Genomic DNA, 71,535 nt, shown 5'->3' on the forward strand with positions numbered 1-71,535 from the left:
CGTTTAATCATGTTTGACAAGATTTACTTTAGCCCACATTCAGGCCGTTAGCCTTCCTCTCATTGCTGCGTTCACTTTTACTCACTTTTACTCATACTCGGTGCGAGCGATTTGTCTTACACCTCAAACGCCCTGTTTCCCGCCCCCCCGCCAGCCCCCACCGCCGCCCAAGATCCCAGCCTCTGAAAAACCCTCTCTTCCCCTTGGAACAGTCGTTTGCTGTGGGACAGACTGTTGCCTGGGGAAGAGAAGCCAGAGTTCTCTTAGCTTTTTGGCTCTTTCCTCTTCTCTAAGCTGCACATTTGTTTTACTCTTCCTTCCCCTGTCTCAGTCGTTCCAAGTTTGGCTCCTGCATTGACTTGAGACTCGCCCGGCATTAGCTGCCTGAAATTTTCCTGCTGCTTCCGAATGCTTCCTCGTTTAATTATTCCAAGTGGGAATTAGGATAACCTTTTGTTCTGCTTCAGAAAGAAATCTAGGAGCCAATATTCCTGCTGTGCGTGCGGCTCCCTTCTGGGCGGGGAGGTGGGCAGGGCTGATCCTGGGATGCTTGCACGTCCTGGCAGGCCTGGTTTTCCAGAGTGTTCTCGTGTAATTGGTTATCACAGCAGTGATGTGAGGCTGGCAGAGCAGGGATTGGCATTCCCATTTTACAGAGGATCATAGAAGGTGGTTCATGGAGGGTCCTCTGGCTTCAAGTTTTGGCCTTAAACGACCAATTTTGCACAAGAAAACCCTTTGTTTCAGAGTATAGAAAAGTTCAAATATAGAGCCCAAGTTGATATCCGGTGTTGTCTGTCTGCTTGGGCTACCATAACAAAATACCACAGATTGGGTGCTTTAAATAAGAGGAATCTATTTCTCACAGTTCTGGAGGCTGGGAAGTCCAAGTTCAAGGTTTGCCAGCTGATCTGCTTCCTGGCAGAAGCTCTCTTCCTGTCTTGCAGACAGCTGCCTTCTCTCTGTGGCCTCTCCCTGTGTCTCACATGAGAGATCTCTCTCCCTTTTCCTCTTCTTGTCAGGCTACAGTTCTATCAGATAAGGGCCCACCATGACCTCATTTAACCTTAATTAGCTCCTAAAGATTTTGTTTCCAGGCGTGCCTGGGTGGCTCAGTTGGTTAAGCATCTGCTTTCAGTTCAGGTCATGATCCCAGGGTCCTGGGATTGAGCTCCACCTCGGGCTTCCTGCTCAGGGGAGAGTCTGCTTTTCCCTCTCCCGCTGCTACTCCCCCTGCTTGTCTCACTCTCTGTCTCTATCTCTCTGTCAAATAAATAAATAAACTAAAAAAAAAAGGGGGGGGAGATTTGTTTTCCAGATATAGTTAGAAATATATGCTGGATTTAGACATTCAACATAACGAATTTTGGGGGCTCACAATTCAGCCCATAGCAGATGGTTCTAGGAGAGATCAGCCTGGCTTCTACCATCCATGACACCTTAGTGAATTCACTTTGGTCCAAGGACCTTGGGTTCTCAGGTTCTCAGAACTGAGGGCTCCCTGAGCTCGGCCCTACCTGTGCCCCAGACATTGGCTGCTGACACACCTGATCCCAGCTCCAAAGTTACACATTCCTTAAGGTGAACTAATTGCAGGCCTAAGAGGTACCAATCTCTTCTATTAAGTGTTGGTTTATATTTACCCTCAGAGAGCCAAGTTATTTCTGTTTCTTATAAGACCCCTCACTGTCACTTCCACATACCAGCTTTATGGAACAAGAGAGATCCCTTCACTTTCAGTTAAGCTTAATCTCTCCTCTCTTGGCTGTGGTTATCCTCCTATTTTTGAGAATCTCATTGATACCCATGGACCCCTCATTTCTCGCCTCAGAGAAGACAGATGCTGTCCCTCACCTTCTGCACTGGGTGAGTGTAGAGTTCTTGCTCATGGTTTCCATTGAAAGTCAGACTCCGCAAATGGTTATTTTCATGTTAATCGAATAACATGAAATACTTTTTTGGGAGACCCAATCCTGGAGACAGAAGGAGTCTAACAGGGCGAGTGGTACCTTTCCCATCTCCAGAAGCTTATTGCCAAACTCTGCCTGCAATTCTCACTTTCCCTCTTTTGCCTGTAAACCTGCTGCCTTCAGATTCCACTTTGAAAAATGTGTAACTGGGGCGTCTGGGTGGCTCAGTTGGTTAAGGGTCTGCCTTTGGCTCAGGTCATGATCCTGGAGTTCCCGGATGGAGCCCCGCTTCCAGTTCCCTGGGCTGGGGTGGCAGGTGCGAGGGGGGAAGGGGGTGGGGGGTAGGGGTGTTCTTCTCCTTCTCCCTCTGCCCCTCCCCCGCTCACGTCCTTTCTCTTCCTCACTTTCTCTCTCTCAAATAAATAAATAAATAAAATCTTTTCTAAGAAGGGGAAAAAATGTGAAACTAGTTGGATCAATGAATTTGCTCATTAATTCAGCAAATACTATGAAGCACTCTATGTGCTGGATACTGGCCTGTGTATGTTGGGGCATGCCGAAGTGAGAAGTCTTTGTCCTCCAAAATGTAGAAGCCCCATGTAAACGAGTGCTGCACTGGTATATGAAACGAGCTGTGATATGCATTCTACAGAGTAGCAGAGGATCACGTGGGGATATGGCGGGCGTCCTAACCCCGGGGTAGGAGTTGCATCTCCCAAGGCGACCCTTCCGAAGGGCTGATCCTCTCACAGGGACTTCAGCTCTCCCTGGGCTCTGATACCTCTGATATATCCAGCCCAGTTTGGTCATGGCTTCCCACCATGGCTAGTCTATAGGCGGTCCATCTTCCTTTCTCGATTCATGCAACCCTTCTGATACTTCTGAAAGTGGTTCTTTCCTTTGAGAATCTTCACTTGAACCATCCCAGGTGAGTTCTGTTTCTGCCAGCATCATCATCACTGAAGTGGGCACCCTAATGTGAGCAAATTTGGCACCTGCAGGGCATAGGACCCAGAATCTGGTGTGAGGAGGAAAGAGGTGGAGAGGCATGGTTGGGACCAAGAGAAGCCAATTCATGAATGCTAAGGATCTGGGGACTTTATTCTGAAAGCTCTGATTAGCCAGTGAAGGATTTTAAGAACGAGGGATTTCTGTTTTGGAAAGCAAGTGCGTGAAGGTGGTGTGGAAGGGGTTACAAAAGGGTGATTAGGCAGAAGGTACACAGAGACACAAGCTAATGGTACACCTTAGGAGGCTTTCTACCTCTGTAAGCCATTGGTTCCTAGCCTTCCAAAGTTCTAGTTAGTCAGTTTTCCTTCCATTTTGGGAAACTACCCAGTATCTTTCTGATATATATACATCTCTCATAACAAATTAGCCAGAACTAGGTTCTGTTGCTTGCAGCTAGAGTAGCCTGATGTCAAGTTCAAGTAGGAAATGAGTAGGATCCTTAGGCTATGGAATGAGTGGATTCCACAGACTCTTGAGAATCAGTCACTGATTTGTGATGGAAAGAATGCTTGTGGCGAAGGAAGAGAAGGAAGTCCAGAATGACTTGACTTCTTAATTTGAGAGACTAGGTACACAATGTACCATTCACTGAGATGAGGATCATTCTTTCCACCCCAACTGTGGGGGAGGGATGATTAGCTTAGTTTTGACAAAGTGAGTTTGCAAGTGCCAGTGGAAATATTCCGTAGACCTTCCGGTATGTGCCTCCTCCTGAATTTAGGAAAACTATCTGGCTGGAGGTAGATATTTGGGAAGCATCAGCTTGTAAATAGTACTTAAAAATGTGGGAGTAGATGAGGTCACTCAGGAAGAGTAGGTAGCTTGAAAATTGAAGAAGGAAGAGCTGGGGGAAGGTGAGTAGCCCACACAGGTGAGGCGTTAGAGATAGTAGAAGTAGGTCAAGGGGTGAGAGTGAAGGGACTGAGCATGGAATCTGGGGGAGCAGAAAAGAGTGACGGGAACACAAAAGGGGTTTGACAGGATGGAGAGAGTGGGTGGGATACAGAACTAGACGCGCCAGTCTGGTTGAGTGGCAGCTAAGTTGTGGTGATTGGAAGAACAGGATACGGTCAGGGGGTGGGTATTTGAGTCTAAGATGTCAGAGATGGAGTAATTCTAGGGAGCAATTAAACTTCAGGTGTGGTCTTGAAAGGTCAAGGTGCTATGAGACCAAGGTGTTTTATGGATGGTCTTTTGCACGGAGATGAAAGTTCTCTGGAAGGGAGCCATGCCACAAGGGCCGGAGTTTGAGGTGAAGGGGTAGTGAGGTCAGAGGTGAGAATGACAGGGCCTGAGGGAAGTGTTAATGACCCGGAAGTGCGAATGGGAGAATTCTGCCTAGAAGCTGAGCTTGAAAATACAGAGCAGCTTTTATTCAGGTGAGTTCAGAAAAGGGGTCATCCCTGGGAGAGCAGAATTTCCCTCTGTGCAGGAAAGCAGATGATACAGACGATACAGAAGGCAGGGAATCTCTCTGACTAGGCTGAGAACAATGAAGGCATGGTTTTATTTTATTTTGTTTTACCATCAACTAGGGCATGACAGGTTAGCAGTAAGAGCTATGAAGGAGGAGAATGGTGGGAAATTGGATCTGAGGAGTGGAACAGAAAGGGGAGAGGTGACCAGAGGGGTCTGGCATGCTGATGCTGTCCAGTGAGGTTGGTGGATTCTTAGAAGTGGAAGGGAGTCTGGGTTCACATTGGTTCCACAGGCCCGGTGGTCACCACCCCCCCTCCCATCGTGCCCTTCCCACTCTTTGGCCTTCCATGGGCAAAAGTCACCTGGGATGTGGGAAACTCTGGGATTTGTGTTTCTTCCCAAAGGAGTCATTTCCCACTCTAAGCTATAGAAGAAGCTCTCTCTCTAATAGAATACCCACGAGAGGTAGTAAGTGTTCCCTGAAGTGTTGATACCATGAATATTTTAAACCTTAAGCACTTCTCACCTGTTTGCATTTGTCACGCTCTGTTGGCTGACATCACATAGAAATGTACTTCTGTGAGGATGATTTTCTGAAGTTTTTATCAGTTATAATCTTATCTATTTTAAAGATTTTATTTATTTATTTTATTAGAGAGAGAGAGGGAGTGAAAGTGGGGGCGGGGAGGGAAGAGGGAGAGAGATTCTCAAGTGGACTCTGTGCTGAGCACAGAGCCTGACATGGGGCTCCCCATCTCATGACCCTGAGATCATGACCTGAGCCAAAAGCAAGAGTTGGAGGCTTAACTCACTGAACCACCCAGGGGCCTCTCAATTATAATTTAAAAAAATGTATTAAGAGCATGTTTTTTCTCTAAGAAGATACACTTAGTGGTCCCATAACAAGGAGTAAGAATTCTGTCAGTGTGAACGTAGGGTCTATCTGGTCCAAGTTGGCACATCAGCAAAGAATGTTCTTCGTTGCTAAATGATTAGGAAAGACTAAAATAGTTACCAAATGGTCAAGTCAGGGACATTTTTGTGCAATATACAAAAGTTTCGTTAGCTACCCACAATGGTTTGACATGTCTTATTCTTTGTCATCTGGACCTTATATCACCAAGTGAAGAGAAGTCAAAAATCCTCTGGGGAAAACCCCACTTTTCTCGTGACATGTAAGAGGTTAGTCTCTGGAGGGCTAGAGCTGAAGGCTCTTGAGCTAATAAGGAAGCCTGAGGCCACTTCTAGTTTGTGAATTCTGACCCCTGGGGGTTGGTTTCTGCAAATGCACCTGTGCGTTGGAGCAAGACACACAGGACTCCGACTTTGGCTTGCACGGCCTTTAAGAAGCACCATCTTGGAACTGGAGCGAGAAGGTGGCGCCTTGTATTACCAAAAGGAAGAGAAAGGAGGTATTACAAGGCAACTGAATGCAAAAGTGAACTCATTTAAAAAATAAAACAAAGAACTTGGGATTTTACCGGCAATTCTAATTACCCAGGAAAGGGTTTACAAAAGTGATTTACCAAATCGTGAAAATGTCATTGTGTGTCAGTTTTCTTCATAAAGACAAAATGGTAAACAGCAGTACTTCCTTAAAGATTAGTTAAGTATTGAATGTGTGCCTTGTATATTCAAAAATATTGTCAAATGGCCCATGGAACATGGGGAAGAGGGATGGTGCTATTAGCTTTGGAGAAGATCGTACTGGTAATTGGTGGAATTAGTCAATGTCGAAATCTTAACTTCTGATTTTTTTTTTTTAACAAGGCAAGTTAAGTGGGAATGAAAAACAGATTCAGAATATGGGCTTAAGCTTCAATAAATTCAGTGTTTTTCTCATTTCTTGGAAAACCTGATAATGGAATGTATGGCCTCAGAAGCTAATTCTTTATACCCCATCTTAGCAAAAAGGCTGAGGAGAAGCTAAATCTTTAGCTCCTTGAAAGAATGGGAGTTGAATTGCTACTAATGCCATGTCTCCCACATACAATTAAAAGCCTCATTATTTGAAATTAACAAAATTAATTTGAAATTGCTTTCAGCAATCAGATTGTGTGAAAGAGGGTCTTGGTTCAGGAGCATCTTCTCCAACTCATTTCAGCCATTGGTTGACAGAACCATCCCATCCCGGCCACAGCATAGAACTCTTCCTAAGCAGTGGTATTTGATGAACAGGGTCTCATCTGTGCAAAGAGAGTAGTGGGAGGGGAAACTTTCCAGTCTGAATACAACTGTGAGAAGTAGGAATCTCCTAGTATCGCTGTCAGGGAATTTTCTATTTTCTGGCTTGACCCCCGTAACTAGTGGACAACCCAGGAGACCACGATCGAAACTACGAAGCCAAGTTTATCTGAGGCTCATTCAGCAACAATTTTTAAACTTTGTTTTTCAGTGAGTACCTGATATATGCAGACAAAGATTTTAGGGATACATGGCCAGGACCCTAATGGACCTCATAGTCTAAACAGGGAATCAAATAGAGGACTACAAATTTTAATGAACATGATGAAGGAAACAAGTAAGGGGGAGAGAAAAATGGGAAACATTGAAGCCGAGATCTAAAGATGAGAAGGAGCTTCCGTTTGGAAAGATCTTAGTGGGTCCAAGAATCTGAGAAAGGCCTGTGAAGCCAGAGCTTTCCAAGCTAGAGGGAGAGAAAGTTAGATGAGTGTGGAAAGAGACAGAATTGGTATCGTTCTACCAATGGTTTTCATTCCTCCCTCTGCCTTCCATGACCGAAGCAAAGGTCATTGTCATTCGTTTATTCATTCATCTAATAAATAGGTCCTATAGCTCAGACTATGACAGGGGACCACCAAACAGACAAGATTCCTGCTCACGTGGCTTTCAGAGCAAAGGGAGAAGGGCAGGGAGTGGATCCAAGGGCAGACAGACGAATTACCAATGAGGGGCTGAGGGGGGCAAAAAAGGAAGACAAGGCAATTCTGACTAGAGGAGATGACGCTGAAAAGAAAAGTATGTTAGAAATAAATCATGGTCGGGCTCATTGGGTAAGCATCTGCCTTCAGCTCAGGTCATGATCCCGGGGTCCTGGGATCGAGCCTTGCATTGGGCAACCTGCTTAGCAGTGAAACTGCTTCTCCCTCTCCCTCCAGTCCTCCCTGCTGTCCCCCACTCATGCTCACATGCACCCACTCTCTCTCTCAAATAAATAAATAAAATCTTAACCAGAAAAAGAGAAATAAATCATGGCAGCCTTTGGTGTGCTAAGGAGTTTGAGCTTTATTTTTGGCCACAGGGAGCCATAGCTGGATTTTTTTTTTTTTAAGATTTTATTTATTTATTTGAGAGAGAGAGAGAGAGAGCATGAGAGGTGGGAGGGTCAAAGGGAGAAGCAGATTGCAGGGAGCCGGATGCAGGAATCCATCCTGGATCGTGATCTGAGCCAGAGGCAGTTGCTTAACCAATTGAGCCATCCAGGAGCTCGGATTTTTTTTTTTTTTTAAGATTTTATTTATTTATTTGACAGACAGAGATCACAAGTAGGCAGAGAGGCAGGCAGAGAGAGAGGGGGAAGCAGGCTCCTCGCAGAGCAGAGAGCCCGATGTGGGGCTCGATCCCAGGACCCTGGGATCATGACCTGAGCCAAAGGCAGAGGCTTTAACCCACTGAGCCACCCAGGCACACCAGGATTTTTTTTTTTCTTTAAAAGAATTAATTTCAGGGCACCTGGGTGGCTCAGTCAGTTGAGCATCTGCCTTCAGCTCAGGTCATGATCTGAAATTAATTTCTATGAGTTTTTAAAATCATAAAAATAATATATACATTCTAAAAATACTTTAACAGCACAGAAATATGTAATATAAGAACAAAAAGTACTCATTACTTTCATTTTGTAGCTTATTACACATGTATTACTACGTGTGCATTCTCATGGAAAGTTTTTGAACAGAAGACAACTACTCAAAATGTAGATGATGATGGCGGTGATGCATTTATGGCTTGCTTATTATTATGCCAGATCTTGTTCTAAGTGCTTTAATAGAACTGATTAATTTCCATTATGTTGTAAATGCTTTTATTACTGTTCCCATTACGAACAAGAGAAACTGAGAGAGTGGGGTGCTTATTCTCTTATCCTCTCAATATTTCTTAGTTCAAATTTCCAAGAGAAAGACTCATTAATTTTCTATACCAGGACCCACCCTAGGTCACTAACCAAGCTACGGATTGGCTCGGATTCAGCTGTAGTTCCGTGAAGTCACCGTCCATTAGAACAAAGCAGAGAGTTCCCTAGGCGGGACTGTGGGTGGGACAGGCACCATGGCTGATATATTAGGTACATCCTCCCAGTGATATCTGTGTGCATGCTTTCTCGGGTTCTTCTGATATTTGCTCCTGGACAAGAAACCCATGTCCACTTTGGGGTTCGGAGTAGGAGCAAACAAATGTCAACAAAACTTCTTCTTCTTTTTTTTTTTTGGATTTTTCTTATAGATTTGACAGAGAGAAAGAGATCACAAGTAGGCAGAGAGGGAAGCAGGCTCCCTGCTGAGCAGAGCCTGATGTGGGGCTTGATCCCAGGACCCCGAGATCATGACCTGAGCCTAAGGCAGAATCTTAACCCACTGAGCCACCCAGGTGCCCCTCAACAAAACTTCTTGAGGATAGAATCAATCTGCCATCAGGGACACAGATGAATTCAGCCTTATCATCGTCCTTTCTTTTATAGGATGTAAATCTCCCAATGAAGAAACACCTAAATGCTAGAGCATTGGAAGCCTTGAGTGTTGTTCTTACCAGGAAATCAAACTGGAGGAAGAAGACATATAACCGTGAATAGAAGACCTCATATTTACATAATTGTTTATTACTTGCATTTTATTCAAATTCTCAGGAGCTTTTGGAACTAAACATAGGAGGAAAGCTTTGGGAAATCAGGAACTAAACACCGATGCTCATGGGTGACATTTGACCTGCTCCCCTCTGTATCTGAGTTATTTGTGCCCTTTCTCAACTCATTAGACTCTAAGATCCTTGAGAGTTGTGTCTACGTTACATTATGAACCCCCACAGTGCTTCGTATAGTATTTAGTAATCACTGTGCTGAAATGGACTTTCATTTAAATACAAAAATTTCCCCTCTTGGAAAAATTAGGATATTCTCAGCAGAGGACTCTGAAAGGAGCACATAGTAAACACAGTGTAACTGGGGCAAAAGTTTCTCACAGTGTGAAAAGCTCTTACTGCATTAAAGTAATATATATTAAAATATTATACAATTATTCCATTATGGAATTTTTGAGACGAGGATAGCTCAGCCAGATCTCTCTACGACAGCTTCGGAGACCATCTATAGAGAGTATAAACTAAGGGCAGGTTACTGTCTAACTACGTTGGGTAGAAGAGAGAAAAACTGGCAGAACCCCACATTAAAAACCTCATTACTTTTTACCTTCCTTGGAGATCTCTTTGTCGCTGTCTTTGTAGCTCTTTTCCACACACTCTCAGCCACTGGTTTCAGATTTTCATAAGGTTGTGGTATATTAAAAAATCTCCTGATACTAACATACTTAAAGCATCAGGCAAAGAGAAGGTAAGAACCTTAAACCAAGGCCCTTAAAAGCATGCTTGGGAGAAGAAAAAGGACTTTTTGGTTTGGGAAAACTATAAAATAGTAACCAGCATCTTATCATTTTTTTTTTCAAAACAATGCTATTGTTATTGGGTCATAATTTTCCTTTTGTGTATAAGCTCAGTTATCACATAGTAGCCCATGAAATTGATGGGCATGAAAACAGGGAGAAAGTAACGCATTTGTGCAGTGTCTCTCTTACCCTAAATTAAGATGGGAGACTTGCACTCAGTTTTTGCAGGAAGGAGCCAAACCTGAGATGAGACCAGTAGAGCAGAGGCATAATAGATTAGTACCAGGCTCTTGTTTCTAGACTAGAAACACCCAGAAAAATAGGAAACACAGTAATTACTGTATTAATCTTTTCTCCTCAAGGGAGATTAATCTTAGCCTAAAATCTGGCATGCAGTTGGTCTTAGAAAAGATTCTTGTTTGTTGATTCCTGGAGTTGTTGTCACAACTGGAATGGTTTGTTGAAGTGCCTGATGGATGCTCTTTTACTTGAGGGCCTAAAAACAACAGATTTTCATCTAGTGTTATTACACAGAGGTTGTACGTAAAAGCAAGGTAGATAAGTTGACCTATGAAATTCTGGTTGGGACTTCTGGGTGGCTCGCTTGGCAAAATATCTGTCTCTTGATTTCAGCTCAGGTCATGATCTCAGGGTCGTGGGATGGGCCCGTGCTGGGTGGGAAGTCTGCTTGAAATTCTTTCTCTCCCTCTCCTTCTGCCTCTCCCTGCTCATGACCATGCCCTCTCTCAAATAAATAAATAAATAAATAAATAAATAAATAAATAAATAATTCCTGTTGACTCTTCTGATCTTCTGGACCATCAATGCTTCCTGGTATTGTCTCCAGCTTTTTTTTTTTTTTTTTAACTATAAAGGTTTTATTGAGATCTAATTCACATACCATACAATTCACCCATTCAAAGTGTACAATTGTAATATAGTCACAGAGTTGTATAACTGTCATCACAATCAATTTTAGTACATTTTCATCACCTCAAAAAGAAATCCCACGACCATGAATAGTCACTCCCTGTTTTCACCCCCAACCACTCCTCCTCCATCCTTGCTAACCACTAATCTACTTTCTGTCTCTAGAGATTTGCCAGATTTGGACATTTAATGTAAATGAAATAATACAATATGTGGTCTTCTGTGACTGGCTTCTTTCACATAGATTTAGAGTACTGTTGGCAGTATTCATCCCTGCGGTAGCATAGTATCAATATGTATCAATACTTCATTCTTTTTTTTTTTGTTGCTGAATAACATTCCATTGTACGTTGTAATTCATTCATCAAGTGGTGAGTCTTGGGGGGTTTCTAGTTTTTACCCATTACGAATAATGCTGCCAAGAACATTTTATACTAGTTTTCATGTGGATGTAGGTTTTCATTTCTCTAACCTAAGCGTTGAATTGCTGGGTCATATGGTAACTCGATGTTCAGTCTTTTGAGGAAGCGTCAGACTGTTTTCCAAAGTGGTTGTGCCATTTTCCATTCCCACCAGCCGTGTATGAGGGTTCCAATTTCTCCACCTACTCTCCAGCCTCTTTATTCTCTTTTTGATTATTGCCATCCTAGTGGGTAGGAAGTGGTATTTCATTGTGGGTTTGATTTAGGCTAATGATATTGAGCATCTTTTCATGAGCTTATTGACTAATATTTTCTTTGGAGAAATGTCTGTTCAGATCCTATGTCCATTTCCACACTGGGTTCTCAGTTCTAGTCCATTGATTGATATGTAGTCAGTTTAGAAATTGGGAAATGTGAGTCCTCCAACCTTGTTCTCCCTTTTTGAAATTTTTTTATTTATTCTGGGTTCCTTGCATGTCCATATTAGGATCAGTTTGTCAATTTCTACAACAAAGCCAGCTGGGATTTTGAGGAAGACTGTGTTGATTCTGTGATCCATTTAGGGAGTATTGCCATCTAACAATATCATCTTCTGATCTAGGAATATGGATGCTTCAATGTTTATTTGTTTATTTATTAAAGATTTTATTTATTTATTTATTTGTCAGAGAGAGAGAGAGAGAGAGTGAGTAAAAGCAGGGGGAGTGGCAGGCAAAGGGTGAAGCAGGCTCCTCACTGAACAGGGAGCCTGATGTGGGGCTCGATCCCAGGACCCTGGGATTATAACCTGAGCTGAAGGCAAACACTTAACCGACTGAGCCATGCAGGCATCTGTTATGTTTATTTAGATCTCCTTTAACATTTTTCAACAATGTTTTGTAGTTTTCAGAGTATAAGTTTTGCACTTCATTATTAAATTTATTCCTTGGCGTTTTATTCTTTCATGTGTTATTGTAAATGAATTTTTTCCCTTTATTTCATTTTCAGATTGTTTCTTGCAAGTGTATAGAAATGTGATTGAATTTTGTATGATTGATTCACTTGTATTCTAAGGTAACACTTAACGTTGGTAACAGAAAATATCCACAAGAAATACGGTTCATTCTAAATAGATTATGCTAATGAATAACACATTATAGCCAAGCAGTGGCTCTGTTTCATCCTGAGGACTGAAATAACTCATAGAAAAGCAGATGCATAATTCAGAGGCATTTAAATTATCATATCCATCCCATCGAGGCCTTTTGATTCTTAAGTATCTCCTGGAACAGGTAAATAGCATTGTTTATTTCTATTTGGACTTAATTTTCTCCAGCAACAGCTAATAATTAAGTGCTGGCATCCCAATTCTCTCTTCCTTCTAATTTTGACTCAGATGTCAACTCCTCAGAAGGTTCCTCCTACCCATCTATGTATGGTAGTCCTTCTGCATTTAGTTGGTAATACATTACCAAGTTTATTGCCTTAATCACACCCATTGAAAATCTGTAATTATCTCATATGTTTATTGTCTGTCTATCCTGCACAGTGTAAGTCCATGAGAACAGAGATTTTACATGTATTTGCTTGCTACAGAATTTCCAATGACTAACACACACTAATTTTTGGTGCAGTAGGGAATAAATGGATTTTCCAACTACAAAAGCATAGCATCAATAACTACTAAACAGGCAAAGCAATAAACAACTGGCATTGACATTGCACTTGTGAATACTTTTATATACACCCTGAAGAATTGTGGAGACATGAATAAGATGGGTCAGAAAGACTCACTCGTTAGCTAAGTGCCTCTACTCCTCACATGAGCCTCAAAGCTTGGGTTCAAAGTTGGCTTCCTGCAAAAAATGACCTTTGGAGTTGCCCTTCAGTAGCTGAACTCTTGGATATTAGATTTGCAAGTGTCCATGATATATTTTGTGGCTGTCTGGGGAAAGTCCATGAGAGGATTTTCTTTTAATCTGAGTATTTTGGATTCTAGCAATTCCAGTTGTCACAATATTATTCATTTGATTAAGTCTAGTTAGAGGTCTCGAAATCTTTTATTCTCTTCTGCAGTTTCTATATCCATCCAGATTTGTATCACTTCAAAATATTCTCAAGTCAATTGACATGCTTGGTGAAGACAAAACATTACAAGAATCCAAAATGTGCCTTACATATTTCATTAAGATAAATATAATATTTTAAGAGAGATCCAGGAAATTTGAGGAAAAGGAAATGTAGTTTTAGTTATCAATCAACAGCATACTTCAAGTTATTTGCAGAAACTGAGGGTCGAGTTTAGAGGGTAGGGCCACTAACAGAATGATGAGCCTTTATTGAGCTTGGCAGGAAAGCAGATGGTAGTTCTTATTCATACAAATCCTTCGGTTAGTTTGGATTTCTGGCTCCATTTTCCTTGTGAGAAGAGCAAAGGCCAGGAAGGATAAGAATCATTCATCTGTAATAAACATTTAAAGAACTTCAGCTCTTATGTTTTAGGAAATTTAGAAAGCCAGTTGATTCGTGAAAGTTTTTCCTATCTAATATTGTATACTGATGAATTAAGGAACATTATTTGTCCCTAAATATGAACAAGAAAAAAATACAGGTAGGAGACTTAATGACTCTTTTTCTGAAGGAAGTGTGTGTTAAGAATTCTGAATTCCAAAGATTTCACAGGGTATCTGGCATATAAATGTTTGATAATCATAATGAAAAAGAAAGAACTTTATCTTAAGTAGATTGGGTCGGGGTGCCTGGGTGGCTCAGTGGGTTAAGCCTCTGCCTTCAGCTTGCGTCATGGTCTTAGGGTCCTGGGATCGAGCCCCGCGTCGGGCTCTCTGCTCAGCAGAGAGCCTGCCTCCCTTCCTCTCTCTCTCTGCCTGCCTCTCTGCCTACTTGTGGTCTCTGTCTGTCAAATAACTAAATGAAATCTTAAAAAAAAAAAAAGTAGATTGGGTCCTTTCAGTCTTGACCTCATGCAATCTTAAGTGCTGAGGATGACTTCAAGTGGAAATGGGGACACAGTTTTGGAGGCTTTGCTTAGTACGGGAATCTGGAGTGAGTGTTGTTCTGGCTAACATTGCTTTTTCTTGCCTATACAAGGCTAGTCAATATTAAAATTGTATTCCCTGTCCTGATCTATTAAAAGGAATCACGCAGTCTCTTCTATATCTTACAATGATATCCCCTTTCCCGATGTGATTTGCTGGATTTGCATCTTCTCGATTGGTGCTGGGTGGGGGGGAGGATGTTGAAACCAAGATATTGACCTGATGCCTTAAAATGTGAAGAGTTCCCAAGGAAGAACAAAAGTAGACCTCCTAAGTTAAGCATCCTAAATTAGAGACAAAAGTCAAAGGAGCAGGCTGATTTCTTTCTGATAACAACCCTGGTTGTTATGGAGATGGGAGGTGGAGGAAACAGGAGGATTGTGAAATGTGCAGTGGAAGAAGGGGTTACTTATATAAGCTGGTGGCTCATAATATTCCTTTAAGCTAGGTAGGAATCATTCTCAACCTGGCTCCCATGGCACTTTGGGAATCAAGGTATCAATAATTTCCAGAAAATTCTGCAAATCTGATAGTTTGTTTTTTTTTTTTTTTTTTTGGTAACCTTACCCCCAAACTCTAAAAGACCAAAGCTATTGAAAAAGGCCCTGAACCTGATACTGATCTCCACTGCTCTTCCCCAGGTCATTTTTATTCAAATCTGAACATGACTGCATTGGGAATTCAGATTCAAATCACTTATAATAATTGGTGAGCTATCTCCTCTCACTCCCTGACAAAACCCATCACATATTCTGATAAACATGATAGGACTTCCTCCACTTCCCTTGGATAAGCCAGGACTTGGAAATGTTTTTAAAGGTGCCAAACGCCACTGGGGCTTGTTTTCCTCCCAAAAGCAGGTAGTGAAGAGAGACTTGATAGTAAGTAACTCTAAGTAAAACAAGGTCAGCCATTGCTCCTGCAACTCCAGCCAGCAGAGCCTTGGCCTTGACACTTTAGTGAACAGCCCCTGGTGGGGAAGAATCCTGCTTGTGGAGAAGATGCTTGTGTGAGTTTCTTCAGAAAGAGGTTTCCAGGGAAACCATATAACTCTTATTCTTTTTTCTTAAATGTACTAAGCACTAAACGTGCCTGCTAGTGCTTGGAGTTCTCATTTGAAGTCAGGAGCTGCTGAAGAAGAGTGTTTGCATGAAACACACCTACATAGCCAGAAATCATTTTTATGCTTCCTTCACTAAAATGTCAGCTGCATACTCAGCTGAGGAGAATTAAGTGACCTGGCTTCATCTCTGGGGTGAAAGATAGGGAAGATTAACTCCAGTTGCTTGAATTGCTTTTCTTCTCTGTTAGTATGATGGGTACTAAGAAATGATAGTCATGTTTGGATTCAGCAGCTGTGTCTTCGCAGTTAGATCCTCTGTACATTAGACTATGTAGACAATAGAATGTCTTTCTATATATTGTCTAATATGCAAAGAAATATTTAAGCAAGGAAAAAAATTACAGAAACTTGGCCGAAGTGTTTCTACACCTACATATCCTCTTTCGAGGCCGAAGATCTTCAGGAGCTCGGTGTACTACCTTGCCCAGGTTTCCAGGGTAGTGGTGGGTAGGTCCTGGCAGCCATGTTTCCACCACATGGCCCCGCCTCTCTGGTCGTAACTGATTGGCCTAGAGGTGGACAAGCTGAGCCAATCATAACCTTCAGTGTAGTTTAATTGGAACATAAAGATGCTGGAGGTTTAAATTAGATGTTCCAACCAGAGGAGGGCTGAGATGTGGCCATGCTTCACGACCTGCTCAACCAAGGAGAGGAGAAGGGGTCTGCAGGGAGAGAGGAAGGCACAAGCACACAGAGGAGAAAAGGTAAGGACGAGGGAGCGAGGGAGAGAGATGGGAAAGTCTTTTTGATGCTTTTTAGTTCCCATTTTTTTTTGGGAAGCTTGGATGTACTTCTTGATCCAAGGTTTTATGAGACAGATTTATATCCTTAAAATAAATCCCACTTTGTTCTTAAGTTAGAGTGGTTTTCTGTTCCTTCCAATTAGAAGGCCTCTCATAAACCACTCCGCTTCGCTAGAATCAACTTTTACCACATGTCTCTCCCTGGTCCGGGTTTTGGGTCTTGTCATTTCTGACTGCCTAGGTGCTGTGATAGGTGTCCTTTTTGTGGTACTGCAAGGACGCTGACCTCCTTCCACTGGCCATCTGAGGGGTGGGTGTGTGGCTTTAGTCATGCACTTACACGGGGTGTGGCTGGGTGATCCGCACAGAAATGTTGCTTCATGCTCATGTGATGGGCTCTGGTGGAAGTGTCAGTGAGGCTTTTTATAGAACTGCCACCCAGCAGGCTGACCAGAAAAGGTCTAGCGTTGAGGACATTCAGAATTGTCCCCGGAGGGAGCCTTATGGGTGTAGGGGAACTTTCTGGTTCAAAAAACCACAGCAGATTAGGTGGAGAAGGAACCTTACGCCGCAGAGTCCAGCTCTAACTTTTCTTTGTCCAGATGAGAATCCTGACCCCCAGGGGGGCTGATTGGTATGCCCCGGGGGTGGAATCAGGACACCCCCCCCACCTCCCAGCCCCATGTTCTTTCCCCAACCCCACTCTGCCTCTAGCACTTTCTTCATGAAAATCATGTTTAGATTCCTGTGTAGGGAAGGAAAAACATTCTCTGCCCTCTGAGTGTCTCCAGCTGGGCCTCGGAATTACAATGACATAAGACAGACTAACGGTGAAAAGCATCCAAGTTTTATTAAAATTTCACAGTTAAGGGGAAGGCTTCACAAGAGAATGAGGACCCAAAGAAGTGATCAGAACAGAAAGCTTTCAGATCTTTTAGATAAGGAAATGATACACTTGGGAAGAAACGGCAAGATGAAGGGGTCTGGGTTAGGGGCAGTACATTGTGGGGAGGTTACTAAGAGATATATTGGTGAGGGAAGCTAGTGAAAGAGAAGAGTTATTTTTGTGTATTTGTCCAGATCCATTTTGGTGGTAATTCCAAGTCTCCGGTGATAAGAATGTACTTTTCTTCCTGATGCAGGGAGGACAGGCACCTCTCTCATGGAAGCTTTTATAGAAAAGGGGAGCTCAGAGCGTTCTTGCATCTGCTGGTTCTTAATTGCTTTCAGTTAAAAATAATCAGTAAGCCAAAGTGGCATATTTTGGGGTGCACGTTCTGAACTCCTTCACCTGAGATCTTGTCTTCTGCACTGTTTTTTTTAAATTTGCATGTATCTAATAAAGTACTTATACCACATATATGGCTAGGGATTTTTATGGTGCTTGTAATGCGATTAGATAATTATTTTAATTTTTAAAGCAAATTGAAGAAAAATATGAGTCCAAAGGTAATGCAAATGAGTAATTTTTTTTCCAAAGTAGACTTGTATATATGATGTTTGTCTAACTTCAAACTAAGTTATCTTAGCCTCTGTTTGTTCTGACAACAAATAAGCCACGATAACCTGAACTCATTTCCCATGGGTAGAAACACAATAAAATCTAAGTTTTGTCTTCGTACTGCAGGACCCCTTAAATCACATTGATTACACACATGATTTCCAGATTCACTTAAAACGTTTCTCTCTGGACCCATCAGTACTCTGTGTGAGGTTATGAGCCACTGTTTTATTCCTGTCATGCCTGGGCTGTTGTGTCCTGGTTCACACCATTGTCTTGCCTGGTCTGTTGCAGAGGCTTTCTGGCCTCGGGTGGGGGTGGGGGGCCTGTATTGATTTTCTCCAAAAGACTGTCTCTAGAATTCCTCTTTTGTTTTGCAATGGACAGGGTATTGGTTTTCAAGTTGCTGTGTTGTTGTTGTTGTTGTTGTTTTTTTTTTTTTGGTCAGCTTTACACTTATTTCTCTTTCTTCTGAAAACAGCCCTTGGATTTTCCTGAGGATCCAGCCCCCTTCAGTGAATAGAGTTTGGATAGGGCCAACCGTCCCCCACCCACTCAGTCTCCAAAGAGGGGCACTACATTCCCCTGGCCTAGCATTTAGGTTGGTAATGGGTGATGCTGATTATCCAGAAAGATTCAGCTCCCAGACCTTTGATGGAACAATTGGGGAAGAAGCACTCTCTTCGCACAGAAGACCGTACGCCACTGGGATGTACGTCTTAAGCCGTTGACCGCCATCTTTGCCACAGTGTGGACAGACTCCCGGTGAGAAAGAAGTCAAGAAGGGGAAAATAGTAGTGAGAGGTGGTATCACTTATTCTTTGGCACCAGCTGAGCCTGAAGCCAGATGTACCTCTTCACTTTCCAGTTGAGTGAACCAATACACTCTTTTGCTTAAGCCCGTTTGAATTGGGTTTCAGTCACTTGCAGCCCAAAGCATACTGGCTAATGTGTGGCCAAATTCCTACTGTCCTTAAAAGGTACTCATGCTTTTCTGTTACATGCACGATAAATCCAGCCTCTTTTCTCCGGGCTTTTTATGATCGTCCCCATTTTAGCCTTTGCTTCCCACTCTGCTGCCATACAGCTGATACTCCTATGGTGACGCTCTCGTCGGCATTTCTGGACGTACCTCCCATTTTCCCACTTCACTGCCTTTGTCTGAGCCGCACCTACCCTCACCCCATCTGGAATGCTGTTACCCACGTGGTAAGATCCTATTTATTCCTCAAAACCACACACACATGTTACCTTCATTAGGAAGCCTTTCCTGGGCCCTGAGTCAGAACTAACTTTGGGCATCTTTGTATTTTCTTGACTGTTTACACCTCTATTACAACACTGCCACAACCCGTCTTCTGTCTCAAGAGGTCAGCCTGACCTCCCCACCCCTACTCCCAAGCCTGCCAAGGAGCAAGCGTAGTAGATGATGCTCCGCCCCCCGGTTTCCTGGATGGTCAAGCGTGACTGTGCCTGTTCCCATCCACCAGATGGCGCTCTACTTATTTTTGTTTCCCGGGATCACGGAGGGCTGAATGCCAGGCTCACAGGGCGGTCACTGAATAAAGGTCTATGAAACAGGGTGGACTTGGTCTCGCTCTGAAATGCTCTCACACGTTTCACAGTGATTTTCATCATATAGTTTTGAGCTTCCAGTTCTGGTGAAGGGCTCTGATGGCTGTTGGAGTGGAGGTTCTGGACCTGGGCTGACCTGCACGTGGTTCTTAACAGTTTCCGTTGGCTGGATGGTCGCTGCTGAACTTGCATCTTTGAATCAACTAGAAGCTAGGAGGGAGAGGATGAGAAAAAAAGTGGGAATGCCCCCTGACAGATAATGGTTCAGTGGGCGCTCCCCTTCTCTCCTCCTCCTCTTCTAGAGCGAAATTCTGTTCTAGAAGTTCTCTAGAATCTCTGATGACCTCTGATGCCCCTGTGCCCCCCTTCTCTCCTCTTCCTCCCTGCTGGGGTACGTGAGCACGCCCCTAAGATCCATGAAACAACAAGCTTACCATATTGAAGTGAGATATCTGCATAAATATGTAAAACATGAGTGGCATGAGTTATATCTTTGTATTTACAGGTATATGTCCAACTTCTGGCTCTGCAGGTTCCCTGACAAGGTTGAAAGTAGCAGAATTTATACACATGGATTATTCTTAGATTAGTGGCTACCGCTGCTGTTTACAGATCCTGATGATGTTTATGACACTGTTTTTAGTTTCAACGAACATTGCCAAGCAGACACTCTGTGCCAGGTACTGTGCTAAGTTCTTTCACTTAGATTAATCCCATTGTCCTTTTTAATCTTTGAAACAACTCTGAAATGTATTAGTTATCTAGTGCCACATGATAAATTACTCAAACTTTATGGCTTGAAGCCATAACATTATCTCACCGGTGTCTGTGGATCAGGAATGCAGGCACAGGTTAGCTGGGTCCTCTGGCTCTGGATCTCTCACAGTCTTGACTTGCAAAGACCCCTCTCCCAGCTCATTTAGGTGGTTGCTGGCAGAATTCACAGCATTCACACTGTGGGCCGGAGGCCTCCCTGGGTTCGTTACCACATAGACCTCTCCAGAGAGCGACTAGCGACATGGCAGGTGGCTTCATTGAACTGAACAGGTGGGAAAGAGTGAGCTAGAGAATGCTGGTAAGATAAAACTCACAGGCTTTTGCAGCCTCATCTTGAAAGTAACGTCGCATCATCTTTGCTCTGTTTTATTTGTTAGAGGCAGGTTGCTAGGCCCAGTTTGTACTCAAGGGGAGGGGATCACACAAGGGGATGACGCCAGGAGTCAAAGATCACTGGGGACTGACTGTACTGGAGGTTTACTTAGTTTAATAAGTAAATAGTTTAGTTTAACGTCCATTTTATGGATGAGAAAATTGAGATGCCGTTAGAAAAAAACAGAGATGATTGATGATGTATATGTATGTATTGATGAAAAATCATGTCTCTGAGCTGTATTTCTTGAGTGTAGGTTGGTACATGTTTTCAGCCTCCTTATAGCTTTGACTTTCCCCACCAGTGCACAGAATCTGCCTCTGTGTCCTCTAGAACCTTGCTATGTGAAGTGTGGTTTGGGGCCAAGCAGCATTAGCTATTCCAGGGAGCTTGCTGGAGATGCAGACCCTCCAGCCTTGTCCTTGACCTATGGAGTCAGAATCGGCATGCCTGGTGAGCTGCGTGCACATGAACATTGGAGAAATGTTGCTCTAGAAGGTCCCTTTTCTAGACTGTCTGATGACCTCAGTGTTCCCACGCTCCTCTGTCTGCTGGCGCTGCTCCTTGCTTGCCCTCAGCAGTAGCGGGGAGTATTACCATATATCGCGGCACTAATTTGGAAATCAGAGGAAAAGAAGCCCTTGAAATGAAGGCTTCTTGTCACCTACTGTCTTGTATTACCAACAAGGGAAGAGGAAGGAAAGGTCTCTGTCTGTAATCTAAGGTAGAACAGGAACCACTGGCATGCATTGTCCGAGATGGCGGATGAACGTGAAAGTTGGAGTTTGGCTCTGGGGTGAACTAGCATGAATCTGTCCAGCGAGTGAGCCTTCTTAAATTTAGGCATCCTAGATGAATCTCCAAAGCATCATGCTATGTGAGAGTAGCCTGGCACAAAAGACCACTTATGGCATGGTTCCATTTCTGTGCAGTGCTAGGAAAGGCAAAACTGCAGTGACCCAAAGCATTTCAGTGGAGACAAGGGCCAAAACTTACTGCATGGAAGCCTGACAGAACTTTCTGGGATGGGACTGGACTGCCTCTTGACTGTGGTAGTAGGTACTGTGTGTGTACATTTGTCAAACTCATCACATTATATATTTAAATGGCTGAATTTTATACAAATTAACTTTCTGTAAAGTTGATGGGGAGAAAATGTTAAGTAGGAATTAGTAGCCTTTGGGTTCTGGTCCCTGGGTCCTGGGATTGAGACCCTCATGGGGCCCCCAGGGAGCCTCCTTCTCCCTTTCTCTCTGCCTGCCACTCCCCCTGCTTGTGCACTCTCTCTCTGTGTCTCAAAGAAATAAGTAAAATCTTAAAAAAAAATTTTTTTTTTGCTTTGAACAACAACAAAAAGAGGAGTCTTCTGAATTGATTTTGGGTCCTCTAGCTTTCTGTAGGCCCAGAGGACTGATTAGACTAACTCGTCAGCGTAGAATGTTATTTAAAAGATATCCTTGGTGGGCGCCTGGGTGGCTCAGTGGGTTAAGCCACTGCCTTCGGCTCAGGTCATGATCCCAGGTCCTGGGTTCGAACCCCACATCCGGCTCTCTGCTCAGCAGGGAGCCTGCTTCCCTCTCTCTCTCTCTGCCTGCCTCTGTCTACTGTGATCTCTCTCTGTCAAATAAATAAATGAAATCTTAAAAAAAAAAAGATATCCTTGGTATCTGATGTTGACCTAGAGTGGAAATTATTTCTCCTTTGAAGTCCTTCTGGGAAGAAGACATATTGAGAAAGTTGTTCAGATTTCTACCAGTTAAAGGACTCCGAGAAGTCACATTTCAAGTGTGTTGCCTTCGAACTTTTTGTTTTGATTTCTGGAGCTTCTTCAGGCTTCCTTGAGAAGGAGCATGGAAATGATGGCTTTCATTTATTGAACAATGACTTCAGACATTCCAGCTGCACTTTGATGATTTCATTTAATCCGCACCGCAGTTCTGTGAATGAGGCACTACTCTCTGTCTTCCCAGTTTACGGAGGAGAGCGCCAAAGCTTAGTGAGATTAGACAAGTCTTTCAAGTGGAAGTCTGTACCGAATCTGGAATGATCCAATGCTGTGTTTACTGCCTTGCCTCATCTAAACTGCTCCTATGGCATCTGGCCTAGACTCTGATGTGGGTTACCCTACACCGCCGGCTTCCGGTCCACTCTGCTTCTACAGCCACACGCACACTTACCTGCAATTCCATCAGGGTATCTCAAGTCTCAGACTCCTTTCAATCTCCGTAAATGAAAGGAGTCCAACTCCTGCAGATTGTGCTTTGTCACGATGAGTGATTATTAAGCAATGAGTTGCTGCAAAACTGAGGAATTCTCTCTTCTGGTTTCCAGAACCATGGACTGAGGAGAGCAGAGCCAGAGAGAGGTCAGGGATTTGGCAGTGGTTTGTGGCCATGGGATTTTCCCAGTGGAGGCCCGGGTTAGTTTATAGAACAGGTGTTTGGTGATGATGCCAAAAAAAAAAAAAAAAAAGAAAGAAAGACATGGGGATGGGGGTGGGGATGCTGGGGACCATTGTGGCTTTGGCCACCACACACATCTGGTAATGGGAGATGCTGTTCAGCCACAACCTTGCACATGGCTGGAAATGGCAGGGGTAATTGGAGGGTGGGGGTGTGCATCTCTGAAGAGAGTAGGGACCCGTTTTAACACTGAAGTGTAATCAAAAGAATTCTGAGGTTGAATCTCTGAGTATAAAACTTCTTAGAGGACTGTCCTTCTGCTGTGAGGTCCGAGAAGTGTCGCTGGGGGGGCTGCCGATGGATTCTGTATTCCTGGCCGTGCCCCTGTCCCCGTTATATCCTTCCAATCAGGTGACCTGTGCATTCTGAACCCAGACCCAGAGGCTGGGTCCCAGAAGGAAAAAGTCCTACAAAGGAGCAGGTAGGGAGATTTGATTTGTACTAATGAGTGCATGTATAGAAAAAAAATTTGACACTCCTGAGAAGGGAAAATGAGGTGGTTTGCACCTCCAAGGGGGACCTCACCTGTGAGCTAGAGATTCGGTGTGGGCACAGGGGCAAAAGATCACAGTGAGGCAGGAAACCTTGACATAGTCGTTTACATGCCAGAATGTTCTGACAACAGCTCGGACATCACCATTTGATAATTATTGATTTCACATGATTTTTTTTTTTCTTTTGAGAACATTTTCTGAGCTTTTAGTGAGGCTTGGTATAAGCGGAAAGGCAGGATTATTATGCAGATTGTATTGTTTTTCCAAAATTAAAAGACTTTTTCTCCCCCATTTTTAAAAATTCAGTGGCGCCTGGGTGGCTCAGTGGGTTAAAGCCTCTGCCTTCAGCTCAGGTCATGATCCCAGGGTCCTGGGATCGAGTCCCGAATCGGGCTCTCTGCTCAGCGGGGAGCCTGCTTCCTCCTCTCTCTCTGCCTGCCTCTCTGCCTACTTGTGATCTCCGTCTGTGAAATAAATAAATAAAATTTAAAAAAAATTAAAAATTCAAATACTATCAAGTCACGCTCAAGAGAAAAAGAAAAAAAAAACACAAGGTCAAAAAAAAAAAATCACGATTGACAGTTTGGTGTGAATATGTTCTCCCAGCCTTTTAATGTTGCTACAAACTTCCATTTTTACTTGATTAGGAATGTACTGTAATACTGGCCTATAACCACCTTGTTTCACTCCTCAGTAAGTAGATCGTAGATCTACATGGACATCAATAAATTTTCATCCATCTTATCTTTTCAGGGTCTTCACTGTAGTCCATTGTATGAATGTGACTTAATTAACCAATCCCCTATTGAGGGACTTTCAGGCTGTTTGCAGTTTGGGGTTGTATTACAGAGAAGGCTGGTAACTAGTTCTGCCTCTAAGTCTTTGTACATTTGTCCAATAATTGCTAAAGGATAACTTCTTGGATGTGGACTTGGTGGGCCGGAGAATAGATATCTTCTTAATTTTGATAAAATTTGACAAAATGCCATGCATAAATTTATCAACTTGCTCTGCTTTCAACAGTGTGATAGAGCTTTCTTTCTCCCCAAGTATCATCAACTCTGGGCTTTGCCGATTTTTGTTAATCTGATGGTGAAAAGAAACTCAAGTTATCTTAATTTGCATTTGTTTAATCCACAGTGATCTGGGGTCCACAGTCATATGCTAATTGGCCATGTGCATTTTTTTGGTGAATTCAATATTTTTTCCGATAAGGTGCTTATTTTTTACTTATTGAATTATTAGCGCTTTTTATATAATAAGTATATTCGCACTTTGTCACGTATTTTGCCTGAAGTTGAATCTTTTTGGTAACAGCAGAGAATATCAAATATCAAGTTTACTTACATAAACTGTCTCTACCCCCCGGGCCCGAAAAAAGAAACCCCCACAAAACTGATGATTGTTGACACTCTGTTAGTTTCCTAGGAATGTCCTAACAAAATATCACCAATTGAGTGACTCCAAACAGTAGAAGTTTATTCTCTCACAGTTCTAGAGGCTAGAAAGGTGAAGTCAAGGGGTTGGCAGGGCCGTGTTCCCTTGGAAGCTTCTAGGGGAGGGCGCTTTGTTTCCATCCTTGTCTCTTCCAGCTTCCAGTAGCCTCAGGTGTTCTTTGGCTTAAGACACTATGATCTCTACCTCTGTTACAGTCTCTTTTAAGTGTACCAGTCCTGTTGGGTCAGGGCCCACCACTATGAACTTATTTTAACTTTACTACATCTGTAGAACCTATTTCCAAATAAAGTTGCATTCACAGATACCAGGGGTTCGGACTTCATATCTTTTGGGAGGACACATTTCAACCCACAAGAGGACCCTCCCCATTTTGAAGTGTCTGCTATTGCCAGCAAACTATAGACCCCGGAAGGACTGAGGTTGGGTTGATTTTGTTCTATAGTCAAATTCCCAGTCCTTAGCACAGAGACTAGTATGTTATGGGAACACCATGGGTTTCTTAAAGAATTTGACTCTCAGGAATCTCTGGCCTTTCAGAAATTTAAAAGATGTGTACAGAGAACACAAGATGTCATTTCTTTCATTTGAATTTACATTCAACAATTAAGACGCAAATACAATTGGGGAGACCTAGACCATCCGGAAGAGGGAATGTCTCAACTTTCTGAATGAGTGTGATTGCCAAGTAGCATGCCCTAGGTTTGCCCAGCATCTGTCCTAAAAATGAGTCTTTGCAAATATGCAGACAAGTACGCAGACAAGAACACAGACTAGAACCACATTTATTAACTGGAATTTTTAGGTTGGGTTAAACAGAAATAAGATAGCAGAACTCTTAAAAATCACCCCATTTTTTTCTTTGTATCATAAAACACAATTGGCAATTTATTTCATGGCCATGGCAAACAGAACCTAGGTTTACCAAATGCCAGAATTTGCTCCAGAAATTTCCTTCCTCAATCATTTTTGGCTCATTTCCAAAAATATGTTCCATTTACAAAGAACTCACAGCCTCCAAATTTTCCTGCAGATTTCCTATATCTAATCTTTCTTTAAAAAAATAATTCATCTCCTGTAAAATATATACTTAATATTTTTTTAAAAGTCCAGAGTTTTCTCTCAGGGTTTCCATACTTTACCTATAATGTCTCCACTCCCTCACACTTTCACTAAAGCTAGTCAAATACAGTCCTACAGGGCTAGGGCTTGAACACCTGCTTTGTGCTACTTTTAGTGGCCATGGTTCCAGTCCAAAACAATGGGCCAGTGTTTGAAGTCCTAATGTACAGCCATAGAGATGAGGTATTTTAATTAGAACAGAAATAACATTTTGATCTGGGCACTTTATTGGAACTTGCACATAGTCCAAATGGAAAAGCGAGCACCAAAGCCATATTCAGATATATACAGTTTCAGCTTCATGGGCTTGTGACCGGTCTAGCCCTGGGCTTGGTTCTGAGCTCTCTCGCTGTCTTGAGCTTCTTAACAATTTTGGAATGGCGGGCCCCCATGTTTTCATTTTGCACTGGGCTCTGCAAATTATGTAGCCAGTCCCGGACACACACAAAAGCTGCTTTGGCCAGAATCCTCTGACTTGTAATCTCTGTTTTCATCTGGCAGGGAAGATTGAGTTGTGGGTAGCTCCCCCAAATCTCCTCCCAGGAGGAGATGGCCCTCGTTCTAGAATGTTTTCAAAGATCTAAAAGTTGTGGATCATGTGATTCCCTGGGAGGAACGAAGGAAGGAAACATGTAAAGGTGATTTTTATCGGCAAGTCTGAAGAGTTCAAGTTCAGTGAAATATGGAGGAGTCAAGCCCAAGGTGATGTGTACCAGCGTAAGAACCTGTTCGTTTGAAGTGAAAATAGGTGTGCCCACGTGCCAATAAACTAAATATAAACACATTCCTCTGTGATTCTTCTATCAAAGACGATTATTTCATCAATTCAAATAAAAAGCAGAATCTGTAGCAAGGCCAAGTTTGTCTGTTTTTTATAAGAATAATGAATACAGCCTCTTCTGAATTAGAAAGCATCATTCTTCCTATTTTTCTTCAAAAGAATGGTGGGGAATAGTTGTTGGAAAAATGCCATAAAACATCCATCTTCCATTAAGACAGAGGATTAAACATTTCATTACAGGGCATGGTCCTCTCTATAGGAGGATAGAGTGTGATTTTAAAAGGATAGTTTGTCAAGGAAGAGATCATTCTAGACCCCTCATGAGCCAGGCAAAGGCTCAGCGGGAAGGGAGCAGTGTTACCTATACCTTCAAAGGGCTTTTGCATATACAAAAAGAAAAGTTTGGGCTACACTGAAGTCAAACAGGCATCTATTCAGAAAAATTTTAAATTAAATATCTATTTAGATATGATCATGTGAAAATGTAGGCACTGTGACCAGAGTTATTTCTAGGTAAAGTACCAACTATAGGTAGTTTTAAAATATTTTATAAATAATTTAACGATCTTTCTCTATGGTTAAACGCTTCCACTATAGAATATTTAGGAGATGAAAATAGTTTTTAGAGAAGACATTTCAGCTTCTAGGAAATCTGAAGAATACATCAGAGTTTCAAAGTCCTCTAAACTGAGAGATGGCCAGAGCACGTAGTGTGTTTCCTAACTGGATGTATTGTTTAGAGCTCAAAGACCTTCTTCCACTGAAAAAGAAGAAAAAAAAAACTGCTTAGGCTAAAATTTAAAATTAAGGCATCTGGAAACGAACCCCTATTTCCTAGAATGTCCTCTTTAATAATATACTTAAAAAAAAAAAAACAAACTCCAAACATTTCTACAAAGAAGTACCTAAAATTTCAGTAACCCTAGAGGAGAAATTGTTTTTCAACTATTGTTTGAATTCTAAGGTAGATATGTTCTGAGGATTTCACAACTTGGGTAACAAGTTGTGGGAGGGTTAGCCATTAAGGAAGAAGGGAGGCAGGGAGGAAGATTAAAAGGTTAAAAAAATTGGGGGGGGGTCCCTTTAGTTTCCTCCTGTTTCCACTAGTGAAGGCTGGAGTAACTGTACTTGACCATTGACTCTTGGGTGGAGTTGAGACGAAGGGTCTTATCTCTGCTATTCTCTTCATAAGCCTGTAGCCAGACCCACCCGGGAGGGCTGGGGTCCAACGGTTCAGGTTTTCCAGTGTGTGTCCGTGCGTCTCCATTGTATGCTATAAAAGACCCTAATTACAAGAGACACTAAAAAGGCTAGCTTGCCTTTGCTTTCAGCAAGTCACTAACCTCTACAGACAAAGAGGGAGTGTTTGGAAGTGTCCTTTGGGGAATGAGAGAAAGGTACAGTGATAACATCATTTTCTCTCAAGGGCTTGAGGAACGCAAGAATAACCAAAATTGAGGGTAAACCCAGATGAAAAGACATGTCACCAATTATTCTCGAGAAGCACTCAATGACGAGATAATCAAATCAGCAGGCACCATGAGGAAGTAATTAGTTTGTTTAAACTTAGACGTTTAAACTTAGATTGTTCTCCGACATCACTGAGGCGAATGAGACAAAAAACAAACCTGGGCATAAGCCTAAAACCTAACGCGACTTAGACAATGTGACATGCCAGTATTTTCCTCCAGCGAAGAGTCCAGCTAGGAACGGGGCTGTCTTTCTGAAATGCCAACCTTCGTGATGTCCTGTTACCTTTCAGATCCGAGTTCGATGACGGACGTGCTGACCTAAAACTCTAGGACCCGCACTGGTTCTGCGTTCTAGCCTGGAGAATCAGGCGGAGTGCTTCTCTCCTTGTTTGATGCCCAGAACAAGATGCAGGAACCAGTTAAACTGCACCGTCCATCCTTTGTCTCTGCAAACTTCGATCTGATCCAGGAAATACTTCTTAGCTTCCTCCTCATTCTTCCCCACTGTTAGGGCATCCCGAATATATTCGATATCTTCTTTGCTGGTTAACTGGGGCATTCCCGTCATCAGCATCATGGAGAACAGGATGATCAGCAGGTTTGTGTGGTGACGAAGGGCGAGGTAAGCCTTGACACACACGTCCTGCATAAAGGAAAAAGGAAAAGACAGCGCTGTTAGCCTTGTCGCGATAACTGAGTGGGCCAAAGGCCACGGGGCTGTCCTGGAATTTACGCGGCCTTATCCTGTCCTCTCGGGTGAAAGCCGTCACAAAGAGGGCAGGTCCCCCGCCTCAGATGGAAGCCTTGATGAGAACGTAGGACTGTGTTTATACCCTCTGAAGCACGTTGGTGTCGTCACCCAGGGTCCGGCTGGGCTCCAGGAAAATGAACTGATAGGCTACGTTTCATCTTTTTTCTTACTCTACCTTTTACGTCCATTTCTGTCCTAGGACATTGAGGGTAGAAATGTCTGTAGGCTCTGCACAGGGGTGAGTCCGTTTTTGAACACCATACTGGAAGCAGTAAACTTGATGTAAGCCTAATTGTTTGCCAACGGCTCACGGAATCCAGAGAAACGATGGCAATGTGGTGTTGGGAGATTTTTGTTTTCATCTTTATTTTACAATTTGTCCTAGTCTAAGAAAACAGATGTATTAGCGTTTTGCTGACGCTCAGACTGTTGAATAAATGTGGGAATTTTAGTACAAATGCTGGATACTGAGTGAGAGAGAGGACTTTAAGCCAATGCTTTGGCTGGACCTCCTCCAAAAGCCTTCGAGCAGATGAGATAGGTGAGTTGGGTCCAGTTGGGAAGCAAGGCTAAGGGCTTATGCCAATTAAAGGGTCCCAAAGTAGAGAAGAAATTGCAAGGTTCTCAATTTTGCAGTATGAGAACCACCCAGCCCTAATATTGTAACTTGGCAAAGATAGCGTGTTAAAGAAAACGGGATTTAATGATTACAGATAGAAATATTTCAAATAAAATACAGAGTAAAATGCTAAAAAAATAATATACATCTCCAAAGACTATTTATTCCCAAATTGCAAGGATCATCATAAGGTACTGTATTAAAACCCACTTCTGATTTTTTTTAAAGATTTTATTTTTAAGTAATCTCTAACACCCAACGTGGGGCTCAAATTCACAGCCCCGAGATCGAGAATTGCATGCTCGACTGACTGAGCCAGCCGGGTGACCTCTGCTTCTGATTTCTTAAAATTAACATGTCACTTAATATGTAACTAAAATGTAATGTGAAAGGTAAACTTGTTAGTATTTACAAATAACTTCACTGTCTCCTGGGAACACTGAGGGGAAAAAGCAAAAATACCATAGCAACTAGTTTTTATCAAAATAGCTTTTGAGGGGCACTTGAGTGGCTCAGTGGGTTAAGCCTCTGCCTTCAGTTCAGGTCATGATCTCAGGGTTCTGGGATCGAGCCCCGCATCAGGCTCTCTGCTCATCCGGGAGCCTGCTTCCCCCTGCCTCTCTGCCTGCCTCTCTGCCTACTTGTGATCTCTGCCTGTCAAAGAAATAAATAAAATCTTTAAAAAATAGCTTTTGAGGGGCGCCTGGGTGGCTCAGTGGGTTAAGCCTCTGCTTTCCGCTCAGGTCATGATCTCAGGGTCCTGTGATTGAGCCCTGCATCAGGCTCTCTGCTCGGCAGGGAGCCTGCTTCCCCTCTCTCTCTCTGCCTGCCTCTCTGCCTGCTTGTGATCTCTCTCTCTGTTAAATAAATAAATAAAATCTTGAAAAAAGAAAAAAATGGCTTTTGATAAAATACATAGGATGCTATAAATTAGAGCCACCAGTTAGAAAGCAGAGTGAAAAGATAAACGCTGTGAATAACAGCAACAAAACCATCTCCCACCCCATGACTCCTGGGATAAATGCATACACAAAACCCGCAGAGCCCGTTGTTTTTAAAGATGTGAAAATTTACTGAGAAATAGAAAAGAAAACTTGAACACGTGGAGTGATGTAGCATGATCCTCAGAGAGAAAACTGCTTATTATAAAGACACAAATTCTTCTCAAGTTCATCTACGATGAAATTTCAACAAAAATTCCTATTGGATATTAAAACCTAGATATGGTTTTAAGTTTATCTGGATCCATTAGGCCCAGAGAGAACATTTTGAACAAGGACGTTAATGAAAACCAGTTCTTGGCATGCCAGATGCTAAAACATATTCTAAAACTATGGTATTTAAAACTGTGGGAAATAGCGCCTATTCTTTTCCTCAGAAAAAGAGAAGACATTATGTAGACGAGAATGGAAAAGTTCAGCACACGGATCTGACTAAATGTCCATGTAATATATATCAAAGGTGACTTCTCCAATTAGTGAAGAGAAGATCTATTATTGGATAAATGGGGCTGGTACAATCAGCTCAACATTTGGGTGACAAACAAAGCTTATCCTGTGTGATATGCGAAAATAAATTCCCGATGCATTAAAGATTAAATATGCTACATTTCATCTTTTTTCTTACTGTACCTTTTAGGTCAATTTCTTTCCTAGGAAATTGGTAAACATGTAAATAATCATGGAGTGGGAAAGGCCTTTATGAAGATCACTTTCCAAGGTGCAGTCTTCTAAGGCAAAGGTGGCGAGATTATCGAAATGTTACTGGAGATGGGGAAGCTATAACCAACAAGAGAAAAAACAAACAGCAAGAGAAGACACATTTGCAACACAACAAATCACTTCTTTCATTACCGGCCCCCAACAGCTCTTACAAATAGGTAAGAAAGAGTGGAATTAAGTAGTTGGCAGACAAATAAGCCAACGATATAAATGCGAATTCACACTACAAGACATAAAACCAGAGAATAAACACGAAAAAATACACCATCTCGTTAGTAATCAAATAAATGTAATGAAACAAAATGGAAACATTCACCGACCAAATTGGGAAATCTTAAATTTTTTTCCTAAAAGAATAAAATCCAATGTTCACCTTTCACGGGCTGACAGAAGGTGGGAATAGGTGTAAATTTACTAGCGAACAATTTGATAACATGCATCAAAAGCTTTAAATTACTAATAAGTGTTACAGAACATCACTGCAGCGGTGGTCAAGTGACCGATGCCATTCATCCAAAATCAAAGAAGTGTACGCGTGAAAAGTCCCAGTTCTGCTGTAGGTGAATTATACCTCAATAAACTGGACTTCAAAAATGTGTCTATCCTTTTACCCAGCACTTTTCATGCTAGAAATTTACCTCTAAAAAAAAAAAATCGCATCACTTTTGCAGTGCTCGGTCTATAAGAATATTCAGCAGAACATTATTTAAAAACACGGGAGCTTAAAGGGGACCTAGACATCTTACAAGTGCGGGTTGATAAAAAGAGTGGATGGGAGTCCCTCCAGTTGTGTGCTCTGTAAGTGCTGGACTGAGACTGGACAGGAATGCGGAATGACCATGTAACAGCGTCTGAGTTAAAAAGCGGGCATCGGACAACACATGCAGTGTAAGCCCGTATTGGTAAACGGACAGAAAATATTTATAGAGAAAAAAGACTGTAAGGTTAACAGGCTAAGATGTTAAGGTAGTGAGTTTCCTTTTTTTGCTCTTGGATGATCTTGTCTGTGTCACTCGCACGTGGCCGGCTGAGAGCCGCAGTAATGGCGGTCACGCCTGTATCATTCTGTACAGCAAGGCTGGACCATGGACACATCACCCCGTCTAAGCAGAAAAGCCCATGGATGATTCTGGCATTAAGTGAGAAAATATATATAAAATGCCCGGTCTGGGGGTTGGTACACAGCACTCCTTCAGTAAATGTTCCTCATCTCCTGTCCCTGTCTGGAGGGGTCATCACTCTGTATCTCCTGCCTGCCTGCTTGCCCTGGAGCCGGAAGCTCCCAGACCCAAGGGCCTGGGCTGTTCCTGCCTCGGCCCCAGTGCATTAGCACTCTTGTGTCCTTCGTGACTCCACTCATGGCCGAAATCACTACCTTCTGCTCATCCAAAGGACACACCGATGTCGCTCTCATTTCTTGGTAATTACACAGGTGAAGGGCAGACTTCACCCCAGGCAGCTGGCTCATTAATTTGTCAGCTCACACGATTTTCACAAGGGCATCGATGGAGATGCCTTTTGGTTTTGAATTGGAGTATATTCTGATTTTTAATTATTTCCCAGTCTTCTGCACACTGGGGGCTCCAGGCACACCCCTTGCTGTCTGAGCTCACTGTGTGGTCAAACTCCTTAATAGAAAATCTTTGAGAAGGAAAATGAGCGTGGGGCCAAGGTATTTGAACACCAGTCCTAGGTGCTGTGTATGTTTTAAAGCGGCAGCCCACGGGTTCACTCCTCACTGTGGCACACAGAAATGTATTAAAGGAAAAGAACTCTCCTGTGTCTGTCTGTCTCCCTCTCGGGCCATCTCCTCTACATGAGGCATCTCCGCTGGCTTGAGTTTACTCAGTTCTGATTGTCACTGTGTGCGAAGGGTCATGTCTGTGAGGGAGAAATCTCACCCCCCAATTGCACGCCCCGTATGGGACAGACACGGTGTCTACACTCTGACTGGCTGAGCAGAGACCTAACCTTGGTTAGAGATTTAATGGTCTTTGGCTTAGCAACCATGCGGAGTAGGGGTTAGACGTGCGGTCGCGCTTCGCAGCCTGGATTCAAAGTTGGCTTTATTACAGACAAGCTCTTTGTCATCGGAGAAATCACTTAACCTCCCCAGAGCTCAGTTTCCTCATCTGTAGCATAAGAAGAATACCCAGGCCCGTTTCATAGGGTTGTGGTGACATTTAAGGGCGGTGTGGGCGATTGGCGATTATTATTAATAGAACACCAAGTTGCATTCTCGAACGCCCACTTCTCGACGTGGAGGTGGGGAGCCAGTCGGAAGCAGATAGTGGCCTGGCAGCTCCTGCAGGGGGTTCTCTTGGCGGGGCTCAGCTGGGCACTGGCCCCGCCCCCTCAAGCCCCAGAAGTTTCAGTTCTGCTCTTGTACCCAGCCACGGGTGTGTGTGAGAGCGCCCTGGCTATGGGCTGCCCTGGGCCGGAGGCCTGTGGTTTGAGGGACTGAGGATGTGGCCTGCGGAGCTGGGGGGAAACACAGAACACAGAAGTGACTGGTTGGAGCAGCAGAATTTTCCCTTCCGCCCAGGCTGCTTGGCACGACCCCAGACATCCTCATTCTCTCCTTCTCAGCTGCCTGGCGAAGGCTGTATGATGCTGAGTGGAGAAGAAGGGGTAAAGGAAGACTCTGATTTTGGGAACTTGGTGTGATGCACTTGTTAATGAGCACGAGTGTGGGGAACGCGGTAGTATTGTTACTGTGAGCCAGCACACCACCCAGGAGCCGTTAACAGATAGACTGAGCCTACACAGCACCTCAGTTCCTAATTTCATAGTTGATTCAAGTGCCTTAATTATAGCATCTAGTACCAAAGGAAAAGCTTGTTTTTACAAAGCTACCACTCCCAGAAGCCTTGGGAACAAAGACTTCATTACCATTTCAGGGTTAAGACTTAGAGTCATTTTGTTAACTGGGCCCAAACTCGTTCATTAAACCGAAAGTTTTCTGTATACAGTCTACTACTTTCTTCCTTTTTTTTTTTTTTTTTTTTTTTTATAAGATTTTATTTGACATGGAGAGAGAACATGCCGGAGCGAGCTCAAGCATGAGCTGGGGAGGGGCAGAGGGAGTGGGAGAAGCAGGCTCCCTGCTGAGCAGAGAGCCTGATGCTGGGCTCCATCCCAGGACCCTGGGATCCTGACCTGAGCCTACAGCCTTAACCGACTTAGCCACCCATGTGCCCCAGTCTACTAATTTTTTAACCACCAATGAGCTCTGGCTGCTTTAGGCTGTCCAAAGTCATAGGGAATAGGCCTCCTTTTTCTTAAAACAAACTCCTCCATTTTCCTCTAAAACAAAGTGGAAGTGAACTAGTACTGCACACACATACTGAAGAAAATGAGGAAGCGACCCCAGGCCTACAAAACAGGAACTCCAGGGCCGAGAGGAGAGGAGAAAACCTCACAAAGATTCATCAATGAAAAGCAATGTCCGCACTCACTGACTTTTTCTAAATAGTAAGGCTGCCTCCATCTGCTAGAGGAAGGAGACAGTGGAGAGAAAAACATTCCTGTCAGAGAGGATTTTATTTTGTTTTGTAACAACAACAACAACAAAAATCAATGAATTGGCCAGGCTATGCTTTTAGAAGTTATTTTGGCAAAACGGAGAGACCCCGGCTAGCAGACCCAATAATGCAGGAGGAAGCACTTTCTGGTAAATCTGAAGGAAGAATGTGTCTGACACTTGGCTGTGCATTTGTTGAGTTTGAATTAGGAATCTTCTAAGGACCTCTTAAAAATGAATCTCAGACCAGCTCTGTCTACCAGGCGAAGGGCTGTGTTGCCATGTTCTCAAATACTTAGAAGCTCATTAGGAACCTACCAGTTACAATTACACTGTCTTGCATTATTAGTCAGATATTCTAAATGGACTGGATGTAGGGATATGTGTGCGTGTTCTAGCCTGTTCCAGAAGGGACTGAGGTCGGATTATCTGGGTACACAGAAGTCAAAATAACATTAATTTGAAGTGAGTAGAAAAAAGGAAAGGAAGGACAAAGGACATGATCACAGGGGGTTGGGATAAAGACCAGTTCAAGGCCATACATCACAAACGCTATGTACTTGCCGTGGGCCATCTTCAAATGTATCTGTAGCCAAAAGGAAAATCAAACCCCTTACTTCACCCAATGGTCAGATGATTTTAAGAAACTCTTTGTGTAGGAGAAACACAGCCTTTCTGGAGACTATGACCTAACAGAGATTTTGCAAGAGGATCTCTATAAAGAGTACACTTTTTTGTAACACAGGAGTAACAGCCTCAATAATACTCTTCGGGTAGACGAAACAACTCTCTAGAAGAAACTAAACAGGGAGAGGAGATGCCAGTTGGAAGGCTATTCTTGATAGATGTTTAAAAGTCACGGGGCTGCCTGGGTGGCTCAGTGGGTTAAGCCTCTGCCTTCGGCTTGGGTCCTGATCTCAGGGTTCTGGGATCGAGTCCCGCATCAGGCTCTCTGCTAGGCAGGGAGCCTGCTTCCTCCTCTCTCTCTCTCTCTCTCTCTCTCTCTCTGCTTGTGATCTCTCTCTCTGTCAAATAAATTAAAAAAAAAATCTTAAAAAAAAAAAAAAAGTCACGGGGGTCCAAAATCCATGCCCGTGAATCCTGACGCCTACGGATGACTGATGCTAGACCCTTCTCTGAGGCTGTCTTCTGGTGGATAGTATAGTACTGAGCATCCTCAGGCCGGGAGAGAGCAGGCTGAACCTGACCTTGTTATGGTCCAGGGTGCAGATCCCAGGAGGGAATCCTTTCTCAACTCAGTGTGTTCTGGGCCGTTTGACAGATAAGCTTGTCGTCTCCCTATTGGCCTATAATAGGCGTCCATTACAGGAATGTGGTTCATTAAGGAAGTTCCAAGTGACTCCTTTGCTTTGCTCTCTACCCCCCACCCCCCAATACACCTTTTATACTGCTTCAAACTAGATGCAAATTTCTTTCCTTGACCCAAATTTCACCCCACATTTCTGTCTATACCTGTGTGGCTTTCATACCGGGCGCCTGTACTTTTTGTTCCTAAATACGGATACTAAATACTGACTTCATGCCCCGGCTAATGCTATTCTTTCTGCCTGGATGTTCCTTCCCTTCCTGTGTCTGCCCCGCAAAGTGCAATGGATCTTATCCATCAGGGCCTGATAAGAACTAGGGAAAAACAGGGCCTGGTGACCACAACGGGGCGGAGCAGGAGGCTGAGAAGGCGCAGGCTGGCAGCCCGTAAGTACAGGGGGTTCTCAGTGTAGACAAACCCAGGGTTACCACGTGGGGAAGGGCGGTCAGAGAGCAGGAATGGGGAATACCGGCGAGGAGGCCACAGTCCTCAGAAGTGTAAGTGCTAGGGTCCCTGTGGCGGGGGTTAGGACAATGCTTGAGTTTCCAGCAAGGCAACTGGCAGGTGGGGGCAGGGCCCCGCTCCTAAAGGCAGGTTAACAAGCAGGGCTGTGCTGGAGAAACTGAGGCAGAGGCAGTTAAAAGAACCTGGGACCAAGAGGAGAGCAAGACGACAGCCGAGATCATTCTTAACCCAGGTCAGGACTCCGCACAGAGATCGGGTGCAGGGACCTCACTGCCAGGGGTGGTAAAGCAGGCCGCCAAGATTAAAGTAACACCATGAATAAGTTCCAGAACTCTCTCCTATAAAACGCTTCTTAAGAGTGACATCTAGGGGCAAATGCCTTTTAAGTGTGCTCCTCGAGCTGCCTGCTTCGCATAGATGTGCCCGAGAAGGTATTATCTGGCTCCCCAGCTTTCTTTTGCTTTATCTAACATGTATTTGCTCAGTGCCTACTGTGTGCCAAGAGCAGGCAGGAACTGACCCTCCGCCCTCTCCTCTCCACTCTGCAAATACCTCCTGAGTGCTCACTACGTCTCAGGCCCCATGGGAGGGATTAAGGTCAGATGGGGCCCGGCTGCCATAGCCTTGCCCAGACGGTGATATGCGGTCCCAGGTGCCATGAAGGCACTGTGCAGGGCAAAGCCTATGGCCAGGGGCCCCACCAGTGGGCGACTGCTCGGTTTGGAAGTGAGTGTGGGGGGTGTGCAGTGGGCTCCCCGAATGGAGCCTCCTGGGCAGGCTTCAATAATCAGATTTGATTCAAAGTGAGGTGAGAAGCCGCTGAACAGTTTATAGGGAGTAGCACTGTATCTATTGCTTCAGTTCAGGTTTTAACCAAATTCTGATGAATTTACAATCTTATCTGAGGCCAAAGAGTAGAATGAAGGGAAAACACTCAAATGCAGACAGTGTTCTTTTTGGAAGGTGGGTTTTCAGTATCTTCCTGATATTTTTAATATTTCACTGGCTTTAGAAAAAAAACCACATTTACCACTTTTAAAATTAGGAGAAAGCCCCCACGTTCTTAGATTAAAAAAAGAGGGAGCCAAATTTCATTTGCTAATGATATACATGTATCTGTAGGTCACAGAGGTTCTAAAGCCATTTAGTGAAATTTAAAGCGCAGTGGTTCTCAAATCAATTGTCTGTGAGTAAAACGTGGTTTTCCTTTTCACTCTTCAGTAAGGGAGAGATTTTCCAAACGAGAATTTATTTATCAAAACCGTCATCTTTGAAATGTTTCTGTTTAGCACGTGGCGTCCAGGACGCTGCTCCGGAGGCCGGCAGGGCTCCTTGGGTTCAAATAGTCAGCATGCCTTGGTTTTGTGCCTTTTTGTGTGATCACAGCTTGCTCCTGGGTTCAACAAGTATTTTGGAAAAAAGGGAGAGGGGCAATAAAGCAGCGCCTTCCTCTTTCAGTTTCCGGCCTTCGAGCCTTCAGCCAGGAGCTAGCTATGTTTTCACGTCTTATGGAGAAGGTTTGCTTCACCCTTAATGAAAAGTGGGTCAGTTTCTCTCCACCCTCCCTAACAGGATACTCAAAGGTGCTGTGTGCATTAATTAACCTCACCATTCTAAATTAGCGGTTTGCTGGAAATGAGGACATCTTTGATTCAAAATGTAAATAGATACAACATTTTCTAGCCTACCTAAAAACGGTGGCTTTATTATACGAGATCCTGCGGCGCTATTTCGAGAGCTTAGAGACGTCCTCCCAGAGCCTGAAGGCCTTTGTTTCAAAAAGGGAACATAAAACTAAGAAACAGAAAAAATTCTGGAGGGCTTCGTAGTATGTTAAAAAAAATAAATTGTCACAAGGCCTGAGTCAAATGATGAAAACCTGCTGCTCATCTTGGTCAGGCTGAAACTTCAGGAAGCCTGGATACGAGATAATCGTATACACACGTGTCTGTGGCCAGCTTTTTCCCTGTTGTGAGTGAGGTGTGGGGGGTGAGCAGATAAAGGGGCAGGGTGGGGGCAAGCAGCCAGAGCTCAGACACCCCACCGCCCCCGCTCTTTCCCCAGAACAAGGCTACTCTTCTGCGTTTTGTACGTTGCCATTGTGCTTGTGATCTCATGTCTAAGAGGGCTTCTCAGCTTAAAAGCTTTCCAAGTTAGCAGACCCCTTGCGATATACGTTCCACCGGGGGCTGCTGGGTGTTGAATTTTGGCTGTGGTCTCGGCACTGGGAAGACCATTCTACCCATTCCGCTTAGATAATCCCTTCCTGCTCCCGCTGTTACGGAAGAGGAACCCCAGGTTCTCAACAGGTGGGTGCTCTATATCACACGCAGAGATATTAAGTAGAGGGCTAGGATTTAAGCTCATTTGTCTGCTCCAAAGCCATCCTTCAGCCACAGTGCTATTCTGGATCTGGGTTTAAGGCTCACAGGTACTTAAACCGTAGGCCAGTACTCTAGAACACAGATACGTCAGTTCCGTAAAATTTACAAAGGTGTGTTTTTAGCAGTGCACACGGCCTAGAGGTCACTTTGGTGAAGGAGGTTTTAGCGGTTTGGGAAGACAGCTTTAGCCACAACAGATGGAGCAGTGGTCCTGGACCGAGAGACTAGTGCAAAGGCTCCCTGCAGTTTTATTGCTTTGGGTAGAAGCTGCCTGGGACGAGGAGTGACCTTTCCTTGGCCTCCCACGTCCCAAATCCTCATTAAAGAATATTCTGAAGCATAACAATGAATAAGAGTAAAGGGGGAAGTCCTGCTGGGATTTTAGGGGTGGCACGGACCCTGTGGGGTCCATAGGAACAGCAGAGACGGGCAGTCATTCTGGGGAAAACCACTGACCGAGAGAAAGAGAACACATACAGAGACAGCAGGAAAGCCTGTCAGAGAGGACAGACTCCTGTGTGCCCGACTCTCAGTGGCATGACTGCGGCTGTGCTTGAGGCCCCTTGGGTGAGCCCCCTCTGGGGTCCCCCTCTTCTTTAAATGGTAAAGTTCTTCCAGGTTTGGGGGTTTTTTTGAGAACCATTTTTCTCTTCCAGGAAGTTGTCAAAAAAAACATGATTTTTAACTTTAAAGAAAAACAGGACTGAAATGTGTCAAATCCCTTGAAATAGTCTGAAAGCCAGTTGAGTTTACACAGAAACACACACACACACCCAAAATCCTAAGACCATCTGGCTGCAGAGATCTCAGTCTCTCTGACAGCACTCCTGGAACCGTGGGAGAATTAAGTCCTGTAATCAGATCGAAATCAGCCAGGAGAACAAACAAGAACAGACAGCTTTCAAAACAATGCGTATCTCCCAGTTCCTGTTGCACTGAATTGCGGGGCCTGGGCCACCTCCCAAGGATCCCAGGGGACTCCAGAAGAGACTCTGGAAAAAAAGGTTTGTTCCTGAAGTGCTAATTGCAAACCAGGCTGTACTGAAGAGGCCCTAAGGCTGGGGGTCAGGGATGGGGGTGTGGTCTCTAGAGGGGACCCAAGCACAGGTGCCAGTCAAGTCACACTCTCGACTCCCTGGTCTGTTTCATGTTCGTGGTGGGTACCGTGTACGTATTTCATGCAGCCTGTCAGGTAGTCATTTTCACTTCTATTCCTTCACAGTTACTAAGTTTGCAAGTGCCAAAATGTTCCTCCTCGGGTGCTTGAAATATTTGCTAGTCAAATGTGGATGGAGACCAGGAAGGAATAAAAAAGCAAGGAGGACGTGAACGCCCCGGGGAGACGGGCTGACCCGTGTCAGAGCCCGCTGACCGGTGAGTAGGCCGTGTCAGAGCTGGGCGCACCCCCTGCACACACACTGACAGCATTTCGAATGAGAGAAGGGACTGTCCTTCACACACATGAGACAAGAGTCCAGGGGTGCGGCCACCATCCCCTCTGTCAGTAATTTGAAAAAGACACACCTGTCGCAGACATCAAGAGAAGCTCACGATTGTCTGAGAGTCCTGAAAGGGACAGGCAAGATTTGGATTTTCTAGGCCCTGGCTTGAATAGAGAAAGAAATATTCGGAGGGGCTCCCCGGTCAAGCCCCCCTTCAGTACAGGGGCCATCCTGGTGTTTTGGATCTGCCTGTCCCTGGATTACGGAATGCTTTCACCTGCCGTCTGGTTTGAGGTGGGAGGTGACAGAGGAATGGGATCGTGTACGTGGGGATGGAACGGAGGAAACGAGGAGGACTGGGTGTCTCTGCTGGAGAGGGTGGGCAGAAAAGCCTTAGTGGAGCTGAGGGGGGGCAGGGCTGCTGGGCCAGGCAGGCACTCTCCGGTTGGTGTTCCCGGAGGCCATGCAGGAGGAGGCCAATTACCTGAAATTTCTGGAAGTGTAGGCTTGTCTTCTTTCCAGAAGTTCCCATCACAAACAGGAAGTCTGGGGTTAGCACAAATGGCACTCTTTCTTTATTAATGCCCAGGAAACTTTTGTAATTCCCAAGAATGTGTCCAAAGTCAATATGAAATAGGTTTCCTTCAGAGAAGAAAATGTCGGACATCATTACACTGGCACAATGGCTTGTAACAACACTCTGGTTTGTTTATTTCCTGGAGTATTTTTTCAAGTTGCCTGAAAATGAGCTATCTTGGGTGAGAGAGCTATTTTTACCCTGTTTTAGAGGCTTGTGATATTTTTCGGCTTAGCAGGTGTGCGTAGTAGTAACCACAAAGCACTCTTTGAACCATGTGTGTTTTTGATATCCTCTGGTGTTCTTTAAATGACAGCCAAATGCCATTTAAAAAAAAAAAAATCCTTGACTCGTCTCAGAATTATTCTTAGAAATGGAAGTCTACACTCTCTGGCTAATCTGCCATCGTTACACCCGGGACCCTCTTATGCCCTTTATGGGACTCAGGAGAGAAAGTGGGTTGGTGCTGCTTGGGGGAAGAGCGTTCACCTTTTACTTTGGAGTAGCCCCACAGAAATAAACCATATTGAATCTCTTTTGGGTCCATTTCTACCACTGTCACTATTACCACCACGATGACCACCATCTCCTCTCGTTTACGTAGCCCGTATTGCACGTCTGGTCCATAAGTACGTGACGTCTTTTGCTTCCCACAGAGAGGAAGCAGTTTACCCCCATCTGGTGCTTTTTCCAGGCTCCACTCTTAAACTGGTCCAGATTTCTTAGAGAACCCTTTCCTGGCACGGTAGCCAGTACTGACCACTGTCAGGGCAGTCAGCGAACTGGTGATGAGGGGTAGGTTAGGAAGGCGGAGCGCTTCCGATGGAAGGACATCTGGGAGTTCTTGTCATCACTTCCCTGCTGCGTCTGGCACTACTGATCACACCCGCTGTCACCAGCTTCTGGGATATGTCCCCACCCAAGCTTTCTAGGTACTCTCTGGCTTTTCCTTCTGAAGTCTCATTTCTGGCATCTTCTTCTGTTATTCACTCCTGGGTTCTGTCTGGGAGTGATCACGGTGTCTATGTCCCTGCACGGTAATGACTTCTAGATGTGAACTCTCACATGGACCTCTGCTTAAATATTGCTCTGTGCCGAGGGGAGGGGAGAGGGGGAGTTAGTACTAGTTCAGTGGGGACAGCGTTTCCGTTGGGGAAGATGAGAAAGTTCTGGCGATGGGTGGTGATGGTTGTGCAGCAGTGTAAATGTATTTAATGCCGTTTAACTGTACACTTAAAACTGGTCAAAATGGTAAATTCTGTTATATATATTCTACCATGATAGAAAAATGATAATAAATAAACTTACCTGTCTCCGTGATCATAATATTGTCGTTGTGCCTGTCGCCTATTCCAAGAACAAAGGTAGCCACACAGTAGCCGGCGCAGGAATAAACAAATCTCTCCACGGCTGCCTGAAACTAAAGCAAAGGCATCCGGGCATTAGCTGCGTTCTAACCACAAAGAACAGCGCACCCCAATGACAGGTGACTTCCAAAAAGGACCATTCTGGGAACTGTTTTCAGAGAGCAAGTGGGTTGCCCCCGATTTCATTAACGTTCTATGAGCTGCTGACTTGGTCACCGCTCTCCTTACAATTTAGGTGAAGATTCAGTGACTCACGAGAGCGGGGAGAGGAAACAAGAGTCAGGGAGCAACAGTTGATCAAAGGGCTCATTTCCGCACCACTTGCCAGCAACTCCACAGAACCCATAATGGTTCCTCCTTCATCCGTGAACGTATGTTTTGCTTGTGACCACTCCCAGTAGGCACGGGTTCACAAATCCACGTGTACAGCCGCCTAATAAATGCTGCTAGTTCTATTTCCTCCCCAAAACGCTGCTAACCATGCAAATGAGAAGGGCTAATCTGGCGCAGCAGAACTTGAAGCGACAGCCAAGCAGCCCAAGCACGCAGCTTGTGAAGGACGCAGCATATGTCCTTCAGAAAGATGCTGGAACTGACATTTGCCGCATCCATAATTCACGGTTTAGATGGGAGGACGGGGGCGGGTGTGTAAATTACAAGTTCGCTGATAGGATAGGTGGCGTTTCCCAGGGAGGAAGGGGTTGATAACACAGTGACTATGTGTTTCTGCTGAACAACAACAGTGGACTGTCCTAAAAAGTGCCAACACGTCATTTCATGGAACCAAATTTGATGCAAAGCGTGCCTGATAATCAAAGGAGAAACAAATGCTCACAGCATTCTGAATGGGGCATTTGACACCGATCTGCCGGGTCCCACGGGAAGGCGCTTAAAACCCTCTTGGCCTTACGAGGACAGGATTTTGCCCAACATCAGGAGGTGTGACACTGGTAGATGCTTTGGAAATGTGAACCCATTATTGTACGTGAATGACCAGCTTGCGAGGAGCCTTTGGCGCTGCAAAAAAGCAGGAGCTCACCTTTTCTTCAATGGGGCATTTTTCTTTGAGCCAATGATTCAGGACCTCATCTTTGAATGCACCTGTGTTGCCCACTGTGCTTTGCTGAATTTTGGCAATTGTTGTGGCATCTTTCACGATCTCGATCATTCCTACAGGAGGCACAGAATTGGATGTAAACCAGGACCGTGCCTGACCCCGGGGTGAATGGTTCTATCTCTGTTGATGGGGGCGGGGGGCAGAAGGCTTTTCAACCAGGGGGCTATTTTCCAGGTTTGTGCTGTTGGTTTTCTTAGGAGGGACAGAAAGTAAAGGAGGAGGATGGAGGAAGTTGTGTGGGACCTGCTTTTGGTGTCCCTGAATGAAAAGAGGAAAGCTGGTTTTGAAAAGTCATAAGTAAAAAGCACTTATGTGCTGAGCATAGGAGCTTGGCAAATGGTGCCTTTTCCTTTTTTTATCCCAGGGTCAAATGGAAGTGGTTTTATACAGTTCTCAGATCAGAAGCTTGAATAAAAGTATGTGTGGCTGAAAAAAAAATGTTAAATGTCTATAAAAGCACCAAAGAGATGACTATATAATCACTTCAATAATGTGAATTCTAAGATACTGAAGTAAGTGACAGATCTTTCCATCTATTTTTAAATGTTATTTGTGAGAGAGACGTTTAATGTGCAGTGAAACGAGTTACAGTTTAGACGTGGAGAAGTAGAGAGGAGGGAATAAGTTCTTACTAAAATCATTGCCATGTATAGTCACAGGACTGGAATCCCACACTTGTGTATTTCCAACAGATCCACATTAACTTGAGTCACGTGCACCAGCCTTGGAACACTGCCTTCCTTTTTATATGGATTATGTGTGTAATTTTTCAGGTATTAAATGCCTACACAAAAGGGCTTAGGATCCCTTGAAGCGAGCTGAGTGGTACATTCATCTCCCAAGGTGACCACATACCTATTTTGTCCCCAGTTGAAATGCAACCATATGGCAGGAGGCACAGATCCAAAGATTCAGTCTCCCAAATGGATTCCATGATTCGTAGAATCTGGACAGCGAACACAAAAAAAGTCTCCATTAGAAATCTATATTTGCTTAATGTCTTTTTCTTCTCCCTTAAAAAGCCCCACAATCTTATCTGGTAACACGAAATACATACATTACACTCTATAAATAATAGCCGTACTTTATTTGCAGTGGGTGCTCTGAAATTCCCCTTCCTTGGGGGCCTCTTAAGTTCGGTCCCTGAGATGTCCTCTGGGGAAGAGGGTGAATGGATTTTGAGTGGGGAGATGCGGTAATGACATTTTAGCTATTCCGAGGTTACGGTCTGCTCTGCTGTTCTTACGAGTTTTTATCCATAAGGCATGCTTGGGCTAACCCAAGGCAACAGGAGCAGTGCTGAAAATGCCGGCAAATTGACTGAGTGCTGTTCTAGGTCTTTCCTTTGCATTTACCCTCTCATGGGAGTATGTTTATCATTCCCATTCTGCAGGTGGAGAGACTAAGGCTTCCTGAGCTCTTGTAAGCAGCATGCCTCAGCATCAAAACAAAACATAAAAGGCATGTGCAAACCTCCCCGCAAATTGAGAGGAATGGCACAGTGATGCAAGTTCTTGTCTTCGAATAATGCAAAGGAGTCTGCAGATTTATGGGAAATGCAACAAACCTCCAAGAGGTTTGAAGGATTTCTTTTTCTTTCTTTCTTTTGAATACTTCTGAGACAATACACCTAGGATTCTTGAAAAGAGAGCAAAAGGTATTACCGCTTCCATATCAGAAATAAGTACGAGCAGAAATGGAGAGAATGGAAAACACGACCAGTTTTTAAGCAGGCCACATTTAGCTCAATGAGGTCTGCCCATTTTAAATAAACCACACTAAAGATTAGAACTTATGTTACTTCTACAATGGTGAGCTAGAATATGGAGAATATTACTTTACCAGGTTGCAAAGCTAAAGTTGATCCAGAAACGTTAGACAATACGGAAGATGGCCAACATCGATTACCATCTGCCTTCTGCTATAGTAATCCATTCACTCCTGCTGTTTAACTGCATGAGTTCTGAAATCACCTGCCTGTTCTTCTTCTCTCTCTCTTCACTTGGGTTTGCAGATGTGGATGTGTATTAGAGTCTGTGGGTCTCTAAGGAGAGCACCTGTGGGTGCACATCTATGTCTATAAATATATCTAAAGGGGATGCCAGGGCAGCCGAAGAGGTCTGTATTTTATGTTATCGCGGTATATGGTGTGCACAAGAAGGGCACAGGGAGGGAGACCCATCTGGCCCCATGCGGAGGCTGGCTGTGCATCTTCTCATGGACGGATGGAACGGGGCTGTTCCCTGATCGCGCATCGAACAGTCCGCAGCCATGCTCCCCGCTGTGGAAACTCTGTTGTGGAATCCTGGCTCACTGTGTGTGGATGGAATAGGAGAGTGGGAATGGAAGTCATGGGGGCATTTTTTAGCTCTAACACAGAATTCTTTTTTCAGGTAACTGAGCAAAAATTTCCTTAGCGGTGGCGTACCTGTAAAATCAGCATGTCTTGGCGCAGGTCATCGCCGTGTTTAAAGATAATTCCAATCGTTTCGCTGGATAGGGCTGTGGGGTCAGCACATTTAAACTCAAGCCACAGCGGCTTCTTCTTGGAGGCCATCACTTTACATTTTTCAATCTGTAAGGAAAGGGTCACGTGTTTCCAACACATAATGAATACGTGTTGTGGAGATACAAATCCTCTTGCAAGGCACCACTACAAACAACCAGTACGGCATCCTAGCTGGAAAATGATGTTTATTGATTTGGGTGAAAACACAAAAAGGATTCCAACCAAATCTGGATATAAGAGCAAGTCACAGTACCTGAAAGCAAGGGTTCTCAAACTGTGCTCCAAGGAACCCTCAGAGTCTGCGGAGGTACCCAAGAGGCAGTGGCAGATGCCATCTGCATAACCCCTCCTCCCCACAGGGCCCTGGTACTCCCATGTGCCATTTATCCAAGCCCAACAAATACTAGTTGACGAAATGTAAAGAAAACCATACCAAGGCCCATCATCATCAAATTGCTGGAAACCACAGTGCTAAAAAAGAAAATCTTAAAAGCATCTTGGGGAAAAAAGACATATAGAGAAATCAAAGATAAGAATGATAGGAGAATTACTGTCAGAAAATATGCAAGCCAGAAGAAAATGCTGCTGAAAGGGAGGAAAAAATATCACCCTAGAATTCGATATTTAGGGGAAACATCTTCCGAAAAAATGAAGGTGGGATAAAAAGGTTTCCTAGACAAACATAAGCTGAAAGAATTTCTAGCCAGAAGATCTGCATTATAAGAAGTATTTAAGGCTGAAGGAAAACAATGCCAGATGGACACAGGAACCAATACAAAGAAATAAAGAGTCCCAAATGTGGTTAAGTGTGTGGGTAAATATAAAAAATGTTTAATCTCTTAAATCTGCTCAATCTATTCTTAACTATTTAAAGCAATAATAACAATAGCTATTATTATTATTGGGTTTATAACATATGTGGGAGTTAAAGGCATGACAAAATAGTGCAAAGGATGGGAGGATGGTAATGGGAATATACTGTTGTAAGATTCTTAGGCAAATATGGAGTGGTTTATCATCTGAATGTAACCCAGAGCATGCAGTATTGATATAAGGATATCTATTTATTTATTTATTTATCTTAGAGCAAGTGGGAGGAGGGACAGAGGGAGAGGGAGATAGAGAATGCCAAACTCCTCAATGAGTGCAGAGCCTGATGCAGGTCTTAATCTCCTGACCCTGAGATCATGACCTAAGCCCAAATCAAGAGTCAGAAGCTCAACACATTGAGCCACCCAGGCTCCCCAAGGATAGATATTTAGATCAATGAAGTGGACTGGAAAATCTAGATATAGGCCCTCTGAAATATGGTCAGTTGATATCTGACAAAAGTGCCAAGGTATTTCAACAGGAAAAGGTTAGTCTTTTCCATGGAGGGGGCCAGAAAAGACAGATATTTGATTCTTAAAAAACCCACACCTGATCTTTACTTCCAACTCTACAGAAAAATTAACTCAAAATGGGTCAAAGACTTACATATAAGAGTGAAAACAATGAAACTTCTAGGAAAAAAGGATTTGTCACATTGAATTAGGCAGTATTTCTCAGCTTTGGCCCTGCTGCCATTTTGGGCTAGATCATTCATTGTTGGGAGGCTATTCTGTGCGTTGTAGGATAGTAAACAGCATCCCTGGCCTCTACTCACTAGATGCCAGCAGCATTGCTCCAGTTGTGACCATAAAAAATAGCTTCAGACTTTACCACATGTATGTGTTTTTGTTGGGGGGTGTCACCCCTGGTTGAGAATTACTGGATAAAGCAGATGTTTCATAGGACACAAAAAAACAAACGATAAAAAAGTGACAAGTTAGGCTTAATCGAAACTAAACCCTCTGCTCTTTGAAATACATTACTAAGAAAATGAAAAGGCAAACCATGGACTGGTATTCATAAAATATATACCTGATAAAGGATAAATGATTTGTAGCCAGAATATATAAATAACTCAAAAATAAGGCAACCCACATTAAAAAAAAAAAGAATGAAAGGTGGGAACAGAAACTTCTCAAAAAATAATAAATAAGCATATGGACATTGGGGAGGGTATGTGTTATGGTGAGTGCTGTGAAGTGTGTAAACCTGGTGATTCACAGACCTGTACCCCTGGGGCTAATAATACATTATATGTTAATAAAAAACAAAAAAAACTTGGGGAAAAAAAATAAGCACACAAGAAGATACTCCACATCATTAGAGAAATGCAAATAAAAGCAACAGTGTGATACCAGGTCACCATTAGAATGGCTAAAATTAAAAATTGATGATAGTAAGTGTTGACAAGGATGAGGGACAATTGGAACTCACAATGCTGGTGGGAAAATAAAATGGTACAGCCACTTTGGAAAACCAGTGTGGCGGTGTCTTTATAAAATGAAACACACATGTACCATGACTCCACTGCCTCGCTGTTAAATACTTCCTCAAGAGGTGAATGGAAAACAAGTCGCAGTATATCTGGACAGGGGAATACCACTCAGTCATAAAAACAGGAAGAGACTGTTGACACACACAGTGATGTGGATGGATCTCAAAAGCACTATGCTAAGGAAAAGTATCCAGAAACAAACACCACACAGTGTATGATTCCACCTCATGAAGTTCTAGGAAAAGTTAAACGATGTGGCAGGGGCAGATTTGTTGTCTAGGATGGGGGATGGCAGGAGGGAAGGACCAATTGCAAAGGCACATGAAAGGACCCTTCCTACGACATCTCCCTGGAAATGTTCTCTATCCTGATTGTGGTGGTGGTTATATGATTTGTCAAAACTCATTACACTGTACACTTCGAATGAGTGAGTTTTATTGTACGTGAATGATTCCTTAAGAGAGCTGATTTAAAACCAAGTGGTTGGGAGACTGCCTGGTGTGGAGGTTTCGAGTAGCTAGTGTGTACAGAACACCTTGACAAGAGCCCTCTTGGGGACTTTCCAGCTTCTCTGTCTCTACATACATGTTAGCTCTGACCCACTGGACCCTGTAAAGCGTGCACAGACAGCTTCAAGACACAAAGACCACTTGGGGACATCAGGGTGATACCTACCACTAAGGCTCCCGCCTTCAGTCCAGGATCATATGGCACTCTAAAGCTTTTGGGGAGATTCGCATTCTGCAGGTTTTCAAGCTTTTGCTTAAGTTGTGAAATAACTGTAATTGTCAAAAGCACACAAAAGTTACGTAAGTTCAGGGAGTCACCGATTCTATCTAGAACATTTCCTGAGGCCACATCTCTTCATAACATTCTATCCATTTGGTCTGGTGTGGAGCCGGAACCCAGGGCGTTGGGTTTCTGTCTTTGAGGAACTAGCCATAAGAGGTGGCAGGTTAAATCAGGCTTATTATTTTTTTTAAAGATTTTATTTATTTGCCAGACAGAGATCACAAGTAGGCAGAGAGGCAGGCAGAGAGAGAGGAGGGGAAGCAGGCTCCCCGCCGAGCAGGGAGCCTGATGTGGGGCTCGATCCCAGGACGCCAGGATCATGACCTGAGCTGAAGGGAGAGGCTTAACCCACTGAGCCACCCAGGCGCCCCTAAATCAGGCTTATTGTGAGCAATGTGACCGTGACGTGTGATACAGCAGAGGATAGAAGCGTGGGAGTGCATCTGTGGGATCCCAAGCCAGTCAGGTAAGGGAGGATACCTTGAGGGTAATGCTAAGGAATGAATACTGTAGTTTTTGTTCCAATGTGAAACTCTCAACTGCCATGTGGTTTGGGGAACAGACATTTGAAGACTGTTTGAAATGTCATTCGGTTAGGGTTCTGTAAATTCTTTTCCAAAAGAGGAAGTTAGGTTATGTGGAGACAACGTGATAGCGTCAAAATTCAAGAGTTCTTCAGAATTCTAAAGTCTAAGGCAAAATATGTAGGTTAAAAAACGACTTCCTGGATACCATACTGGAGGCCAGAACAAGTGTTTCCCTTTCTTATTTGCAATGCAAAAAGATGATTATTACCATTATTATGTTTTAGGGGAGAGTACTATTGGTGTATTGGAAAAGAATCAAAGGGAAAAAGTGGAAATTTGGAATATTAAGTTTAAAATACTGGCTGAGTATATTAGAGTGTGTCCACCTGGGGCCATAGTGCTGGGTCTAGGTATACACAAATGAGTAAGAAATATCCCCTTGTTTCAAGGCTCATGAAATTTACTAGAACAGAAAGACATGTTAATGACTCTAATTTAATACAGTATCAACCCAAACCTATGGGAATACAGAGAAAGAGTGATTAATTTTCCTAGGGGCAGGGGCAGGATTTCTTAGGGATAAGAAGATCATTTTGGAAATGACTTCAGAGAGGAGATGTATAAGTCCACTGACATAAATAAATAAATAAATGTATGTGTGTATATACATTTTAAATTAAATTAATTTCTTAATTTCTTTAAATGACTGAAAATTTGAAAATTATGCACATATTGAAAGGGAGGAAATAGGTAAGTATTTGCAAGTAACTAATTTTTGGATGGGTGCAAACAATTGTTCTTAATACATCTTACATTGGCATAATGCTTTTTAAATTTTTCATGGAGTTTAATGTCTATTTTCATAAATTCATCATTAGCACGTATATGTGTATAGTTCAAAAAAATATGAACTTGTAAAAAGAGAGCTTTAAATTCGCTTACTCCACGGAGATAGGGGATTAAAAAAACCTGTCCTTGGCTCCCTTTTGGAAGGTGCGACTTGCCTTCCTGAAGGAGAAGAATCACAAGGATGATGGCACTTGGAGATGAAGGCCTTTGGAAAGGGAACCACGAAAACACAGCCACTGTACCTTGGGAACTGACATCATACTTCTCAGCAGAGAGCGACTTAATATCAATGGTGACCTTCTGCAGCGTCTCGATCACGTGAACTTGTTGGGTGAAGTCGTGGAGCATGGCAGTGCCGCAGCCTCTTAGGTAGGCTTCCAGGATCACGGCGAACCTCTGCTGATAGTGCCGGGACTGGGCTATCTCGCTTCTCAAGAACCAAAACAAGAAATGACCGATTCTTTTGTTCTGAGGGTGGGAACAAGAAGGATGAAATTATCGTGACTCAGGCTCCCGCTGCCAATTCTCGCTAACTTTGGAAATGCCCCACTATGATCAAAGTGGAAGGACTTACTCTTAAGCCTCGCTTCAGCAGAAATCGGGCCAGGGCGCTGTCATGATAGGGTTCAAATTTCACAGCCTGAAGGAAGAACACATGGGCACTTGTCCAATTGCATTCTGTGTTGGTTAATCAGGAAAAAGGGGATGCAGGGAAAATGGTCTGCCTTCCTGGGTCTTTCCGGGCTAGGGTGAGGAGACTCTTACCAGTCATTGCAGTCAGCCCTTTCTTTTCAAGGACACTTTGGGCCAGAGTGAACCACTTGCTTAGGGCCTGGGATTAGAAGCCAGAACTCTCGACTCATCGTTATGTGCTTTTGATAACCTCAAAGGTGAAGCTGTGAGGCTTTAGCTCCCGGTATGGGCTTCCCTGATTTACTGGAAGGACAGAGGGGACACATGGGGATGGCTACAGCAAATTGGCAAAAGTGATACGTAAAAGAGGTTGTTGGAAAGGAAAGGGACAGTGGAGATAACAGTACGTATGAGGAGAAAAAGATTAGATGTGGAAATCCTAAAAATCCTGTCGGTTCCCTTTTGCTCAAGATTTGTGTTTGGCATCTCCCGAGCTGCCTCATGGGCTTTACTGCAAGTTAGTAGCAGGCCTGGACCGTCGACACAGAGTGATCACTACCCCTCTGCCATGGAGCAGTGTAGACAGAGCTTTTTGTCTGAAAAGTCTCTGGTTTTAGATGCTCCTTCCGGTTTAGTCATTTTCCTATCCCTTGGCTATCACAGAGATATGGACTCAGGTGGCAGACTGCTCTATGACCGAAGGAAAAGCACCAGTAAAGTGGAAAAAATAATTAAGAATGGTGGGTGTATACCTATTTGCAATATCATTCTCTGTACTTATAGTAGCCCATCTTTTTAACAGCTGCAAGAGTAGCAAATAAGATGGGTGCAAAAAAGAGGGTGGATATCACATGTATGAATAAAGAGAGGCTTAAAATGAAATTAGCAATACTCTTAGTATTTCCCTTACAAATAGAAATGGTCTATCTTTTTTCTCCCAAGGAACCAAAGAAATTCCCATTCCGCTTTAATGTTTGCAGGCCTGTGGGTTTCTTGGTACAATATCCAGTTCTTACTCTGGTTTTCCAGTTTGGAAATGATCAATCCTGACATTATAATCTCTCTCTTATCTCCATGCTGTCAAAGGCGCCTCTCATGTGTGGGCCAGTAAGGTGTCTGTAGCTGCCATGAGGGTCTGAATTCTGAGAATGTGGTTATTTAGCCATGGTACCGACTTCAGAATCAGTTGTATGTTTCTGGCTCGAACGTGAGTCTTTTTGACCTTATTCGTGTTTCACTTCTTTAAACACGATGCTGATCTCAACCAGGAGACCATTTTCATCAGGAATGAGTCATTCCGCCATATCGGAAAATGTCTCAAATAGTTTTACAAATGATGACTCTTTTTCACATTTACAACCACAAATTCAATGGTAGTGTTACTTACTGACCTCTTTCATTTAAAACAGTTCCAAGAAGAATGCCATTCATTTTTCAATTCTGCACAATTTGCTTGAGAAAATGACAATGAAAGATAATTCATTGGTGAATTAAATTTCATTAATTTTCACCTGTGGTATGTCAGGATCTGAACTAGTTGGCTGAGAAAAAGATTAGGTACATTTAATAGATGAAAGCAAAGGTCGAATATCATATTTCAAGGATCTGCCTTCATGAGAAGGTGAAGATTCAGAGTTAAAGTTGAGAATATCAAAATGCTCCTCAGAAAACTCAGAGGCCTTCCTCTAATAGGTTGTTAATGATTTGACAGTTTAGTGTCTAACATTTGGCCTGGCTAATCTTAAAGATCTTGGGTCAAAACATCACTTATTCAGAACTGTCCCTGGTTTCCTCCAGCTATATTAAGTATCTCCAGGACCCCTGCCGATTTTCTCATAATATTCTGCAGGCTTTCCCCAAAGCATGTGCACAATTTGTTATTAAATATCTGTTTGTATGTCGCTGTCAATCTTCTCCACAGCACCACAAGTTATGGGGAGGCAGAGACAGACCCGGTTGCGATCACCGCTCTATATCTACCATCCAAAATGTGGCAAAGACTCAGTACATGTTACTGAATTAATGTAGGGACATCTCTGCACTGTAAACAAACAATTCCCTTCCAATTCCTTTATTTCCTCTTCCTTGTTAAGCAGCACAATACCATCTGGGAACTGCTGTGGTGCTTGGAACCATGCCTCCTTTTTTTCAACTTCCTAGGTAAACTGTAATCAAATCGCTTAGCTTCTCTGGACTACAGGGAAAGGTGTGAGAACTGGAGTGGAAATGCTGGACCAGACCTGTCTAAAGAGAGGGGCTTTCAAGGTGCCACCCAGATAGGAGATGTTACTCTACGGATGGTGATGGGCGCGATCAGAGAGGCTGACCTTTTCTCCCTAGGACACACTATCCTGCCATGGGATTGTTGCAGGGTATTGGATGCTGTGCAAAGAGCAGGGCCTGGAGTTGGATTTCTGGTCTGATTCTTTCCCAACTATGTGACCTGGAGCACATTCCTTAGACTCTCCGTCCTCTGTGCCCTCACACATACAATGCAAATGTTAATCTGACCTCTATCATAGTTGTCGGGAGAGTTCAATGCGAGAATACAGGAAAAGCATGCAAATCACTTGGAGCCTCCCTGTCTGGGCAAAAGGGAGCATTCAATAAGTCAGATCTGTCATTCATACAGTAAATGAGAACAAAGGACTCCTGTAGGGCCAGTTTTCCTAAAAAGCAAAATTGCTCAGGTCTTCAAAATGCTTATTGGCGGCCCCTCCAAGAGAGTACACAAGTAAATGGGACAGTTTGCTGCTTTTTGACGTGGCTTCATCAGATCTACTGTGACTGACTGTGACACCATGGACAAAAGGCATTTGATGACCACTGGATGGGGAGACTGTGTACATGCAAATACACCCTCTAAGGACAGTGCTCTGGGGAGCACAGCAGCAGCCCTACCTGGACCAGCTGTAGCAGGTAATGCAAGACGTCATCGTCCTCCAAGCTCTCCAGTTTCTGAACTGCGATGGCTCTTACGTTTTCATCCGAAAAGTTGCAGTCCAGGAGCTGCATTGTTAACCCAACATCCAAAGCACTTTGGTCCCAGACCTCCCGTCTGGCTAACAGTTGGTATGTTTTGGCTACAATCTCTTGTTGTCCCCATTTTACGGAGCTAAACAGCTTAGGATAGGCCTTTGGATGCTTAAGACTTTCGTATCTGAAATGCCAGAGCAGTTCTTTGTCCTCTGCGGTGAGAGGGTTCAGTGGATCCGTGGCAATGATTGCCTCCAGTTGCTTGCGAAGCTGGTTGGGCATTTCCGCCCGAACCCGGTCCCCTTCAGGGTCAGGCGTGGGCCGATGCTTAGGCAAGGCGATGGGGTGGCAGTAATTGTCCAGAAGAATGGAGATGGACATGGAGTTCTCCTTGTCTGGGTTGGTCGCCGACGTGAGCTTGTCGGCATTGAAGCTCCCGTGGTCTTCTCCCTTCCCAGAGATCTGCCACATGTGGAGCACATACTCCCCATGGCGCAGCAGGAACCGGTGGTCTATCAGCAGCAGGTTCACGTAATAGAGAAGCTGCGCTTTGCCTTTGGACTCGGAGCTGGGGCTCTCTGCGGCCACCTTGCCGGACAGGGCTGGAGTTTTGCTGCAGTAGATCTGGAGGTTCAGTAGAGCCCCTCTGGGCAAGTCTTTGATTTTGATGCTGAACTCGAGCCACACATTCCAGAGCACCTCCTCGGTGAAGGGTTTGGGGCTGGTTCTCCTTTGGCAAAGCACCTGCTGCCCGTGCTGGATGTTGGCCTCCACAAAAACCGTGAGATCAGCGTTCCGGGGCAGGACGGGGATATCAATGCCTCTGATTTTGACCCTGAACTTCCGGTCGCAGTCCCACAGGGACACGGTGAACACACTCTCGTGGTCCTTCCCATGGATGGTCAGCTGCTCGTGGTAGCCAGTGACTCCCGTGCAGTCGTCCACCAGGGGCCACTCTTCTTTCCTCACCTCGTCCAGGGCTGGGTCCGGAGGCGAGTCCAGGACCAGGTGAATCTCTTCTCCGTTCTTGAGGCAATGCCTCACCCACTGGAAGTTTCTGATGGGCGTTTCACCCACCAGGTACTCATCCCGGCCGCACACGCGCAGCACAAAGTCCTGTTCGTTTTGGCTCTCAGGGATGTCCATCAGAGACTTCTTCTTGGCCATCTTGGCGAAGAAGCTCTGGAGGATGGTGCCTGGGGTGTCGTCGGCCGAGACCTTGATGGTCTGGCTGGTGGTGCTGCGGTGAATGACGATGAAGATACAGTTGTTGGTGATCTTCTTCAGCAGGTACTCCGGAAGGGGCTTGGAGGTCACCCACGGGTGCATGGCGTAGAGCTTGGGGTCGCGGCCCGCCACCTCGACCATGCGCGGGGTGACCAGGCGGCGGCGCGTGAACTCGAGCTCGTTGTCGTGCACGTTGCTGACGTCGGTGACGTCGTAGCCGATGAGGGCGGTGAGCTGCCGCTGGAAGGCCAGCGTCTCCTCGGAGGGCGCGCGCCGCTGCACCACGTGGATCTGGCCGGGGCTCCGGTGCAGCACCTGCCAGTAGCGCAGGCAGTCCAGGGTCTGCACCACCTGGTGCTTGTCGTAGATCTCGTACCACTGACCCTTCTTCTGGTAGAGCAGGAGGAAGTGGTCCGGGCCGAGCCGGTGGTAGAAGTCCGCCGCCACGCTCGTCTCCAGCGCGCGCAGCCACACCTGGGCCTTCATCTGCTCCACGTTGCCGTGGCCGGCCACGTGCAGCAGCGCCGTCTCGGGGGTCTTGCTGTTGCGCTGGCTGGTGGGCAGCACGAACTCGATGGGGATGAGCTCCATGGAGGACAGGCTGGCCGCGGAGCTGCGCGGCTTCATCCTCCGGCGCCGGCGGCGGTTGTCCTCTCTCAGAACCACGGGCTGTTCATAGTTCTCCAGCTCCATCCCCTACGCGACCTGGGAGCGGGGACACAGGAGGCTTTGTCACGGGGAAGGCACTTTTTTCCCACGAGGTGGCAGAAGAAGGGAGAAGAATGGTAATGACACGCGCACGAAGGGACGGGCTGGGGTGGTGTTTGGAATCGGGGCGTGGGAATCCTGACCCCGCCCCTGGTATCTGGGGTCCTTGAGCTAGTTCAGGAATCTCTGGGCCTGTTTACCACCTGTCAGTTGGGATTAGGAATCCCTTAGAGGGGGAAAGGGATGATTAAATTAGGTGATATCCTTGTTCAGCATGGGCAATAGGCATATGGGGGTTCATTTATCTTGTACTTTCATTACATCTGAAAATTTAAAAAGAGATGTAAAGCACTCATCTCGCACGGTCTCTCACGTGTTATAACGGCTCCAGGGTAATAGCTGTTCTTAAGCATACTGAAATGGATAGAGGACTAAAATCACACAGTTAAAGGGCCAAGTTCTAATTTACAAGTTGCAGTGTGAGATGTTGAACCCCCCCCCCCCCACTTTGAAAATGGGCCTTTGACTTGTTTCGTCTTTGTTCAGTCTTACAATTCTCCTTGGGACCCAGACACCTCACCCAGCCACGCTGCACATTCTCGATTTTCAAACTGTCTGAATCAGGTATCTTACTTCCTAGCCAACTTCCTGTCTGTCTTTTTCTTTTTTTCTTTTTTTTCTTTCTAGTTAGAAAAGTTGGTAATTGCATTGATAATATTCAAAACCATCAGATTGGGTGATATTGAAGAGTAAGAACGTTTGCAAGTATTTAAGTTTTTGAATTGCAAAATGGGTACACGTTCCCACTGTCATTGCTACATTAAGGCAGGATCTTAGGGGAGTCACCAAGGCAGTACTCTTGTAGTAGGAACGTTCAGATGTTTTTGACTTTGCACCAATTCATTCCATCTGCTCTGCCTCCGACAGTGGAGAAACCACAGGCTGGAAGAAAGGATTTCTGGATTCTAGTGACCTGCTAGGTGGATCCCAGTCAATTATTTAACTTTTTTTTTTTTTCCCTCATTTTTTCTTCTCTGTGATGAGAATTCACAAATTCATTTTCATCATTTCACTCTTTCCTCAAATCTTTAAAAAGTACCTCCCCTTCACAAAACATTTGAGTACAAATGTGACAGAATGCAATAGGAAACACTTCCAATAAATAGTAAAAATATTAAAATTGAAATACAAACAAGGTGTTTTGATTTTAACATTTAGTATCACCGCATTGTAAGATATATTCTAAATAAGAATCAAACATCAAAACAAAAGTTAATGTTTCAGAAAATACCATTTACTCTCTTAAATGACTAATGTTAGTAAGACTCATAAGTACTTATTTCCTTAAGAAAGAGCAGACCATTTGATATATACCGAAAGGAGTTTGATTAAAAGATAAGCAAGACAAGTTTCATTAGATCCAAGCTTCTATTCAATCTTGACCTGAACTTACTTTTAAAGTCAATATTCCCTCTCTTCAAATATGATGAGGTTATATTTAGTAAAGACATGAAATCAACTGTCACAGAGGATTCTCTCTCCCAGCTTTTAATTCATTTTTTGGTCTGTGCCTATGTCCTAGATTAACGGTGGAAGAAGAGAACCATAAGGTACATTTATACTGACACGAGTTAAAATAAAATTGGTCCACATTGAGGCAACAGACACATGCACAGCAATCGCTTCTGCCGCGGTGATACCGAACCATCTCACGAGATACCGGACGCAGAAGAAAACAGGCTGGCTAAGTACTCACTGCTCTCCTTCATGGCCGAGGCTACAGGCTTTCTCCTCTAGGGAAGGCGTCAGAAACACCCTTACGCGTAATAAGCAGTGAGCATGCACTTGTAAGACCATGAAGCCCAGCAGGCACAAGCCCCCAGCGCCCTCCCCACTTCCTCCCAAACAAAAACAAAACAAAGCAAAACAAAACAGGACAGATGCACCTGCAGACACTTTGGCCAGAACCTTGTGAATATCCACACGTCTAGGCTGGACTAGACAGTGAACCGGAGCCATTCAGCGGTGGTATCATCTCGAGAACCGACAACCCTTCCAGATAAAAATATTCGAGCTGAGGCGGAAGTGTCACTATTCCGAGTCAGACCCGACAAAGGGCAAAAAATAGAAGGAAGTAATACCTGATAAAGCCGCCAAGCGAGGCGGAGATGCTGAAGGATCATTTGTTTAGTTTTTGCAAACAAAACGAATGCGAATCGAGAATCGACCCCGTGTGCCTCTAAGCTCTTCCGCTTTTCTGGGTCTCCCTTCATATCCAGATGCAGAGGAAGTGTTGCAGTTACCAGGAAGGAAGTTTTAACCAAGTTGATTATACGTGTGATTGCTCATTTTAAAAGTGTCAGAAATGCATTTCCTGTTATAGCACAGAGGGAAGCATGAGAGTGAACGATGTTTACCGTATGTATATTCTCCCCTTTGAACGAATTCTTTAGAAGGGGAGAGACTGAGACAAATTAAATACACATTCATAAGACATAAACACGTGAGACAGAAATAGTTCTTTCTAGATAGTTCTGAGAAGGAAAGGCCTAACAGCCGCAATATTAGAAAAACAGTCTGGTAGGAAGCTTTTTAAGAGCCCAGTTAAGCCCATTAATGCTGCAAAGCTCATTGAATTGTGTGTCTCCCCCCCCTCCACAGGAATTCAAATGAACGCTTGCTCATCAGCTGTCACTGAGGGGTGGAGGGTGGGGAGAAACCTAGTAATCTAGGGGCCTGAGTTACAAAGCTGAACATTTTCAAAGATAAGCTCTGAGAGCTTGCTTCTTTACCTTGCTAAGACATTTCTCTATATTTTCAGAGCATTCAGGGTCCAAAATATCACTAGTATGTATGTGTGTATGCTTGTATCCATGTGTGCTGTTGGGGAAGACTTACTGTGACCGATATTGGCTACAGAAAAAATAGTTGTCATGGGAAGATTGGGGAGCTGAGCACTGACACACCATCAGATAGACAGTCACAAAGAGATAGCTTCTGAGTCCCATGGGAGTGGAGAATCCATAGAAAAACCATCCTAAATAATTTTTAGAGAGTTCTATATTTTCCAGGTGACCTCAGTTCTTTCTGGAACCCCTAAGCCCACTCAGATCGTGAAGCAGTGTCCCCTCTCCTCTGCCCCAGGTTTTCCTATACTAGAGTTCATCCCCAATCTGGGTTCTCCTGGACTCTAGCTGAGCCCCAGGAACATCAGGGAGGATGGTGCTGGCCTCATAGCTTTCTTGGAGGTATGTAATTGAGAGGTTCTCTGAATTACTCTTATATCAAGATAAATTATCCTTGATCTGATCAATCTCCTTTCATATCGACCCCTTGGGTCTTAGCTTTCTGCGGATAGTTTCTACAAATAGTCAAATAGTACCTGTAATCATGGACGGCAGCAGGCAAACCATTTGATGCGAGGACTGCCTCCCCAAAATTTAGAGGGGCCTCATCGGCTTCCCAAGGTATATTCCTACTTAGGAATCCTCCCTTAGGAGGATGGTGGATTTAGAAGCCTCAGAGCTGGTCCTCCTGGTGGATTCTGAATGAGGGGAATGTGCTTCCCACCGACTGTTGAAGGGGGGCTAATTCGGGCAGGAGAGCTGACCACAGAGGGACCATGAACTTGGCCAGCTCTCTTCCCAGACTATTCAACAGATCCCCCTCCTAGCCCTGGCTCAGTCACACTCGGGGGGGCCACATCCCAACCTGATTACCTCCTGCATCCCCCACTTCCCATATATATACATTAGTTATTCCGAAGTGCTAGACACTGGTTCTTGGGTCTCCTTGCCACTGAAGGAACTACTCAGCTAAGTCCAATTATGCAAATATTGTCTGTTCTATGACTAAACTTGCAAATGGTTCAGGCTTTATTGGTGGTTTGAGATTAAAAATACCCTGCCCTCCCCAAATCCTAATATAGCTGCTAAAATTTGACTGTATGTCATAAGCGTCCCAAGGCAGAAGTCGTGGTCAATGTCTCCTTCCTTTCTGTGGATACTTCCTCCTTGCAGAAGAATCCTTTATGAGTTAGGGCCTCTTTCAGCTTCAGAGGACCCCTAGACTTCATCATTAACTGGCTTTATTGATATGTTTCTCTTTTCTTCTCCCCCACCCCCTTCTGTGGATCTCCACGCATCTAGGACCATGTTTTTCTTATCAGTAGACCTACATGACCTTCTGTATCACTTCCAACCATGGCAAGAATGACAAGGTAGGACAGATGAGAAAATAACCCAGTAAGATCTGTCAGTGGTTAATGAACAGATTAAGAATGAATCATTTGCTATGAGGAAAGCTCATTGTGATAGCCTTTAGAGAGTTTATTTACATCTAGTTGGAGAGATAAGATGTGCAGAAACAAAGCTAAGATGTACAATATGATAGTACATATAGGTACGATTAAGTACAATATATGATGTCTGTTACAAAAATGCAACAGTTTGAGGGAAGAGATCACTTTGGTGGGCTTTCTGGTTTAGGAAAGCACAGGGTGAGGGAAGCTTTTCTCTCCATCGGTAAGCACCCCAAGAATAACAATACTATCATCACTCACAAGAACAAACTCTCCCATAGCACTTTCTATGTGACTTACATTGTTACAAGCACTTGGATATATTACTTTATTTAATCCTCATCACATCCCAAGGAGGGTACTCCTGTTATCCCCATTCACCGGTCATGAAAATAATGCACAAAGTTGGATGACTTGCCCCCGGGTCCCACAGCTGGGAAGCGGCAGCTGTCACAGTGTTTATTCCAGGGGACCATGGCTGTTTTACTGGGCTGTCTCCTCCACTCGACTGTGAATTCTTGTGGACAGTGACTGGTCAGCTCATCACTGAATCCCCCAGGGCCTGACACAGTGCACATACAAAGCAAGGGCCTTGATAAATATTTGTGGAATGGATAGTTTGTGTAGGATATCTCTGTTTTGAAAATCAGTGGAGGGATGCCTGGGTGGCTCAGTTGGTGAAGCGCCTGCCTTTGGCTCAGCTCATGATCCCAGGATGCTGGGATCAAGTCCTGCATTGGGCTCCCTGCTCAGTGAGGAGTTTGCTTCTCTCTGCCTGCCACTCCCCCTACTTGTGCTCTCTCTCTCTCTCTCTCTGACAAAAAAATAAAATCTTAAAAGAAAAAAAAAAGAAAAAAGAAAAAATCAGTGGATCTCCTTGCATTTACAGGAAGCAACAGGAATATGGGGTGATCCCCCTTTAGTCTCCCAAATCAACCAAAACCCAGGCATCCCCTCCCTCCCATCTAACCATGTAACCCAAAGCCCTGCAATTTGCCTTCTCCGGAAACTTCAGAACAGGAAATATGGGAGGAAACTGTTGTGCAGACTGTGGCAGGTGGGAAGAAACTCAGTGTAAGATTATAAGGAACTGTAATGCTTTAGAAACATCCCCTTTATAGCCCCTCTGCCTGATCCAATTTATTAGTTCTCTTTGTTGTTCCCTTAATATAAGGAACTGAAATATAAGACCCCAAACTCCCTGTACCACCCATTCTTGTAAACAAGAAATCCACTCCCCCCTCCCCCCAACACGGATGTCAAGACCCAGCCCTGGGACCTTGCCTGCAGAATTACCTGCAGACACTCTAGTATTTTTATCTACCTACACACCTATCTACTATCTCATCACATGACTGTCTTTATCTCATGTACCGAGATCCTGACAGAGACAGAACTGCAACAGGGAGTGCAGCTTCCAAACCAAAGATGGTGCCTGATTTCCCTGTTCTAGGGCATAGCAGAGACATACAACGGGCTTAAATGGAGCCTGCTCTCAGAGCTCGGGTCCAGGCCTGGAGCGATGGCAACAAGCGGCTTCTCAGGCCTTTACGTGGGACTTTGATCCTTTCAAAGCCCTGGGTTCTCTGCTTAAGAGTTTGGCGGAGGCACATTCCGTTGGAAGGAAGCCCAGAGGATGCCCTGCCTCTCCAGGTTCCAGAAAAAGAGCGCAGGAGGGCGGGCGGGGGGTGGGAAGTGGGAAGGGAGCGCGGACCCCGAACCAAGCCCTGCGGGGCTGGGGACGCGACGAGGCCACCGCCCTGTGCCGCCCTCCGGAGTGGCGGACTGGACTTGGGGCCTTGCGCCACCTGCCCGCCTCCCCGGGGCCCCCGCCCCATGCTCCGTTCCCCGCGGGGCGCACGGGCAGGGCGGACCCCACAGCCTCGCTCCTTCGGGTACCTAGGGGGAATCTTCTTTGCCTCCAAAGCCCGGCCGCTGGCTCTGCGATTATCCGTTTCGTGGTTCTGTTTAATCCGGTGAGAATTTTCCGCGGGTCCGGAAAAGCCCCAATGGGCGTGGCTCCACGAGGGTGTAAGTGGCCACCCCCCCTCCCCCGTGTTTCTCATTTTCTTTTGAAGTGGATATCTGCCCCCTCCCCTTCCTTCCTTTTCTTTTAAAATAGTATTTACCGACTTGAGCGGGGGAGGGGCTTCTGGATTGTTGAGAACACTCGGTTTCTGGATGACGTAGGGGCGGCGCGGAGTGAACACCTTGTTGAATATTCATCGAGCTGTACCCTCGATGGTCACTTTTCTGCGTGTGCGTTATACGTCAATATGGATCAACCATAGTATTTACCTGAAGTCATTTTTACTTTCAAATGTCTGAAATTTAAGCAACTTTCCATACTTTATTAATTAAGAGGGTTTTCCTCCGCCTCCTTGGCAGACCCCTTGCCTTGTGAATCTGGATGTTCCGGGTGGGGGCAGTGCCGGACCATCATGTCTGCTTCCCATGAAGCAAGCATTCGGTTAACGTTTGTCATGGACTGTTGTCCGTGTGCTGGCAGATGGAGTCCCTGTCTGCAAGGAGCTTGCCCCTTAGCAGGCCAGAGATGTCCACCTGCTGTCATCACACACAGATGACGTGGGGGGCAACAAGCGTTGTAGGAGTTCAGGGTTGTCTTTCCCATCTGAGCCTTCCAGAGGGAAGGCCTTGCTCGGTAGGGGTGGGTGGCAGGGAGAGCTGGGCAGGGAAAGGCGAGGGGGAAGAGCATTCCAGCGGAGGGCATAGTATAGGCAGGTAGAGTTCGGAAGACTGCAATTTCCTTAAGTAGCCTAGAATGCCGGAAAAGGCCCAGAGAGCGCGGGCTGTGGCCAAGTGCGGGTATGCCCCACTGGCGGTGAGCAGCAGTCTGTAGGAGTTGTTGCACGAGTGGGAAGAGCCAACCTCAACAGAAGGGGGTGGGGGGAGTCCGGTAGGGGGGGGGGGGGGGGAGGGGCGGGGGGGGGGGAGCAGAAGCGGGGTTGGAATACATCCCTCGGGACCCCTGGACTTTCTTTCATAAAAAGTAACGGCTTTACTGAGGTATACTTTACATACCATTCCCTTTAGCTTTAACCTTGCTCCTGGTTCTCTGGGGCCAAGGCCACAGTCCTAATACAGTCATGAGGGTACCCTAACTGAGCTAATCACATAACAAAATCTCAGTGGTTTACTGCTTTCTCTCCTCTAGAGCTGGTGGGTTCCAAGCATTCACTCCAGAACCAGCTCCCTCCAGCTAGAGGTTCTGCTCTCCCCTTGGCCCTTGAGGCCTCCACTGGGTTTGAGAACTGCCTGTGGCTCTCGTGCCATCACTTCATTGGTCAGAACTCTGTCACATGACCCACCGAACAGCCCCTGGGGCTGGGGAGCAGCCTCTCTGGGTGCCCCCCCCCCGTGGGGGAGGGGAAGAAATGGAGCGTTCTGTTGGCAGCGATATAGGAGCGTTGATAGCGCTTTGAGGAGCGTGATAAAATGTAAGTAGCATCGTCTATCTAAGTTCACGTGTTATGAATTATTTCTGTCATGAGACAGAATGTGGCCCATCGGCGTTAGACTGTCACTGACGTGATTGTATCTCCTGTCTATGCGGAAGGGTCAGTGATGAGTAAAGTCTTTCACTAAACCAGACACTGGCCATCTCCTCTGTTGCCTTTTCCCGACCTTCGAGAATAGTGCAGTTCTTCCTGCTTTTGCTGGGAAATTGTCTTGTCAGGTGGTGCGGTTACCCAGAGAATCTGCCTTAGAGAATGGAGATTCCTAAATAGCTGAGCAAGTACATTAGTTGATCTTGTCAGAATCGAGGCCAACCAAAACACTTTTTAAGTCACACTTTTAGAGTATTTTGTGAATTATTATACCACCCCATCTCAAAGTTTATCAGTCATAATCCAAGTTTATTTATTTTTTTTTTTATTTTTTTTTTAATTTTATTTATTTATTTGTCAGAGAGAGAGAGAGCGAGCGAGCACAGGCAGACAGAATGGCAGGCAGAGGCAGAGGGAGAAGCAGGCTCCCCACAGAACAAGGAGCCCGATGCGGGACTCGATCCCAGGACGCCGGGATCATGACCTGAGCTGAAGGCAGCTGCTTAACCAACTGAGCCACTCAGGCGTCCCCCAAGTTTATTTTAATGATCTTAAAAAAATCTATTTTTACTAAAACATACATATCAGCAGCAGTGTAGGGCACTGAGGGAAGGCTCGGGTCACATGGTCCCTTGGAGACCAGGCTGAGGGAAGCTCTACCATCTTCCACATGTGGCTTTCTAGATTGCTGCCTGCATTGGCATCCAGCCAGAAGGTGCGAGTGGCATGTGACACGGGCGATTTTTATGGGCTGGGCCTGAAAGTGGGAAATGACCTTTCCATCTACATTTCATTGACCAGAATGGAGTCATATAACTATGCCTACTGCAAGGGTCTGAGCCTCTGTTGCAGCTCACCAGTGACCACCCAGAGATAGTGATGGGGTTGGTGCACAGCTGGTCATCTCTGTCACAGTGGGGCCAGCATCTCATCTTTTTAAAAAATGAACTTACCTACCCTAGCTCTACCCAAATGTGGTATACTAGGGATGCTGGTTTTAAGGAAAAAAAGGAGATTTTGCTTTTAATACGATGGGTCTAGAAGGATGAAATATTTTGTTGTTTGATTGATAATGTAAGTTTATGGGATTGATAATATGAGTCCCAAAGGAGGGACGTGAGCTTTCAAGATGGCGGTGGCTGGGTGGCTGACCGGTACACAGAGGTGAAGGCTCCTACGAGGTTTTTCTGTTTTTTTTTTTGTTTTAATGAACAAGTGAACCATACAAATGGTCAAGATGGGATGGAGATTGACATCATCCACCAAGAGTGGAAAATTTATGAACCCCACAGACCAACCCCAAAAAGAAGCCTGGAAGAGAGAATTAAAGAAGAACAAAAAACAGTACATGATGGTACGAGCTGCAGTTTTGAAGATAAAGGATCCCAAGCAGATTATCCAGGACATGGAGAAATTGGAGGAAATGGAGTTTAACCCGGTGCAGCAACCACAGTTAAATGAGAAGGTGCTGAAAGACAAGTGTAAAAAGCTGTGTGAAACCTTTGAACGTAACCTGCGACTCTATGAAAAAGACAATCCGGGTATTTACAAAGAACTGAGAAAACTAGAAGTAGAATATGAACAGAAAAGGACTCAACTTAGCCAATATTTTGACACTGTCAAGAATGCTCAGCGTGTGGAAGTGGAGAGCATTCCCTTGCCAGATATGCCACATGCTCCTTCCAACATCTTAATCCAGGACAGGCCTGGTGCCCAGCTACCCTCCATCCTTAAAAAGACTTGAACCTGTGGACCTCCAACACGGGCAGTGTCTATACTTCCTCTTCTTGGACATAGTGTGCCATGTTTGCCCCCTGACAGAAAACCTCCTGGTCCTCCCCTGGTCCACCACCTCCTCAAGTCTTACAAATGTATGGCCATAAAGTGGGCTTTGCCCTAGATCTTCCCCCTCGTAGGCGGGAAGAAGACATGTTATATAGCCCGGAACTTGCTCAGCAGGGTCATGATGATGATGTGTCCAGCACCAGTGAGGATGACGGGCATCCTGAGGACATGGATCAAGATAAGCATGATGATGGTACTGACGACAGCAACGCTGACGGATCAGATGGAGAAAGTGAAGGGGATGACCTTGTGGACTGTGATGATAATGGAGAGACAACAACGAAGGAAAAAAGTCAGGTCTGAGTGTGAGTTTTGCAGATATGCCTGGAAAATCAGGAAGAAAAAGAAGAACATGAAGGAACTGACTCGCCTTCAAGCCGTGATGCTTCGAATGGCAGGTCAGGAAATCCCCGAGTAGGGACGAGAAGTAGAATTTTCAGAGGATGATGATGAAGATGATTCTGATGATTCTGAAGCAGAAGAGCAATCACAAAAACAGCATAAAGAGGAATCTCTTTCTGATGGCACATCTACTGCTTCTTCAGAGCAGCAAGCTCCCCCCCACCCTCCGCCCCACAGTCTGTTCCTCCTTCTCAGATTCAAGCACCTCCCATGCTGGGACTGCCTCCTCTTGGACCACCCCTGGCTCCACCCTTACGGTCCCCTCCTCCTGGACCTCCCAGGGGTCTTCCTCCTGGACCACCTTTCGGAGCTCCTCCATTCCTGAGACTGCCTGGAATGCCGGGACTCCGAGGGCCTTTACCCCGACTTTTGCCTCCAGGCCCACCACCAGGCCAATCTCCTGGCCCTCCTCCATGTCCACCTCCAGGTCTGCCTCCTGGCCCTCCTCCTCAGGGACCCCACCAAGGCTCCTTGGTGCATCCCCCTGCTCCTCCAGGTATCCCTCCACCTCGTCCTGGCATGATGCACCCACCTTTGGTGCCTCCACTTGGACCTGCCCCATCTGGGCTTTTCCCACCAGCTCTGTTGCCGAACCCAGGGGTTTTATGTGCTTCACCCAACTTGATTCAGCGACCCAAGGCGGATGATACAAGTGCAGCCACCATTGAGAAGAAAGCACCAGCAACTGTCAGTGCCAAGCCACAGATCACTAATCACAAGGCAGAGATCACTTGATTCATGCCCACTGCATTGAAGGTACGTCAGAGGATAAAGGGGCCACTGCTGCTCCCCAAAGAAAGTCAGAGGATGATTCTGCTGTGCTTCTTGCCAAAGCAGCTCCCAAGTCTGGTCCATCTGTTCCTGTCTCAGTGCAGACTAAGAATGATGTTTATGAAGCTTTCATGAAAGAGATGGAAGGGCTCCTGTAACAGCTTTTAATGCCAGAACAGGTTTCTGTTCATATCAGTGATTGGTGGGGAAAGAGGCTCTTACTAAACTTAGTGAAAGAGCAACTTTCACTGTCAGGGTATTTTTAAATTTCAGTTCAAGGAATATCCTAAAGTTTAGAATTTCTTGCATGTAAGAGAGGATTATTTCATTCAGAATAGATGGGTTATTGAAGCGGTGCTGCTAATATACATTCCCTTTCATACCACCGTGTTCATCCCATTTGTTCCCCTTCTCCAATTCTTTGGAAACTTGTGATCAGGGGGATCTTTGTTACTTGTTTTGATTCTCTTCTTGTGTGCAGTGGGCACTGGAGTAGAGATTTCTGAAAAAACAGTTTATTTTACCCCATCTTGCCTTTTGTGTTTGAGTTATTTTAATATTTTCTTGTAAATATTTTGTAATATTTTAGTGAAATGGATTGCAGTGTCATTTCCTAATACAAAGCAAGATATGTGGGAAGAAAATGTACAATTCTTTGATTAAAATTATTTCCCACTCACCTAAAAAAAATATGAGTCCCAAACAGGGGGATAGATAGTGTGGATTGTTACCCGGTGCCAACATACAGAGGAGTAAGAAGCAAGGCAGAAGTGATACCCAGTAGGGTTGGTGACAAATTCTCCAGTTCTAGAAGGCGGGCAGTAAGACAATATTCTCCAACCCTCTTTGAAGTTAAGATGATCATTGATTTGGTTTGACCAATGAAAGGTGAGCAGAGTTGTGTCACAAGCTGTCATGTTTCCTCCTCTCTGCCTTGGGAAACTTGAAGCACTTGAGCCCATGTTGAGATGTCAACACGGCCCCTGAAAGGCTGGGACCAGCTGAGCTCCCCAGTTCACTCGCATTGAGCTTGCATATGGGCAGGAAATGCACTGTTGGTGGGTCACGCTACTGGAATCTTGTCGTTGTTTATAACCAAAATCCAACCTACTATGTTCTGACTCCTATGTCAGGTAAAGGTTCTCTTTGAAGAAACAGGCTGACGTAATATTCTGGATCAGATTTTAGAAGGTTCAATTTCACTCTAGGGAATTTGAAACGCAAAGCTGTTTTGGGTGAAAGATTTTATTGATATCAACTTGAAGTGGTATAAACCCTTCCTATGTATTCATTAAGATACAATATCCATCTTAAAAATACTTCAAAAGTGATGCTATAAACTTCTTTATTATAAAGAATACCACAGAAAGAGCATTTTATCTAATGCTTTTAAAGTACACAATTATAGAAAAATAACCTCTAACTTCTTTTTCCAGCAGTTTTTAAAAGAGATCTAATTTTCAGAGTTGTAGATGTAGAGTTTATTAAGTAAATTATATATAATTTTTTTTTTTGGTCTTTGTTCATAAAACTGTTCCTCCTTTTCTTCAGGGATTTTTGTGTGGCTTTTCTTAGAACTTACTCCTTTTAATTTTTTTTAAGATTTTAAAATTTATTTTAGAGAGAGAAGAAGAGAGAGAGAGTGCGTGTAAGCATGCATGCAAGCAGTGGGGAGGGACAGAGGGGGAGAGAAATTGCCAAGCAGACTCCTGGCTGAGCACAGAGCCCACGCTCTGTCCCATGTCCCTGAGATCATGACTGGAGCCAAAAGCAACAGCCGGACGCTTAACTGACTGAGACACCCAGGCGCCCCAAAACTTACTCCTTCTTAGTGATATTGAAATGACTGGAATTAATACCGGAGGCTCTTCTCCTCCTTTTATTTCCTCCTTTCTGCTTTAAAAATTCTATGATTACCATATTTAAATTACGGCATCAGTGTATATTACCACTAGTGCCAGCACTCACGTGGAAACCTTATTATCCTTTGCCCCAATATGCCTCATGATGAATAAAGGTGAGGACAGTGCTACATCATACACCTCAGCGGGAGACAGCAGGCTGTGAGTCTTTCCTACTTTACAGTATGGCAGGAAGTTCAAAACTTGGTGGGCAACAAGACAGACCACGCTAGCATTTCCCAAATGCCAGGCTTTGCTCTGGCTATGTCAGAACCTTCTGGGAAATTGGTTAAAAACACAGGTTCTTGGTTTCACTCCATTGTCCCTGAATCAAAACATCCAGAGAGAGGACCTGGGAATCTGCATTTTTATAATCTCTCCAGTTGATTCTGGTGGACAGCGGGGCCCACCTCCAGTGGGCAGCATGCCCTCTCCATACTTTCTTGGCCTCTGGGCCCCTAAACCACTTATGATGTGAGATGGTGAGATCCTTTGAGGGAGAGAAACTTCTGATAGAAAGTTTGAACTTTGAGTTAACTAAATATGTACCCCAAAGGAGAGAGAGTGCAGAAGGGAGGGGCAGAGACAGAGAGAATCTCAAGCAAACTCTGCGCTGAGTGGGGAGCCCAACTCGAGTTCAGTCGCATGAACCTGAGGTCACGACCTGAGCCAAAAGAAAGAGTCACCACTTAACTGACTGTACCATCCAGGCACCCCCAAAAGAGGCATTTTAAAATTGACAAGACTGGGGCGCCTGGGTGGCTCAGTGGGTAGAGGCCTCTGCCTTCGGCTCAGGTCATGGTCTCAGGGTCCTGGGATCATCGAGCCCCGCATTGGGCTCTCTGCTCAGCAGGGAGCCTGCTTCCCCCCACCCCACTCTCTCGCTACCTGCCTCTCTGCCTACTTGTGATCTCTCTCTCTCTCTGTCAAATAAATAAATAAAATCTTAAAAAAAATAAAATAAAAAATAAAATTGACAAGACTGAGGGACTTTTAATTGGCAAGTGTAATTTTTCCCGGTTGGTGAGGATAGAGGCTCAAGAACAAGAGAAGTCAGAGCAAACGGACACCTTTTTGTCTTTGCACAACAGAATCATGGGATGTACGCTAGCCCTCTCTGTCTTTAAGCAACCCAGCCCCAAATTTAATGTTAAAAAAATTTAATTTGACATTAAGATTATTTTTCAAGCAAAATTTATTTTTGGGATGTATTTTGGGAAATGTTGACCCACGTCATTTTGCTGCTTCTCCGTGTGCCCGTGTACACATGTGTGCTTACACAGTCTTAGAAAGCGTCGTCACGCACAATTTGGTGGCTTCCCCCAATGGCGGACTCAGACCACTGGGAAGTAGGATGCCGTGTGGATCTGAAGATTGCTGCTGTAGAAACTGAGACTCAAGAGTGTAAAAACTGGGAATGGAAGGTTTGGTGTCTTCATTTATGTTCCTCCAAAACCACAGCCTCCAAACTGAGACAAAGGATTTGGGTGCCAGAACTTGATTTGGGAAATGATCCCAGGAAGCATAGTGATAGAATCAGATGGAGACACAGAAAGTGGGGGAAGGTCAATGACCACTGTGGGCACAGGGGCTCAATCCCTCTGGGATGCTTCCAAAAAATATATGTGCAGCAGCCCCAGGAGCATCCTACTGACGGGAGCAGGAAGTTGATTACTTATACTTCATTGGTTGGGGGTTACTCCTGGCCACATAAATCCTTCCACGTTTCTGGCCCTTGTCAGGCTTGGCCCAAGCATGCCCTTCAGTAGAGAGACACAAGTGCTTGAGGCTGGAAGCTGTCAGAATTGTGGGAACCGTTTCCTGAAGACCTGGGTGGTGGTGGGGGTGTTGGGCCAAGGGCACACGGATGGGTTATTGACAGGATCTGCTATAACCAGCCTACCTCCCATCTTTAAGGTCATTGTTTCTGCCCCTGTTGGCAAATAGTTAACTCTTTTTCTGTGGTTGTGCCACCAGCTGGAAATGCCTATTTTGACCTCAACTGTATGATCAGTCATAGCGTGTAATGTACTTTTTTTTTTGACTGATTGAAAATTTTATTTATTTATTTAATATAATTTATTTATTTGAGAGAGAGCGTGAGCAGGGGGGAGGGGCAGAGGGAGAAGCAGATTCCCCACTGAGCAGGGAGCTCAATGTGGGGCTCAATCCCAGGACCCTGATATCATGACCTGAGCCGAAGGCAGATACTTAACTGACTGACCACCCGGGTGCCCTTATTTACTTATTTTTTAAGAAGATTTTATTTGTTTGTTTGTTTATTTGTTCATTTAGAAAGTGTGAGTGGTGGGGGCAGAGAGAGAAAAAGAGACTCTCAAGCAGATTCCATGCTGAGCACAGAGCCCGATGTAGGACTTGACCTTATGACCCCGAGATTATGACCTGAACTGAAATTGAGAGGCAGATGCCCAACCGACTGAGCCACTCAGGTGTGGCACTGATTGAAGATTTTTTTTTTTTGAAGATTTTATTTATTTATTTGACAGACAGAGATCACAAGTAGGCAGAGAGGCAGGCAGAGAGAGAAAGGGAAACAGGCTCCCCACTGAGCAGAGCGCCTGACACGGGGCTCGATCCCAGGACTCTGGGATCATGACCTGAGCTGAAGGCAGAGGCTTTAACCCACTGAG

At 44.6% G+C, this 71,535-nt stretch overlaps 1 protein-coding gene and 1 pseudogene across 2 annotated transcripts; one reads left to right on the forward strand and one right to left on the reverse strand.

Annotated features, from left to right (window-relative positions):
* Nucleotides 1-25,611: 25,611 nt before the first annotated feature.
* On the reverse strand, nt 25,612-58,028 carry LOC111155215 (phosphatidylinositol-4,5-bisphosphate 3-kinase catalytic subunit gamma). 2 transcript variants are annotated; one of them, XR_002641123.1, is made up of 12 exons: nt 57,550-58,028; nt 54,087-56,093; nt 51,127-51,192; nt 50,795-51,020; nt 49,060-49,163; nt 45,939-46,085; nt 44,366-44,456; nt 43,433-43,563; nt 42,335-42,446; nt 40,934-41,091; nt 31,219-31,365; nt 28,799-28,860 (listed from the first exon to the last, which is right to left on the reverse strand). XR_002641123.1 is itself a non-coding variant. In XM_022515325.1 (11 exons), exons 2-11 carry the CDS (start codon nt 56,079-56,081, stop codon nt 28,582-28,584), a joined length of 3,309 nt encoding a protein of 1,102 aa, XP_022371033.1. In that variant the 5' UTR covers nt 56,082-56,093; nt 57,550-58,028; the 3' UTR covers nt 25,612-28,581. The 2 variants fall into 2 exon arrangements, 1 of the variants encoding a protein (XP_022371033.1); XM_022515325.1 differs by lacking the exon at nt 31,219-31,365 and having other exon boundaries at nt 25,612-28,860.
* Nucleotides 58,029-65,202: 7,174 nt separating this feature from the next.
* On the forward strand, nt 65,203-67,141 carry LOC111155353 (annotated as a pseudogene).
* Nucleotides 67,142-71,535: the final 4,394 nt, after the last annotated feature.

Source organism: Enhydra lutris, unplaced genomic scaffold (genome assembly GCF_002288905.1).
Source record: "Enhydra lutris kenyoni isolate GAN:26980312 unplaced genomic scaffold, ASM228890v2 scaffoldscaffold40, whole genome shotgun sequence".
NCBI lineage: Eukaryota > Metazoa > Chordata > Mammalia > Carnivora > Mustelidae > Enhydra > Enhydra lutris.

Excerpts from the sequence above, each read along its gene's own strand:
- LOC111155215 (XM_022515325.1), bottom strand. The coding sequence starts at position 56,081 with ATGGAGCTGGAGAACTATGAACAGCCCGTGGTTCTGAGAGAGGACAAC. Across the intron at positions 44,457-45,938 it reads AAGACATGCTGATTTTACAG|ATTCTACGAATCATGGAATC; the intron begins GTACGCCACCGC and ends TTCGCTGTCCAG. Across the intron at positions 28,861-40,933 it reads TACACTTCCAGAAATTTCAG|GACGTGTGTGTCAAGGCTTA; the intron begins GTAATTGGCCTC and ends TCCTTTATGCAG.